Source organism: Pithys albifrons, chromosome 2 (assembly GCF_047495875.1).
Source record: "Pithys albifrons albifrons isolate INPA30051 chromosome 2, PitAlb_v1, whole genome shotgun sequence".
NCBI lineage: Eukaryota > Metazoa > Chordata > Aves > Passeriformes > Thamnophilidae > Pithys > Pithys albifrons.
The window spans coordinates 112936441-113008529 of NC_092459.1; the positions used below are offsets into that span (position 1 = coordinate 112936441).

General features: G+C 46.0%; 1 long non-coding RNA gene across 1 annotated transcript; it reads right to left on the bottom strand.

The window, feature by feature from the left end:
• Positions 1-5357: 5357 nt before the first annotated feature.
• Positions 5358-45031, bottom strand: LOC139685373 (uncharacterized). The gene is made up of 6 exons (XR_011700098.1): positions 37682-45031; positions 31902-33447; positions 27238-27334; positions 13135-13350; positions 11421-11513; positions 5358-5703 (listed from the first exon to the last, which is right to left on the bottom strand). It is a non-coding gene; the product is annotated as an uncharacterized lncRNA (long non-coding RNA).
• Positions 45032-72089: the final 27058 nt, after the last annotated feature.

Below are 72089 nucleotides of genomic sequence, written 5' to 3' on the forward strand. Positions count from 1 at the left end.
ACCTTTGTGATCGTAGAGTCCAACCACTAACCTGGTACAGCCAAACCCACCACTAAACCATGTCCCAGGAGCCACATCTACTTGTCTTTTAAATACCTTCAGGAATTGTGAGTCCACCACTTCCCCTGGGCAGCCTGTTCTGATGCTTACCAACCCTCTGAGTGAAGAAATTTTTCCTAATATCCAATCTAAACACCCCCTGGTGCAAACTGGGGCCATGTCCTCTTGTCTATTGCTGTTTCTTGGAAGAAGAGACTGACCCATTTTCAGGGAGTTGTGGAGAATGATAAGGTCTTCCCTGGGCCTCCTTTCTTCAGGCAGAACATCTCCAGCTCCCTCAGCTGCTCCTCATGAGACTTGTGCTCCAGACCCTTCAGCAGCTTTGTTGCCCTTCTCCGGACACCCTCCAGCACCTCAGTGTCCTTCTTGGTCGTTAGTATTTTTATTTTTGCATTAATTATATTATTCTTGCATAAATGTGTTACAATATTATTGCATTTTGTAGCAAGCTGCTCCAGGATCCCTGAACATGCTGACGGCTCCTGTCTTTGCACCATGGCCTTTGAAATCCTTCCTGCTCAGTTCCACTCCTCTCCACTCCATCCCTCCACTTATCTCTGTTCCCACATCTCCTTGCTGACAGCCATCACCTGAAAGAGGGTGGGTTGTTGCCTGCAGCATGAACAGTGTGGGGACAGTAAGGCACCGGGCTCCTGGGTATTTCAGGACTGTTATCCTGAAGTGCCAGCATAGCAGTTACAGGCATTGTGGAAGCAGGGGCCCTGCAGCCCTTGGCATTAACTGGCATTGGAGGTGTCTGGCTTAGCAACTTACCTTGCAAGCTCAACCCATAGTCTAGAAGCAACTTCAAATGGGAGCTAATACACTACAATTCCCCAAATGCAGAAATATTGCCAGCAACAGATCCATCCATAATTTATTCCATTATGACAGAAGATGCTTTGACCTGCTTTGGAAAACCACTGGATGGCAAATGCTTTGGCGGGGATGGTCCTGTCACAGCACCATCAGTATGTGATGGATGACGGTGCCACCATCCTGCTGGGTCTGGGGGGAAGGCAGACGACCACCTTTTCTATCCACTTCATAATAAAACCTACAAAATCAGTTTTAAAAGGTCACAAAGCAAAGAGTATTAATGACCCTGAATCCAAACCCAAATGGTTTGTGAGGCTTTTTTTGCCTCTAGTCTCCTTTGGTTCAGCCAGTGAAGCCAAACACCCCATTATTCACAGAGCACAAACAACTCGTATCAGCATTTGAGAATTAAATGCAATTAAATATGCACAGGCAGCCCAACAGCAAGGTGATTTCTCTGTGAGTTGTCTGGCTGGGTATTAAGAGTTGCTGTTGGTGGGCTTGTCGCCGAGTTACATTATTTCCCCTGAGATCAAAACAAATCAACATTTCCCCGCTCAGTGTTTTTGAAGACGGTGTTTCAGTAACAGCTGAACAGCAGGGTCTGGCAGAGAATGGGATTATAGGCAGAATGTGAAAGGAGAAAAAAAATCAAAGACTACAAGAATTCAAGGAGAGGAGATGGAACAAATTATTATTATTATTTTAAATTATTTGGGTTTAAATGATATCTTGTATGATTTCTCATGGGCACAAATTTAATGCAACTGCACCATTCCCTTGCAAATTATCAACCCCAAAGTAATTTGATAAAACCAGACCATAATATGATCAAGGAGATGGGAAAAAAAAGAGCAGGGGATTCATAAATGAAGGATCAACCTCTAAACATGCCAGATTTCCTGTTCTGAAGGAAAAAAATCACAAGAAAAATGTAACTGCAGGATCTTAAACAGGATACCTTGCAGCATATACAGTACTCCCATTTAGGGAATAGCCAGGACATCATATTGCTGGTTTTCTCTTTGATTATACACACTTCTGTGCGAGGTCAACATCTTAAGATTATTTTTTTTGTACAGTGTTCTGGGAGCACTTTTGCTGTGTCTTTCCTCTGTCAATCTGCAGCTTTTCTCTCCTGACTGCTGCCAGCTTCCCTAAATGAAGGACAGGTTTTTCTGCAGTGAAAGATGCTTTTCCCTTTGGGGGCAAAAAACCTCCAACAAAACAGCAGGGGGGATATAATTGTACTCATCACCTGCAGGCAGATACAGTGCAATTTTTATTTGGTGTTTCAAGGATATGATGAAAAGTCCAGTTTGCTCATCTGGGTTAGTGGAAGAAATTGAGGCTGGTTTTCTGCAAGGGCATGGAGACACTGTGGGAATAAGGAACCCCATGGTGTTTGACTGGACTGATACCCACAGGGGACATCCCTCCTTAGTCAGGACAGGCTCCCATCAGTTACACAACCTGGTCTCCATAATCAGTGTGCCCTCAGGGTATAGGACTAGTAACCACTGGAGCAAATGGGGTGAGCTCCTTGTTGTTGCAAACAGTTGGGCCCGTCTCAGTTTTTAGGGTGATCACTGCTCACACCATGCAAATATCAGCCCTATTTTACCTCATAAGGAGCAGAACACATCCTGGGGTCAGTTTGAGGCTGGAGAGCTGTGCTGGCATTACAAGCCTGATTTATTATTTAATAAGTTGTTGTATACATGATTTGTATCATCCTTAATGCTCCTGCTTAGAAATCTCTGTCAGATTTGGTCTGAGATGCAAATATCCTTTAATTTGATCAAATAAGCAAAAACCCCATCTGGCTCAGCTGGCATGAGCACCCTCCAGCCAGAGCATCTGTACTGCTTTACACCTGCAGAGATTTTGGCCCAAGTTTTGCTATAGCTGAGCTCCAAACAGTAAAAAATAACATTGATTTTCAATTCTCCAAGTAACAAAAAATGGATTTTTTTTTTTCTGCAGGCAAGCAGAAGAATGTTACCACCAGCACAGGTTTTCTTAGCATAAAACTGGGCTAATCAGCGTGTGGCAGCCTGCATGCAAAGAGCATGGTTCCACAGAAATGTGGAAAAAAACCCCAAACCCACATTCAATACAAATGTTTCTTCATATGTAGAAATGCCACTGGTTTGTATCTTGGACCTGGCACGGGACATGGTTCATCACAGATGTTTGCCTTGCATGGTGGGGGCTGCAATTCAAGCCAGCTTAGCACTATATATGTGTATGATACAGGTGTGTCTCACCTGGTAACAGATGGAAAAGGAGAGCTACCTGGTATTCCTTGTTTCCAGCAGAAGTATCTTAAACATTTTTAAGGATTAAAGATGACCGAGATCCAGGACAATGGCAGGAAATACCAGATGAGGGTCTTATGTTTTTTATGATTATATAAACAGGTCTATTTAATTAAAGACTCCCCTTTAGGCTTTCATTGTGAGGCTCTTTACAGGTGGTAGGGGAAGGAGAAGATCCTCTAATGATCTTGTGCATCTCTTTTGCTTCCCTCAAGATTTCCCCACAAGTTTTCATGCTAATGCTTGTTAAAGCAGCCCATTTTTGATCTCTTCTGAGAGTGGGGTCCTATTAACTTACTGCAAAGAGCATAATAGGCAATAGCAATGAATGCCATCAGATATAATCTGCTGTACAGGACCCATGCTACAGACTGAAACATCTCAGCTTCTGCAACACGAGGAGAAAAGTCTTATTCCCTTTTAAGCAGGACTAGAGGGAGGCAGCACATACCTGTCTAAATTAACACTTAAAATGAGGCATCAGTGCCGGGAAGCCTCAGCTGGCAGCAAACCCCCTCAGATCCCCAGTGTCTGTGTCAGCTCCTTGGGGTGGCCCCAGGGCTCCCCATCCGCAGCTCCTTGCCATGGGCTTTCCTTCCAGGCTGGGCTGTGGCTGCTCAAGGTAACATTTTGTGAGTGGGAAATTGAGGTGGAGGATGATAAAGATGGCAGAGGCAGGGCAGAAAGCAGAGCCTAGGGAAGTGCTGGAGCCTTGCCCACATAAGCTGCCTCTGCCCATGGATGACAATTCCAGCCAGTGAGGCACAACTTCCTTCCAGGACAGTGTGGTCTGCAGGTTTGGTCTAAGTTCAGCTAGAAAAATCCATGATATAATGGGAAAGAGTGACTACTTTGTCCCTCATGCCAAATTTGGCTTAGAGGTGTTCCACCAGATCACTGATGAAGATCTTCTCCTAAGCTAGCCAGACCTGAAAGGAGCAAAGCCCTGCTGTGCAGGGCTGCCAGTGCAGCAGGAGAAGACACTTGCATCTCCAGGGAAGAATATTTTCATCATTAGGATAAACTTGAAACTGAGTCTTATTCATGCAATCAAAACATCTTTGATGATTCACTTCCCACCATTCCTGTACAATAGTCAAGCTATAAATAGCTGTGTTTTAGGTATAAAAGGATTGAAAACCATCCTCCCCATAGTCTTCAGCGTGACAGAAAAACTCCAGCAGGGTTAATGGCTGTTGGGCATGAAGGGAGTATCAGTCATAGTTCATTTGTCATCAGGTATTCGGGCTGGACACACGCTCTGCAGAGCAGGATTGACAGACTTGTCAGGATGCATGGGAATCTACCAGAAGAGACCCTTTCATCCAGCAGTGAGACATTTAGGGTGAAGACAGGATAACTGTGGAATGACAGGTGAAGTATTTCTTAGCTGGTCACCCAGGGACAAGTAGCATTAAAAATGGAGCTGGAGCTTTCCTTGGCCAAATACTCATTAGAAGCAATGAAGAAAAATAAATGTGCAGTGGAAAAGCTTCTCTGCAATGGTGATGTAGCCTGCATAATCTTTATAAATGCACTGGCTAAAATATCTGATTTCCTCTAAGTGTGCGATAATGGAAAAGTAGCAGAGGTTTCAAGTGGAGGTCAGGTGAGTTCTCATTCATATGAAGATTAACACCATCACAGCTGGGAGTCTTTAATGAAGCAACTCCCAGTAAAAACAGAAGATGCAGGGCTCAACAGAAACTCTGCCATCCTGGTTGCTTCAGACATGAGCCTGGGCATGCACTAAGCCTTGTTTCTCTTAGACAGCCCTTAAGATACATGTGGCAATGGCATAGTCCTGTTGGACAAGCCCTGCTCTTTGAGTTACCATAGAATGAAGGAATATCCTGAGCTGGAAGGGACCGACGAGGATCCTCAAACCAACTCCTGCTCTGGGAAGGGTGAAAGGTGGCATCAAGGTCCTGCTGCTTCCCAGGCAATGGCTGTGTGTCTGGGACCATTAGAAAACAAAGCCACTAGAAAATACTAAAGGAGGGTCAAGGCTATGCCAATGACTGCTGACTGGAAATGGTTAAGAGAACCAGATACCCGTGGTATCACCAAGCCCCAAGTATGCAAAACACAACTAGAACAAAAATTAAATCTTGCTCTTAAGCAGAGAACATTATACTGCAAAACACTGTGATCACTGTAGTGCTGTTACTAGATCTTATCATTATTTTCATGTATTGCTTACCTTTCTTGAGTTTCCCAGCTTGAGCCTTTGGGAGAAAAAGTAATCTAGGACTTGATTCCAAGGTGTGAAGTGGATTCTCTGCTTGGCTTAAGCAGAGCCCAGCTGCAGCATGCCAGTTTAACCCAGTCCCCAGGAGCTGGGGTTGGCTGAAAACACTGGGATCATACACAGCATGGGTGGCTTCCACAGGAGCATGTACTGCTGGCCAGATTTCTAAATGCTTCCACTGTGCTTTTGGCTCTTAATTACTGGTGTTTTGAAAAAACCTGCTGGATAAAGTAGCTTAAAGATTCACCTGTTCTGGAAAAAAAAATATATATATGTATATATATAAATCACAATACAATTCAGATAATGGCAGTGTTCAGGAAAACTTTAATTAAAGGGCTCCAAGATGGAACAGCCCCATAAGGAGAGAAGGGATGTAGCAACACGGGCTGCACTGACACCGTGGGCTGCGTGCAATTTATCACAGCCTTTGATGTGGACATCCTGTTGCCACCTGCTATCCAGGTCTCTTCTCCCACTGCCAGCTCTGCCAGGATGCTGGGAATGGCCATGGGCACAGAGCAAGAGCTTGCCGTGTGCCTCATGAGTGTTCACCAGATTGACAGGAAGGAGGAATCTGCAGGGAGAGCATCGAACCAGCTCGGACACCAGGCCGGGCCACCTCGGTGGCTCTTTAAGGAACACCGTTGTACATGAGCTAACAACTCTGCTACACTTTCATACGTCATTAGGCTAATGCTCTGTTTAAATAGAGTCATTAATCATTTTGTTATTAAACCCTTTTGTGCCTGGCAACAAACTGATGGGAAACGAAAGCATTAGGAGGTTGTTTGAGGATTATAAAACAGCACTTGTAAGGCTCCCATTGCTTCAGTGGAAGGTGAAAAAGCACAGAGGAGCTAATTGATCGTGCCAAAACAAGCCTCCAAAAGTGCTGCGACTTAAATGGAAATAACCAATTGAGTTGCCTTTTATTTGTTCTGACATGCTTCAGACTTCCAAGCATACATTTGGGTTGCGTTTTCAGCTTTTTCTCCGTGTCTCCTGAAACTTGCATTTCTGCCAAAAAACCCACCAAAACTTCAAAAAACACTAAAGAAAAGGGAAAGCTGAGAGTCTCTATGAAACCTACAGTTCCAGCAGCTTGTACCTCAAGGAGGATGAACTGATACTAAACTTATTTCATGATAAAATGCTACATTTTCTCTGAACTTATTCAATACATATATATTTTTTTCAGCATTTGCTCTTGGAAATTTTTATTTTAGTAACCTGTTGCAGGGAGATTACAGTGCCCTACTTAATTCTGTACTGAAGTTTTGCACTTAAACCAGGAGTAAAACTCTCCTGCCTCACAATGGCACTGCTACATTTAACTTCCATATTATAGCCACGGGTTTTTCAGGGAAACCACACTTTATGCAGCACATCCTGTATGAAACACATTTTGACTTTTCCCAGGAAGCAGTTAAAAATCCCATTTATTAGCCCCGTCAACAGCAGCTGTCAAAATGCTATAGCCCTACTTGTTCTTGGTTTCCACAGCTGTAGCTCCTCGAGGAGAACAATGAGAGGTCAAAGGCAGTGGCAGCCCACTTTCCTGCCCCCAGGGCTAAGTCCTACCCCAACCCTCAACAGCTACAACACAGAGCAGGTGAAGACATCAGTTGTTCACTCTCTCTTTCAGCACAAGAAAGAGATGCCTTTGACTGGCATTAGTAAGAGCCACATTCAAAAAGGGGCCAGAAGAAATGGTTCTTCAGATAATGGTGAAAAGAACCACGCCCTGCCTGCCCAAGGATGCCAAGATGCAGGTGCTCACTTAGATTCAGAAGCAGCACTTGGATTAGGAAAGTGCTTGGAAAGCCTATGAGGGTTAATAGACAAGCAAAACACCTTAGGCCATGAATTTAGGGCTTGGGGGAAGAGAGCTCTGCTCCTGCCCACAGGCTTCAGAGCAGAAGGGTTTGGGTTGTAAGGGAACTTAATCTAACCCCAACCCCACTTCCAGTAGACCAGGTTGCTCAACACCCCATCCAGCCTGGCCCTGAACACTTCCAGGGATAGGGATGAACTGCAAGGTGGGAAGAGACTCCTACTTTCTTGTGCCAAGCAAGTTTTGAATATCCACCTTGTGTTACTGACGCTGACAGGTCCAAAAGCCAGTCACATCTGCTTCCTGTCTATCAAGGGCAGGAACTTCTTTTCTACTTACACAACAGCATGAATTATATATAGGAATGGGGTGGGCAAAAGGCTTTTGAAGCTTCATTGTCTCCCTCCAGCTCATTGCCCCAGCAGGAGATGAGCAACAGCAGACTCTTGTCTGCTTCCTATGCCCCCCCAAATGATTCTCTTTAGCCCTGAGCTCTGATTCCACTGCAGAGAGTGAGGCAGCAGCCACCTGGCAGTGTGCCTTGGGAGGGGTCTGGCTGGTCACCTTGCTGAGACACACTTGAGACAGTGGCCTTGCAGAGCAAACAGCCCTTCATTCCCCACAGAGAGCACAGCAGAGCAGACTGGAAGGCTCTGTGAAGCAGAGCAGACAATGTAAGTCTCCTGGCCATCTAATGTATGTGCTAAAGACAAAACAGCTCCCTAAACCTTGACATGTCATAAAATGCCAAAAGCAGAAAAAAGTAGAGACAACTATTGTAATCCATAACAATTTTATGTCTCAGAATCCTCTGGTATGAATTTTTCATGTTTTTCTTTAGTAAGCTCTAGCACACCAGAAAGTGCTGTAAAAGAGAAAGAGAGCATCAAGGGTGATTTCATGTTGGGGATGGGAATGAGTAAGAGCAGTCAAACCCCATGATCTGGAAAGTGAGGTTGTTTTCAGAGTTTTTGTTTTAATTTTATGATTGAAGCTAACAGCCTTAATTCTTCCTCCATCACTAATTAGCCAAGCAACCATGACTAAGTCAATTTAGTTGGAGACTAAATAATGAAAGAGAATAATCCCAAATTGATGTTTCCATTCATAACGTTACTTCAGGGCAGAATTAAGGTGACTTGGGTGCTTACTTTTGCATTTCTATGTCTTAACACCTTTGGGCTTCTCTTTAAAACATGACTTAAATTTAGGTTTGAGTTCAATTTCCTGAGTGTGCTTTCCTGGGGCTGGAGCACCCCTGTGGTGTGCTTTACCCATAAGCTCAACCCTAAATCTTTTTTGTTTTTTTTTTTTTCTGAAGCTGCGGCCAAATAGATGGTGTTAATAATCCACATTCAGGCTGCATGCTGTGTGCTGCTGCCACATCCTAAGAGAATCCCTTACTTTTAATGCAAATAAGTACAATAGCAAATGGATACATTTTCCATTTATTTGGGTTTTGAGAGGAACAATGAATTAGCAAAGAGCAGATACAGAAGCATTTACAGGATCACATGGGACACTGGCTGGTATAACCTGCAACAAAATCAGCACTTGCTTATATTCTCTGCAATATTAATCAGGTGCTGAGCTCTTTCCTCCACACCAAGCTCATTCCTGCCCCTTTCCCTCCTCCATGAAGTGGCACCAGGGTGAGCTGTGTCTGCTGCCAAAGCAGATGCCAATTTATGAAGTTGGTGTTTTTTCTTGTGGAATCCTAAGCTCAGATAGATTTATTTAAAAGCCTTTCTAGTACCATCATCCTCCCGACAGGGTGCCTTCCTGGAAGTTCAAGGTAAAACCTTGGCTGTTAAGGGACTGCTGGTACCAGGCAGAGTGAATCGTAGGGCAGGTGAGTGGTACTGCCAACAACTAATCCCCTCCCATCTGTGCCTGGGCACTGCATCCCTCACCACTCCTGCACTCTCATGCCTGGGCTTCTTCCCTGCTTTCCCAGACATGAAGCAACTCCGTGCTGAGCATACATAGTAACGGACCTGATTTTAAACCCACTGCATGTGTGACATGACAGAATCCATGATTCTGGAAGCACGAGCCAGGCTTCCAGCTCCACGGCAGCCTTGCCACCTCTGCCAGCTGTACCGCCCTAATTCAGTGCTGCTGAGGGTAAAACATCAGGCAAACACCACCACTCTTCTCTCAGCCATGTGTCCTCACTCCTCCCACACTGGCACTATTATTTTTGTTAACAATATGAAAGAGATAATGTTAGAGCAGGGCCTGGGGCTGGTCTGCAAAGGGCGTCACAATCAGTTATCTCTGTAATGCTGAGAGTCAAACATATGCTGTATGTGCTTTCTGTTAAAGCCAGATGAGAAAAAGTCTCCTTGGAGTAGGACTGCCAGCAACTACCTCTCTGGAAGAGCAGTGATCTCCTTAGCCAAGCTCCTCTCCATGGAAAAGCCTTTTTCCTCCCTACAGACCACCTTTGTGCTCATTGCCTGCTCCCAGTATGAACATCCCCAGGGAAACAAGTAGGGCACCTTTAGAAGCTTGTTTAGAGGACAGGAAGCTCCAGCAACCCAGCCCAACCATCAGGGCATCAAACAGAGCAGGAGAGACCACAGCAGAAACCTCAGAGGAACTCCCTTCCACCACCCCAAGCTCAAGCATTTAGGGTAGCAGGAGACTCTCCTCTTAGAGCTTCACCCTTTTTCACCGCATAACTGAGCACTTGTTAGACAAGAGAGGGCAAATATGCACAAGATACTGCAGCTTTGGGGCACTGGAAATAGCTCTAAGATGTAATAGTGCTGTGTAAAATGAAGGTGCTTTGCATGAGGCAAACCTGAGACCCAGAGCTTCTGAGAAGTGCTCAAACCAACAGATCTCATGTTATACAAGAGCTCTAACAGCAGTGGCACCACTCCTGGGCAAAATTGTGGAGATATTTTTGGGGCTCAGGCACAGGATAGACTCTTCTTTAGTACCTCAAGGTCAGCAGCCCATCAGTGCACATGCACAGAGATCTCTGATCCTCTCATATTACACCACTGCTTGCGAGCTTAATAGAACAGAATTAAAGCAAATACCTCAACATCACAAAGATGCTGCAGATCCAAAACCAGCTAAAGAAATTTTTTATACAAGGAACCCTCTACCATTGCTGCTTCATGCACTAAAACCTCAGAACCAGCATAAGTGCTTTAGCAATGCCAAGGACAAATTGATAGAAAGGCAGAACAAAAAGAATATCTTACAGTTCATATGATAAAAAATATCTGAAACAACGTCATGATACAAAAATGCATATTAAAGTATTTTATGAAATACTATGCCATCAAAAGAATTATAGAAAATAAGTGACAATGGAGTTCCCTACCTAATGAAGTCATTGCTGGAGATACCTTACAGCCCACAAGCCCAATCCTTAAGTTCATTTGGCTAAATGTGGAAGGGAAAATTGTCTGTTTTCAAGTATGAATAGTCTAAAATTAGCTTCATCCTCAGCCTTTGACACTGCCCACATGAGGCTTTTCAACAGCAAGTTTGAACATGGAGAGACACTCCTGGAAGTGTTCAAGGCCAGGCTGGATGGGGCTCTGAGCAACCTGGTCACATGAAAGGTGTCCCTGTCCTGTCCAAGGCAGGGGGAATGGAACCAGATGTTCTTTAAGGTCCCTTCCAAACCAAACTATTCTGTGATTTAAAAAGCCTGCAAATCACTCATTTTCAAACATAAAAATGCACAAGTAGCAGTTCAGCAATCAGGTAAATCAAAAGTTAAGAGGAAGAATACACAACACAAGGAACATTGCAGTGTTATGGGAAGAGCTGACCTCTTTGAGGACTTGGGGCTCAGATTCCATTGAAGCCCAGAGCCTTTGGTGCTCCAGGTGACACTCACTGATGCCATCAGGGAATTTCATATGGCAAACAACTGGGTTGAAGCACCTCTGTGCTCCACAAAATATAACTGGACATGATAATCCAATGAAACTACACCTTTCATCCACACAGCACTATTAGGAGCTTTTGCTGAAAAGCTGCTTGTCCAAGGAAGGGACTGGGACAGCTTATCCAGTATTTGTCAAAGCAGCAGTTCTGGTGAGGCCTGTGCAAATAAGGCATTCCAAGCTGATAATCCAATAAAGGGATGTGTGCCACATACCAGAGAGCCCCAGGCTTGTTGCTGTGCGCTGTCCTCACTATGCAGCAGGTCCAGGAGTAACGTGTGAGGGTTCCCAGGCTCTTGTCAGTGGTTCTGAAGAAGCAAAAAAAGCCCTCACTGAGTTGCTGTGCAACCCGTACTGCAACCTGTGAACTCTGGAGAACGTTGTTACTACAGTTAAAGTAGGAAAGTACTGAAAACACTTCTAGGAAACTCATGGAGACCTCCCAAACAACCCTGAGGTGAGTGGGAAAGCAGATCCGTATTTTATGATACCTGTGAAACAGAAATCAGGAATCATCTCTCCACTCACCCCACCATGATCAGGGTTTCCAACACATCCAGTGCTGCCCTGGGATCCCCCAGCAGCTCCAGCTGGTGACAGAAGATGCCCAAAGGAAAAGCTAAGAAATTACTAAATTATTCTATCCAACTAAATGGTTTAACAAGGGAGATGGTTTGGTAACAAAAAATGTTTCTACCCATAGCCCTGGGCTGGGAAGAGTTAAACACCCCAAGTCTGCATAACAGCACAGGATTTTTTAATTCTTTGCCCTTTTTTTTTTCCCCTTCCTTTGAATGGGTTTGTTTGTTTCCCTTGGAGGCTGCAGTCACACACAATAGGCAGATTTTTCAATTAAGCCATTTTTTTTCCACTTTTAGTCTTCAATGGAGCCCAGGTGCCAATTGTTTGCTGCTTTATTTCTGCCTTCCCTTTCCTGCCTTCAGCTTAACCCCTTTCTCTCCTTCCTGGTTCGGGGGTGTCATTGCTCAAATCCACTCCTAAGGCTGATGTCTGATAAACAATTACCCAACAGCTTAGTAATGGTCTGTATTAAGTATTAGTGGGAATAAACAAGGCAGTATGCAGACCTTTCAGAAAGTCAAATATTAACTAGTCATCTTCCCTTTGAAGCCCTCCTCATAGCATATTTATTCATGAAGTGAAAGCATTTGGGGTTTATTAAAAAAAACCAAACCACAAGTCACCAGGAGCCAGTTTAGGCAGCCTCTTCTGATTTATTTCTGAAAGACTAACAAAGACACTGTAATGTTTTTTGGGTTTTTTTGCTTTTAAATCCCTCCTCACCTCATCACTTACCGGGGAGGCAAGTTTTAGCACACAGCTGCCATCCTGTGCTCATAGAGAGCAACCTCTCCAACTGTCCCAGCTTCTGGAAAGCACAGAGAGAGGTTTTACACAGAGCAGGGATTAAGTTAGGCTCAGTCTGGGGCTTGGCTCAGTCACGGTGTCACTGCTCGAGGTATTAAACCCTCCCACAGATCAGATTGATCCTGGTTGTCATGTAGCCACTGTGCTGCTGTCAAACACGCTCTGCTGCGGCTTTCCCTGACATCCTGAGCAAGTGCTTGGGGTTCTGCCTCATGTATTAAACATCAAACAGGGCAGCAGATAAACCCCTCAGCTCTCCTCCCCGTGTTGCTCTGCATCGTTGTGAGCAGAGAAAGGGGAGAGATGGGCCAGGTTTAAAGCTGCAGTGTCAGAGTTGCATCGAAGTGAGAAGCACCTGATTTGCATCCCCTGCAGCTGTTCAGGCGTCACCCAGTGGGGAGTGAAGGCAAGGAAAGGGAGGAGAAAGGGCAGGTCATGAGAACGCAGCAGAACCACCAAGAATGGAGAATGCAAGGATAAATCTAGAACTATAGTCTTCAAGAGCTGAAAGAGCACATTTTTAAGAACAGCACATCCAACCTGGGATGAGGGACTTGTGCTCTTCCTAGACCCTCTTGGCACCAGAACCCATTAAATCCACCTGTGGAGAGGGGATGGATGGGATGCTCATTTCAGCCATGCAGAGGTTCTTCTCCAGCACCACCACCAGCCAAAGCTCTTCTTGTACCTCTCAGGACTGAGTCACATGTGGCAACCTGCTTCTTGTGTTGTTTGTCTTTTGTTTTGCTTTTTCCCCTAAAAGCAAAGAAAAAATTCAGTATCAGAATTTTAAAGAGAGCCCCAAATATATGGGGAATGTGAACAAATATCCAAAGAAAACAAGACTAAGGTACTAAGAGACACCATACTCCAGAGTGAAGTGATGTGGTGTGTTGGAAGAAATTTTGAGGTACAAAGCTGAAACTATTTAGGAGGGTTTATGCACACTTTTCCCAACCAAAGAAGATTTGGAAATGAAGATTTAGTGATTTATCATATCCCAGTTCACTCCTCCCCTCCAAAAGCAATAGGCAGAATCAGCAGAGCATGTCTCTGAACTGCTGTTCTCCAAAAGGCATCACCCACAAGCCCAGAACAGCTTCACCCTTGGCAAGCACAGTCCTCCTGGGGCCTTCTGAAGAGCTGGGATTTAGGAGAAGGCCTTGTAGGGGAACAGTTTCAAATATCAGAGGATTTAAAAATGAATCAGGTTGTGAAAGTTGATTGGAGCTGGGAGAAACTGAAGAGCAGGTGCCTCAGCAGAGGGTCTTTGGCCAGTGAAGCCAGATAACCCTCAGAATCCTCTAATGGAGGGTCTGGGAGTGAAGCCCAGCAGCAGATCCTGGCAACATCATCTCCTGCCCCAGAGAGCCCAGGATCCCATGCCTTGCAGGCAGGATCTGACTGGTACCACAGCACCTGCCTTGGGCCAAACCTACTCTTTATTTTTCATGAACCACACAGGAACATGGTGTATTATTTATGATCACTGCTCTCTAGCTGGACTTGGGTGAAATCAGCACTGGATCCCAAAATGGAAGGGGGGATCATGTATAGACAGTTCCATCGTCAAGGCACAGCTCCAATATCAGGCTAAAAACCTGGCATCCATATGGACTTGGCAGGGATTATTAAATCAAGTGAAAGAACATTTCAGGATTTTCTTCAGTTGATCATTTTGGAACTTACTTGGAACAAATTTCCTCCCCAAGAGAGATTTCAATTCTACCCATGCACACAGAGGAGAAGAAATTAATACAGTGTTAAGACAGCTCAGCACTGGGAGCAGCATGCACAGGCTGAGCAGAAAGTTATGTGAGACTCAGAACTAGGTATTTGCAATTTTTCAAGGGCAAAGTGTGAAGTTTTCAATGACAACAGCAATCTCCCCCCTTGCAGGTTGGCCCTGCAGACACTTGTCCCCCTGTGCCCTCAAGGAACACACTCACACTGGGTTCTCCCTGGGAGCTCCAAGTGACAGTAATTGTTTCTCCTTGAGGGAACACTACAAAGATTGAACAATAAAGTAAAAAACAAACAACAACAAAACCCAAACTGTGAGTCTAGAAGCCTAAGAAAAGGTATATGCAGGTGAGACTTGCCCTCCAGCTCTGCTTTCCATGCAGGTTTTAGGCTGCCTTTGCCTTCAGGATCCTGCCTGACTCCAGCTGTAGTGATTCATTACAGGGTGTCACAGCTGAGCTTCTGTTGCATTGGTGAGGTTTATTTACCCACCATAACCAAACTGTGCAATCCATGGACTTTGGAGCCATCAGTAAAATGGTTCATAAAATATTAAGGGCCATTTTTCCCAATGACATTGATGGGAGAGCTGTGGGAATTGAACTGAGACTGGAGTATAACAAACCCAGGGTAAGTTGACATCATTGTTTCCAGGCAAAAAGGGGGTGCATAATATCTTTGAATCTTCAGTGTCCAGTGTATTTTGGAAATAGGCTGACATATGTAGCCTTTCTGAAGCCTCTGATTCCAAATCCATGTGTGGATGTAATTTAATGCACAGTGCTTTATGCAATTATACCTACAGATGCCTAAGTGAGAATTTAAATTAGCATTAACTTGATAGCTTTTGTTGAGGGCAGACAAATGCAAACAGGCAGATTTCCCCGTAAAGCTCTGCCGGTCTCCAGCAGTTCCCAAGGCACTGCTCCAAATGTAAACCCTGGGGGATCTTTGAAGCCATGAGGGCCTGCCCAGAAAGAGCCCCCCTCCGCCCCCCCCCCCCCCCCCCAGAAAGAGGATTCAGAAATGAGACCCCATCTCTGCAATGCAAACTGCCACCATTCGGGCAACAGGAGTGATGCTCAAACGTAAAGAACTCCACAGGTTCACATAAGGATAATTCTTACCCAGAAATTCTTACAAATCCATATATACCAGTCTGAGGACCTGGACATTAGATGTAAGAAAACCATTATGGACAGAAATCTGCATGAAGATTGATCCATTGCCTCCAGCAAATGCTGTTTTCCTTCAGAGAGCTGTGAAACTCTGCAGTCATTTCAGTTGGTCTGTGCACAGGTTGGGTCTCAGGCACATTGAAATTACTGCAGGTGGTTTTTTCCTGCAATACCTGCACTCAGAAAACAGCCCAACCCCTCTTTTCCTACCCAGAAGCCCTAAGTAAGACAAATCATCAAGTAACACAGCTGAGAGCCAGTGTCTCACAGTTCTGCACTGAACCACATCTTAGAACTTGCCCTCAGTGTTTCTTGCATGGCCAGCAGCCCAAACCCAAGAGGACTAAAGGACTTGATAGGATGTCTCTTTTAAACATTGAGCTGTGCAGACACAACTTGTTGTAACTTCAAAGCTGTCTATGCCCCAAAAGGAACCTTTACTCTGACCTCAGTAAACCACTGAACTTGTCAGTTGTGGGTTCCATCCCATTCACTGAAGAGCTGGACTTGATGATCCTTGTGGGTTCCTTCCAACTCTGAATATTCTGTGAAATAAGAATCAAGATAAGCAAAGGATATTTCTGATTCCTCCAAACCAGGTAAGTACTGGTTTTGTCTGACTGTGGTGACTGCAGAAGACTGAAGTGGCAGAGGTTTGCTCCCTGTCACTAATGAGTGCTAGAAGGGCTGGTTTCCTGATGAGCCAGAAGTGTTGGCAGCAAACACACAGCATAAAAATGGTTCACAAGCAGCCTGATACCCTAATTGCATGAAAAGCCAAAGCAACAGGACACAAACAGCTGTAACAGGGAAATTATCAGCTGGGGAGAACATCATTTGGTTGCTGCAGAAGCAGCAGCAGCAGCTTTGGAGCCTTCCCTCCTGGAAGCAGGTGCAGGTCAAGCAAACAGATATTCAAGGGCACTGCATCTCTGGGGCATTTCCCTGCTGGGCAGAAGGCAAACTGACACCAAAGGCTTGCATGCCACCTGTTCAACAGCAGATTTCATTGTCCCACTTTGCTGTAAGGAAACATCTTCTCATGAGCTGACTCAGGCAGCAGCTGCACATGTTCTCACCTTGAAAATCTACTGTTTGGGAGCAGTTTCTCCTTTCAGTACCCCTCAGAATTGGCACTGGAAGGCTGATGGGTTTTTAAAACACCTGGACCCCTCATCTGTCTGAGGAACAGCACATTGTAATGAGCACACACCACTGCTCCCGTAAGCCAGAGGCTGCATTTCCTTCTTGGCACAGACCAGGTAAAAAGGCACAATTGCTTTGTATGAAAAACAGGTTGTGAGGGACTTTTAAAGGAGTAAAATTAACACACAATCCTTACTGCTGTATCCAGAGGGGGAACAGAATGCATCCCCTCCTTTCCCAGGATCTCCTGTGGATCCTCTGTAACTGTAGGGCACTCTGCAGTTTGGGTTGGAGCTCCTGGACTCCTGTGGAGAGGCTGAAGCAGCAATAGTGCAGCTACATGTCCTTCAGCAGGACTCATCTCAAGGCAGGAAAGCTCACATCCCCAAATTCAAAACAGTAAATTTTCAAGCTCACTAAAATGTTTCAAGTTTCTTCATTTCCCCCCTGTAAAGGAATAACATGACCTTGGAGTGCTGCTTTGTAGTTGGGTTTTCCTTTTTTTTTTTGTGGGTTGAACAACAAAGGAACAGCTGTTGAGATTTTTTTTTGTTGTCTTTCATGGCAGGAATGTGTGTACTGAATATTTAGGGCATATTATCTGAAACTAAAAACACTGTTCCTAAAGCAGCTCCTGAGCAGACACGATACCTCACACACACTGTGGTGTGCCCAGGAGTGTGGGATGGTGCTGTCTGGGCACCAGGGAGGCAGATGCTTGTTGCAGGAAGGTGCTGCAGCATCAGCTGGGTGGGAAAGCCTCGCTCAGGAGCACAGTAGAGACTCCATTTCCTTAGCCCTGACACTGGGGGACAGCACACGCCACAGCTCACTTCAGTGTTCCACCAGCTCAGACGAGTTTTCCAAAATATTTCATTCCTTTCCTCACCTTCCCAGATAGAAAACATTAACAGCAAAATGGACTTGTACCTGCTGCCCCTGATCCTGACTCAAACTAATGTTCTCAATTTGTTCTGCCCTTCAGCCCTTCCCACCCTCTCGGAGGTGACTGCCTTAAAGGCATATTCCTGTAGCAGGAGAAAGGGAGGACCCTAAGGCAGAGAAAGCCTCACACTACTGTACTTCAGCTAAGACAAATCAAAACTCTCCTCCAAGTCCAGGAGGGTTCATAACCAAGGTTTCAACACTCTGTGGTTTATTCCTAGCTAGGAGGAGGTGCATGCCCACAAAACAACTCCTGGAAGCTCCTGCTGGTTTATAAAGCAGACAACCATGTTATGCTACATCCGTGGGCAACAGCTCTCCCATGTGCCAAGCCACCAAGCTCAGCTAAACCTTTGCTACCCAAATAGGAGGTTCCCTGGCCTCAGCTCCACATCCCAGACCTCTTCAGCTCCCAATACAACTCACTCTCAGGAGCTGGACAAGAAACTTGGCCTGAAAGGCTCTTGACACCAGAGCATTGCTATTTGCTCATGTTCCTGCTGTTCTCCAGCAGCAATCAAAAGCAGCCACCACCCAACAAGCTGTAGTTGCAGCTACAAAATATGTGAACTCCACTGGAGGAAAGAAGCCAGCCAGAACTTGTACAGAATGGACATCTATACACTGATTTCCTATATAGCTTATGAATCAGGACTGCAGAAAAACATGCTCAGGAGCAATGATTTAGATTTTTTTAAATCTAAATTTGTATTTTTAAAAATATATAAAAAAAGATTTCAAATAGCAACAGCACACAATATGCACTTTGGACAACCACAGCTCTTGGGGTTCTTATCTGGAGTTGCACAAAGCAAAGAGAAGTTGAGGATGACTAGAAAACAGCAATCAAGTCCAGGTAGTTTTCCTGCACTGAGCAGCTGCTTATCAAAGCTGGAAGAAACTCACTTTGAAACTTAGGTCTCAAGGAATTCAAGACAAATTGCTCTTCATTTCCCAAAAGTTTTCATGGCTATTTGAAAAATTAAAGCTTAAGTCACTTGGGAAAATTAGATTTCCATTTTGTTTATCTCATAAATATCTGCAGCAGTTGGGGAGGATTTACACTCCAGACAATAAAGGCTTGAATAAAACCTCCTGCTATTCCCACTGTGCCAGACCAGGCCATAAAGGAGCACAGGCCAGGATGGGGACCCAGTGAGGGCTACAAGAGCAAAATGCTCTGCTTTGAGCTGCATTTTCCCATTTTCTGTGTTCCCATGTTTAGCTCCACCAGCTGTGCTGCATGCAAGCTGTGGGTGGGCTTGAAGGAAGGTGAAAAAAAAAGAATTGCTGATGGTCTCCCTGAGGCAGCACTGAGTGCTGCTCCTCTGCCACTTCACACTGCACAGTTACAGCCCAAAGGACTCACCCTGCAGTTATAAAAAGCAAGAGTCCAGAACCCTGACAACTCACTGGGTTGTCTTTGTTCCAAGCATGAGAATGGATTGAGAGCAGCCTTGAGGAGGAGCACTTAGGAGGGATGAGAAGCCCAACATTACCCAGAAACATGTGCTGGAAGTCCAGAAACCATCCCCATCCTGGGCTGCATCCAAAGCACCATGGATTGAGGAAGGGGATTCTTCCCTCTACTCTCATGAGACCCCACCTGCAGTGCTGCCTCCAGCACAGGAAGAATGTGGAATGTTGGAGCAAGTCTAGAAGAGACCACAAAGATGTCCTGCAGAGACATGCTGAGAGAGCTGGAGTCATTCAGCCTGGATAAGAGAAAGATCCAGGGAGACTTTATAGCACCTTCCAATACCTAAAGGGGCGACAAGAGAGCTGGAGAGGGACTTTTTACAAGGAGAAGGGGAATGGCTTCAAACTGTCAGGGGGCAGGTTTAGATGAGATATTCAAAAGAAATTCTTCACCCTGAGGGTGGTGAGGCTCTGGCACAGGTTGCCCAGAGAAGCTGTGGCTGCCCCATCCCTGGAAGTGTCCCAGGCCAGGCTGGATGGGGCTCTGAGCAGCCTGGGATAGTGGGAGGTGTCCCTGCCCACAACAGGGGAGTTGGAGCTTTATGATCTTTCAGGTCTCTTCCAACCAAAGCCTTCTATGATACCCTCAATTTCTATTTGACGGACACCACTAATAATAACCAGAGAGTGGCAGTCTGGAATTTTGAGGCATCAGATGAGGTTAACCCAGACTGAAGCCTGCAGGGCTTTGCTCTTCCCTTGCACAGGCCAAGGGCTGCAGCTGAGCACAGCACAGAGTTCAGCAGGGTGGTCCTTGCTCCTCTCCCAGCCTGTGTGTTTGCCCTATGAATACAATGCACAGCACCACCTTACAGAAGACATTTTTACCTCTTTCCTTTCACCAAGGTGGAAAGCCAAGGGTGTTTTGCTAGGTGAGGGAAGGAGTGTTTCACTGCTGGTTTGAGAAGCCCTCAAGCCTCACATGACCTCCTGTGCACTGCCATGAGTTATCCAACCTGTCACCAGAGCTGGGGGCTGCAGCACAGCCCTGCCTCAGCCCCCAGGGAGGGGAGGCCTCACTTCTGAGCATGTGGCACAGAAAAGCTCCAAGATCCTTTGGGGAAGGAAGAAAAAAAGGAAAAAGCCATAGATGTGCAAAACAGACACTACCTGTGAGCAGCCTCAGAGCTCCCACTCCCCCTTCTCCTTCAGAAAAGCTCTCCTCAAAAGGTGAAAACATCTTCCTATATTTATCTCACTTGCTGAGCAGAAAGATATGCCCCTGACCCAGCCTTATTTACCTAGAACATGCTATTGAGGGAGGGTTTTATCCAAACACAGTGCTGAAAATAGGATGGATGATTAAAATGCTGACATAGCACCCCATTTGTGTCGCTAAAGGTTGAGTGTAATATTCGTTCTCCCCTTTCTGCCTTTTGCAGAGCATTTGCTCTTTCTCCTCTGGCCTCAGCTTTTTAAATAAAGCTTTTTATTGATTCTACACCTTGTGTTCACTCCAGATGGGCCTCACTAAGGCAGAGATATTGGTCAGCAGTGCTTTTTCCCTGCTATTTTTTTTCCCAGTTTTGACACATATCCTGTAAGTACAGGGTGGAAACCCAAGACTTGCTGCCTTACAGAGTGCCAGTACCTCTGGTCTGATCCAAACAAACACAGACACCAAGAAATAGGTCCTGGCAGTCTCCTGCTCAGTGCAGCATTACACATCTGGAGATGAAAAACCAAGCCACACTCTAAGACTTACTGGGCCTACACTTCTGTACCTTATGCTGGAAAAAGCCATGAGTGCAATCCCTACCCATCCTCACCCTGTTGCCATACAAGGGTAGGTTTTGTTTCTCCCCAGAGTGTCTGGGGAAGGACAATCAAGACCTGGCCAGAGTGGTAGAACTAGTGAACAGCTGAAGAAGGGCTGTATCTCCAGCAGGAATTGGAGGCTCCAGGTGTGCTGGGCTGAACTGATGTTTTAATGCAAATATTGATCATAACCCACCCAAACAATTGCGTAACTGAATGGTGGAGGCCAGCTTTGGTATGGCTTTGTCTTCTCACAGGCTGGTGCCCTGGAAACACAACTGCCTCACTAAGCTTCACTTCCATACTTGATGAGCCTTTTGTGTGCCAGCCAGGATACTCCTTGTGGTTCAGAGCACACAAAACAGGCGAGTTTGCAACTTCATCATCCCTTTCCATCCAATATGGGGTTTTGTAGATGTGGTCAGGAAATTCCCTTTCCTTTGGCATTCATGGAGGAACATGCTCATCCAAGAGTCTGAGCTCTTCTCCCTCCATGTCCTTTAAATGCCCCAGCAAGGGACAAGGTCTCTGTGCCAGTAAAACCAGCAACAAACAAAACCTCCCAGGACACTGACACAAGCCCCAAGATGGGCCACAGCCACCGGGCTGGCAAATTGCTCCTGCCTCTGCATTAAAAGAATGCTTTTAAGTTTCCCATTAGAACATCATAAAAGCTTCACTTTATCATCTGAGTCATTAAAATACACGAAGCACAGAAATTAACTGACAAACATCCAAGTAAAACCTCTCAGCCAGTAACCAGGTTCAGGAGGCAGCAGTTTCTTGTGCAGCCTGCACAGCCCAGTGCCTCCAACTGGCACTGCTGTCAGGGAAGGTCACCTTTGCAGCCCTGAGATGACACCTCAGCGAGAGCTGGATTTGTTGAAAGGTGAAAAGCAATGTCACAGCCCAGTGCAATGAGGGCATAAAGTTCTCCTCTTCCTTCAGCAGGAAGGGCCCCACAATTGTATGGCAGAGAATACCCTCAAGATGTGCTGACTGCTTTGACCATCTGTGTGAAACTCTCCCAAGCATCAAATGAAGTGTTGGGTTTTGTTTCTCTTTAATTGCAATTTAAAATGCAATTTAAATCAACTTTCCTCCAGTGTTTCACTGCTTTCAGTCATGGCACTGCCCAAGCAGTTATAGCACTGCAGATATTTGCTGGGTTTAACTACTATTTACATAATTATTTAATTGCTCTTTAGAAATAAAACCTTGCTGGAGGTGCTGATAATGTCTAAAATTAAGTCTTTATAGGAGCAGTTCAGCATCTTTCAAAAAAAATCAAGAGTTTCTGGACTCAGATTTGTGCCAATAATGGAGACATTTCTGTCTGTTAGCTACATGCTTTCCTCTTCCTTTCTAGTCAAACCTGGGAAAGGATTTTTTCCCATCCTCACAGCAGCAGCTTAATCTTCAAGTGGGGAAAATAAGCATCTCTAAGCAGTGGCCACAGAGATTCACTGCACACACCGGCCTCTCATTGTGCATTTCAGTCCAGTATCCCTTGTCCTGGGCAGTCCTAACTGGAAAATAGTTGTGTTCTGCAAAAAGCACCTTGAATTAGCACACCGTGAAAGTCAGGATTAGGAGGCAGTCATTAACAATAGCTGCGTGGCCTGAAAGCCTCTCATTTAATGGAGTGGTAAGAGATTATTTACACTGTGACATTAAGAATCCTGATATCCAGAGGTCTCATCTGCTCATGATGTGCCCTTTAATTCCTGTAACCTTGCTGAAACCTTATGTCAAACCTGCATGGACTCTGCTTGCACCAAAAATGACTCACTTCTCGCTGCTGGAAGGTGATTTTTCCTGGCTGGATTTAAATATCTGGGTAACAGGGTGCAATAGAAAGGTGTTCAAGATTCTCACATCATTGAAAGGATTGGCACTCTAAAAAAGCAGATTAATCTTTGTGAGACCCAAACCCAGCCCCTTTACTCCTAGCACACCTAAACGACTTCCTTTAACACACATAAAACTGAAGGGACTAATTTATAGAGCTAAAAACCTGCTAAAAGCAACAGCCACGTGGTACAGCTCAGACACAGACCTGCAGATCATCTGCACAAAACCTTGGACCTCGTGCTTAATTAGGCATTGAGAACATCAAGCCTTGTACAGGACACGCTCGGATGCCTTTGATAAATTCTGCAGCGGTTTTTGTGGCCAGGATTGCCCAGGCAGGACCGTGCCAGAGCATCCCCACCCTCCCTCCCTATCCACCCACCAGGACACGGAGCACTGACTCACTTGACCCTACATCGAGCAATTTTATTTCTTAAATGCATTAGTAATTTCATTAACTTAGATGCTTTGGAGATTTTTTTTTCAACCCAGCCTACAGCCAAGAAAGGCTTATGGAGAAGATAATCACCATTAGCACAGGAAGGCAAATAGGCCCAAGAGGACCATTCTGATCCTCTTGTCTGATCTCTTGCCATCTCCCAGTGAGGCCTGAACAGTCTGCAGTAAATAAAGGCTAATCTCAAACTCCTAAGACCATCTGACCCTAAAATGACAGGTCTCTGCCAAGAGGTCACCTCCTTAGTGGTATGGATGTCCCAGGAATGGGAGTCAATGCCAGACAAGCAGGCTCTAGACATTATTTTTTAAAATATAAGTAGGCTTGAAAGGCCAATATTCAGTGTGCACCAAGTTCATAGATTCAGTTTTTTAAATTATATTGAGAAGTTAATCCCAGCTACCACTGAATGGCTACAAGAAGGCAGGAACAACAGGGAGCAAGGCCAGGCTGCTTATGGGGCTGCAGCAGCTGCAGCCCAGAGCAGAGACGCAGCTCTTGGGTACACTCAGGTAACCAACTTTCTGTCCCAGCCACTCCAGCATTTCTCTCTGTACTAATTTTCCAGACTAAGTCAGTGCATGAAGACCAGTATCTACTTTGCTTTCCTCCTTCATCCCTCTACTTTTGCCCCTACACTTCACCTCTAACCTCAAAGTTGCCTTTGTTATCAGTCTTGTCCCCTTTATTTCTTCAAGATCCAGGCTGGAATTTTTTAAAAATTGTTTTCTTTAAATTATTTTTATTTTGCCATGCAATGCACCGCTCAACCCAACCCTTCTGTGTTGGTGGCATTGCTTCCCCTTGCAGGGAGCCACCAGGGAAGCTCTGAAACCACCAGAGAGATCCCCTGCTCTATTCCCAGTGTACTCCAAAGTACCTTAAAGCTGTACTAACAAGCTGTTATCATTTTTAATTTTGGTTAAAATCACAGAAAGGTTTGCATTGGAAGGGACCTTAGAGATCATCTTCCAACCCCCTGCATGGGGCACCTTTCACTAGAACACATTGCTCCAAGTTCAGTCCAGCCAGGTCTTGGACACTTGTAGGGATGGGGCAGCCAAAACTCTGGGCAACCTGTGCCAGGGCCTCACCACCCTCACAGCAAAGAATTTATTTCCCATACCTAATCTAACCTGCCCTCTCTGTCAGTTTAAAGACATTCTTCCTTGTCCTACCACTATATGCCCATGTAAAAAGTCCCTCTTCAATTCTCTTGTAACCCATTTAGGTACTGGGAGGTGCTACAAGATCTTCCTGGATCCTTCTTTCCTCCAGTCTAAACAGACCCAGATCCCATCCTGCCTTCACAAGGGAGGTGCTCCAGCCCTTTGAGCATCTTCATGACCCTCCTCTGGACTCGCAGCAGCAGGTCAATGCCCTCCTTACAGAGAAGGCCCCAGAGCTGGATGCAGCACTCCAGGTGTGGTCTCAGAGTGGAGGAGACAGGGAGAATCCCTTTCCTCGACCTGCTGCCCACACTGCTCTGGATTCAGCAGATCTCTCTGTGCTGCCATCTGAAATAAATACAGAAAACCCCTACTCCTCTTCAATGAGTTATTTCCTAAATCATATCAGATGGCCAACCCCACACTTGGATTGCTCCAGCCCTGACCCCAGAGCGTGCTTGTGGTAGGAATTGCAATAACTCAATGATTCTTTGTGCTGGCTCAGCTCAGCTCTTCTCCTGAGCACAGAGTTCAGCACTATGAAATCTGCATCCCAATAAAACAGCCCTGTGATAGAAGGGAGGCCCATTTGCTCTTGGCTGGAACCACCGTGTTCATTAATCCCAGTGCCTCAGGATGGACTCAGTCTGGCTCACCTCAGAGGAAAGGTCACTGCTTTGGCAGCTTTGCTCCTTAGCATCCTCTCATTAAATTTCCATCTAGGTGCCACAGGCTTTGCTTGTTAAGAAGCAGGGATTTTTAGGATTAGCTTTATGTTTGCCAGAGCAAACAGCTGGACTGAGAGGCACAGGGCTCAGGGACTGGGACAGATGCATCCCCAGAACATGGTGCTGTCAAACACTTCAATCAGTTAAATATCTGGGAGCTGACACAAGATGATTTTTTTGTTTTAGGTCTGGTGAGTGCTGGCTGTTATTTTAGAATTGCATGAAGGAAGATGTGGCACTCAAATATTTGATCTGGGTAAAGCAAATCTGACTCATCAGGTACCATCTTGGGGACTCCAGATCTGCTTCCCCATGAACCCTGAGCTAGAAATCCAGCTACAATGAGATAGGTAAAGGAGAAGAGTCTGAAAAGACACCAGAAAGAAAGATGGCGAAGATACCCTCTTGTTATGAGCTACAGCACACCCAAGATATCCCAACAGCTGATTTCTGGAAAGCAGCTGGCCAAGGAGCAACATTAGTGGGTTGGCAGCCTCATTTCTGGATGATTCCCACCAGATGTCAGCTCATCTCCCTGACCCAGCAAAGGCCATTTATAGACTCTTGTTACACTCCTCTGGGAGCTGGAGATGGCACTGCCAGCTTTGTGCCATACCAAGAGTGCCCAGTGCCACTGTTGGCACGACTGGGCTCTACAATCAGTTAAGCCCTGCAAAGCCCATCCATTCCTTGCAAGCTCAAGCTGCAAGAGCAATTCTGAGGCTTTATGCTAAAAATACAGCCCTCCTGCCAACATTTCCATCCATACCACAAGCACCAGAGATCCCAAGGCAATAAAGATGTGCCAGTGATATTTTTACCTCATAATAAATGAGAAGTCAACAGGACATGCTCCAGAAATATCTGCTTCATACCTAAACACAAACTACACCATCCCCAATAAAATATTACATACATTTTTCATCCTCCTGAGAGGAAAAGCATGAGAGAAGGTGTCATATGCAAGAAGCACAAGCCACATGGCCAGCAGCAGAGGGGGATGGTTGATACCTCAAATGATTACTTTTCTCTCCTCACCAGATATGCTCAGCAGAGACCAAAAACTCATTTCATTATGACAATCCTTTGTCAAGCTCTCTGCCTTGCACAGTAAGTGCTACAACCAGCCTGCTTAGCATGGTGCCTGCTGCAAAGGGACACAGGAGACAGCCCTTGATGTGAGTTACAGTCTGCAAGCAGAGCAGCACACAAACCACATCACTCCAATTAACTTCTGCTTACCCCTGATGAAGGTTCATTTTTTATTTTTCATCAACTGGATAAAAAGAGCAACCTTCAAAAATGCAGCCTTCCCACCACCTACATCCCATTACACTCACCACAGGCAATCCCAGGAGAGCCAAGATTTAAGAAACAAGTTGGAGAACAACTCAGACTGGCTCCAAGAGTTATTACTGTTTAACCTGTTTGTTCACCCCCAAGCTTTGTGGTCTTTGCTTCCTGCTCTACCCTGTTCTGTATCTGCTGCAGATTGTCCCAGTTTGGGGTAACTTGGCATTCATAAAAACACCAACTTCACAAATTTGCTGTGGCTGGCAGGTAAGGAACATGCTTTCCTTTGCAGCTGTTCACTGTACATCTACTAAAGCATTCCAAAGCCAGAGGGGGAGGAAAAGCATGAAAAACTACATTTCATCCTTTTCATGATTACTGCAAAGGGCCAAATGCACAGCAGGTGCAAACAAGCATGAGATCCTCCACCTTGTTACACCACCTGCTTTGAACTTGCTTTACTCAATCCAGCCAAAACCATAACATGTAATTTTAAGTTTCCCAGTAAATTCTCTACATTTAAACAACCAAATTGAGCAGGGTTTTTTACCCTAATGATCATACAAGAAGAATTCCAGCTTTCCCATTGCTTTCTGTGCTTAGCCTGAACTAGACTGCAGGACCACTCAGGGCAGCTCAGCTGTATGAGCCCCTCTCATGTTTGCGGTGGAGACACAGGAATATTGGAGTGCCCCTCCACACCCTTGCCCTGCTCTCCACAGCCCCCCTCCTGACAGACTTTCTCTGCTGGCACAAGATTGTAGGTCTGGTTTCTCAAGACTCCTATTACACAGGAACAGGTGTTTCAGGGCAGAACTGGCACTGCACATTTATTTTATGGAATTAAGGGTAAGTCCACTGTACCAAGGGCAAGGAGAGGCAAAAGCACTTACCCATTTGTTTCATGCCACAGCCTTCCCCTCTCCAGCACATCACACTTCTCTGAGGCAGTGACCTCTCCAGGTGGCATAGACAAAGTCATGCAAGAAGCTGGCAAGGAAATAGGCAAAGTAACTCCTTATCTCTGAGCCTGAAAATCCTTTGGGAAACTTCCCTCTGGAGCAGCAAGTGGTGCCCCTTCAGGATCATTCTGCTGGTGGGCTTTGCAGGGAGGGGTGGGAAGCCTGAGCTCTCCCATGGCATTAACCAGGGCAGGCCATCACCTTGAACTTCAGCATTCTCACAAGGGTAGGGCTGGCTGCCTGGGCTGCATTCAGAAGCCACAAAACACTTTGAAAGGGAACTGGAGAGGATGGGAAAGGAATCCACAAAGAGGCCCTCTGCAGTTTTCTTGGACATAAGCTACTCAAAGTGGAAGGTACCCTCTACCATCCCTACACCACCCAGCTGTGATGCAGGGGGGGCATTTATAACCCCTCTATATCCCCTCTCCCCACATCCATCAGCAGCATCACCTGGGCAAGCCAAATCCCACACCTGAGGCAGGTGAGGCCGGTGCTTTGCCCAGCAGCAGCACAAACCCAGCTGGTACCATTTACACACAGGATGAGCCCAAATATCTTCAGAGAAAGAATTTGAGCAGTAGAAACAACAGCTATCACGTATTTTATGTTTAAGCTGAGGCTGATGGTGCCAGGAGGAAGGTGACTCAGAAGCATCTGCACCTCCCTGCTAGAGCTCAGTGCTTGCATCATCCTGCGTCAGCCACCAAACCTGTTGTGCTGCTGCAGGAACCTGTTTCTCATGGCCTTATTTCCTGCCTGATGGTTTCTTGTGTGGGTGGCAGCAGAAAGTCTATGGCACATTTGTAGGTCCTGTCTGATGGGAGATGATTTCATTTATGTTTGAACTGGTATTTATTACATGGGGGAGATGGCAGTTTATCCCTCTGGTTCAGCCTAAACAGCTTTTTTTTCAGCTCACTTTCCAAAATAATTGAAGAAAACAGCTCTAAGGCATTTCTAAAATAAAAAAATATGTCACCAAATTAACAGTGGCTTTAAGTTCATGCCTTATATTTCTGGAGGGGTGAAACTTCTGTATCAAACCCTCTGGCTACCTCAGGCTCATCACTTGGGCTTCCTCCATTTCTCAGACTCTCAAAGTATAATTGACCAACCAAATTCACATTTGTCTCAATCCTAATTCCTGCCTCATCCTTCAGGTCTATTTCCTCACAATGAAATCAACTAGAAATCGTGCTTTGGGAAATGGCCCAATCTGCTTTATTTAGGGATGTACTCTGAGGTGTGGGTGCAGCCAGAGAGACTTGCCTTTCAGAAGAGCCATAACTGGTCTGATAAATACACACCTCTTCCAAGCAGGCTACTGGGGCTTAAAAGAGATATTTGAATCTGTTGACATCCAGTTCTAGCAGTGGAAAATGAAATGCTGTTAGCCATGTCTGCTCTCCAAATGAGCTTTGCCTGGGTCCATCTGCTTCTGCCTTCCTCTTTCCTGCCCTCTGCTCTGGAACAACCCAAATCTGGGTATTTAAATTCCTGCAGGACATGGTGCAGCTAATGGACAACAAAAGCAGCTTTCCCAAAGAGGCTGCTGCTGCCCCTGCTTCCAGGGAAAACTTTAGGCAGGAGAGGGCAGTTTCCTGAGCAGGTTTTCATGTCCTCTCTGTGATGAGGTGCAGAGAGGGCATTCAGGGCAGGGCTCCATTGTGGCAGGGCTGTGGTGAGGACGTGGTGGAGGCCTCTCCTCCTTGTTCAAACACCTGGGCTGGCAGTGGTGATACAGTGACCTCAGTGACCTCATGTCCTCTGCCACTTGGAGCCAGTCTGGGCAGCACCATGGGAAGGGCTCAGGCAGATTTGCTCTGCTCATGGGCTTAATGGCACTTCCTACATAGCAGGAAGCTTTGGCTGAGAAGTCGGTGCCAGCAAGGCCTGGGGGAACAGGTTCCTGCTGACAGACACCCAGGCTTCAGCCTCCCTCTCTGATAAGATTAGCACACAGGCATTTGCTTCCCTGTGCCAATTAGAAACCCCAATTATGGGGGGCTTGGCAGCTGTCAGAAAGCTTCAGTCAAACCGAAGACCTGACACCCTCCCATTCTCGCTTCCTACCACCTCCCATTGTGGTTAAATGCAAAACATCACAAATAAAAATCACTCCCTGCTGCTCTCCAGTCAGTTGTCCTGCAGGAGATAAGAGTGAGATTGAGAGGAGGAACACTGATTTCAGTAGTTTTGGAGAAGATTGCTACACCTACAAAATCCCTCATTTTCTAACTCTCGAATTGGAGCTGTCAGAATCACACAGAAGGTTGACTTTTGTTTGTCTTTTCCTCAGTTTGACTAATTTCTTACATTAATGGATTATTAAAATTAGTAGATGGATATGTCCCACCAGTGGACCGTTCCCAGGAGTTGCTGCTGGGCCTTTCTCAGCCAATGGCAGTGACACCAGCCACCCATGGACACCAGGCTGGATCCATGGGGGTCTTCTGGTTTCTGTGGTTTGGTGGGGTTTTTGTGGCTCTGGACCCTCCCAACTCGTCCACATCTCCAAAGGCTTTTGCCAAGGCTTGCTCCTTCCCACAGACCTTGTGCCTCTCCTGTCTCTAACTGAACTCCACAAAGCTCCTGTGAATGTAATTCCTGCTGAGAGCTCAGTGCTTCCAGCAAACACTAAACAAAGGATGCAGGAGTTTTTAAGGGGAATCTGACAAAAAGAAAAGCAGAAAAACCTGATATCAAAAGCCAATTGTTTTCTTTCAGAAACTAAGAATAAGAAATGTATATTTTTCTACTATGCTGATGAGATCAAAGTCCATCCTGCCCTGCCTTGAATGCTGGGGCACAAGGAAAGAGCCAGTGAAGGTGTTTTGGGGTCTTTTTTAAACTTCAAAGGAAATGGGGAGGCAAAAAGGGGGTTCTGAACTGTGTTGACTCCTGCTGTAGGTAGACAGATGCATAACAAAATAAGTGACAGATTTGCCCAGTACATTTCAAGCAGCAATATGGATATTTTCCTTGCTAATTGCATCATTAGCTAATCTGCCCTCAAAGTTAAAGGATGTGATCAAATTACTACTGTGATAATCAGTGATGTGATCTTTTTCCAGCTCTGCAGAACAGGTCTCTTGCCCTCATTTTGCCTCTGCTTTCCCATCTAGAGAGGTGATAATTTGCTTTTCCTTTTTATTTTCCTAAGAACAAAAGGAGGTTAACCTCAGGAAAACTACACCTTTTTTTTTAATGGAAGGTAACACATCAGACAAAATATTTGTGGGTGTTAAATAAGGGAAACTGGAAGACACATGTGGTATTTTTCTTCTTTTTCATCAAAAATATAACAAATCCTCAGCTCTTTTATTTTTAGAGTTTATAATAAGATTGGGAAGTGTATTGAGCATGAGGGGAGTCATCATTCTAATACTGCTCTGCAGTGCCAAGACTGGTAAATTAAACCCCTTTTATCGGTCCAGGGGAGGGATCTGCCACTGAGTTATCTCCCATCCACACTGTAGGACAGATGACAGAGAGAAGAGCCTGCCAGGGAGGATGGTTCTTGCTCTTCAGCATTATAAGTGACCTGTGACCAAAGTTTCCTTTTTCCCATTTGCTCTGAATTTCACTGTAGCTTCTTGACCTCATTAGAAGACTCCAAGGCCTGGCTTGGGACTGATGTTGGTAGAAAATTGAGCCAAACCCCAGGAATATTCAGTCAAAACAAATGAATCACAGGAAAGCCCATCATGCAATTAAAAATGAAGATAAGTCTGTGGCTGCTCTTTGGGGTGTTGCAACGATGCAGACATTGCTGGAGGATGGATTTGGAAGAGCTGAGTGAGAGCAGGGATTCATTTCCCCTGTTTCTCCATCCTTACAATTCAGAGAGCAACAAAGCAGTGAGATTTTTCCTGTGGTTTGTCATTGAAACCTGGCCATGACCAACCTGACCTTTTCATGCTGCATTTGGACAGAGGGGTTTGCAGACACAGCTTCCCATGGCCTGTCCTTATCCTTAAAAACTCCCCTGGGTCGAACGTGTCCAGGGCCTGAGGGTCATACAATGCTGGTTTTGTGCCAATTACCCTCCTGACCTGGATTTGGCTGGTGCCAACTCACTCTCAGACTGTGGCCAGACATGGGTAAGGCCACACTGGGGGAGGGGTGACAAGGTCTCAGCTGTGGGGACACACACTGGGTCACTCCTCTTGCCCTCAGTGCTGGCCTGCTGTAATTACTGCAGTTGTACTCTCAGGTGAAGGCAAAGGTTGTTTAAAATGTCAAAGGGGCTAATTAATGCAGGTTTTCAGAAGTACTGAGTGCTCATTAATGCAGAGAATCACAGACTCACGGGGTGGATCAGGTTGTAAGGAACCACAGTGGGTCATCTGGTCCCATCTCCCTGCTCAAGCAGGCTCATCCTGGAGCACCTGTCACAGGATTGCCTCCATCTCCAGTGCGGGAGCCTTCCCAGCCTCTCTGGGAAATCTGTTGCAGAAAATGGCTGTGAACTTCAGCTGCTCAGTGGCTTTAGAAACCAGCTATCTGAACACTTGCATGGCCACTACCAACACCCAAGGCACCTCCCAAGTGCACCCTGAACTCACAGAGGTGGTTAAAGGGCTGTTCACCTGCTGTGATCACTTCTCTTGATGAAGCAGTGGCAGGAGAAGAGGGTGATTCACATCCTCAGGAACCAGCTCTTTCGGAGGTGACCTTCTTCTGGGAGCACAACAGATTCCCTGCAGCAGCACAGCAGAGAAACACCCACAGCACTGCACTGGTCAGCTGGGAAAGCAGGGACAATTTGTCATGGAAAGCCTTCCTTGCTGTGTCACTCAGGTGTCCCCAAATGGACAGAGAGCAGCAAGGGAGTAAACACGGGACAAGTCATTAAGAGACTGTGAAATCTGTACCAGCTGAGCCCTCTAAAGTATAGATTCATCTCTGGGAATTTTTCCAGAATTATGTTGTATTTCCACTCCCCCACCAGCAGAATTATGTTGTATTTCCACTCCCCCACAGACAAGCAGAGCCCATGCTGTCCCCTGTTAACCAGCTGTTCCTGTGGGAAGTTTCCAGTTCCAACATCCACTTTTTGGGTTCTTTCGCAGTCTTGGTCCTGCAAACCCATAAACACTTATTTCTTGAAAAATGCCTCCCAGCTTCCCTTCTTAGGTCCCAATCTCTTACTTGTTGGAGGTCATGCAGCAAATTGCTTGCCTCAGGTGTGTTCAGGCCCCTTGAAGCATCCTGGCTCCTCCACCCCTGGTCGGTGTCTGCCTTGGAGGGGCTGACACCACTGCGGCAGGCACTGGTTTTGGCAGCCTGTGCTGAGCTGCTCCCAAAGCAGTGACATGTTTCCATGCACCATTGCTCCAAAGTTAAAAGCTTGTCATAACATGTCAGGTGGCACTGCTGAAATGCCAGTCTGATGAGACAAGTCTGAGTCCAGCACAGACAGCCCTCTCTGGGTGCTGAGGAGATGGAGGGTCGGCATCTGAGCTACAGGAAAAGAGCCTTCATTTGCTTATGGCTGATCTCTCCCCCTCCTCTTGCTAGAGGAATGCACCAGAGAAAGGATCCACTTGGAAATCTGGAGAAATGGTAATCTTAAAAACTGTAACCATTCATTTTCTTGGATCTGTAAAATAATTCCATGAGCTTCAGAACTGAGTGAACAGCAGGACAGGATTTTCTGCTGTATTCCTAAAAAACCCAAGAGAAATAGAAAAAGGAAAGAACACCTGAACTTCTCAGTACAGGGAAAAAAAGCAATTTACCAAGTGCTGGTTCTAGGCCAGAACATGGGGCAATTTAATTTCACACTCCCAAAATAATGTGGCCCAAACCCAAATCCCTTAATATCTGGGAAAGGCTGAAGTTGGTCTACAAATTATTAGTACACAGTGGTTATGAAGAACAGCACTGGCACAGGTTGCCAGAGAAGCTGTGGCTGCCCCATCCCTGGAAGTGTCCAAGGCCAGGCTGGAGGGGGCTCTGAGCATCCTGGTCTGGTGGGAGGTGTCCCTGCCCTTCACATTCCCCTTCACAGCTTGTCCAGGGCAGTGTTGCCTTCTGAGGGAATGGTGATGCACATCAAGCCCGAGGTGAATGAGGACCAAGGCTGCCTTCTGTGTGTGAGATCTTGGGTGACATGGTGCTTTCAGTTGGTTTCTGTGGGGAGAAAAAAGTAAATAAAGAAATGCTGTTATTAAATGCATTGCAAGTCAAGAATTGCTTCAGCAGCACAACCCAAATACTTGTCCTCAGTAGATGACCCCAGTTTCATACCCTTTAGGTAGCTCCTCTACATATCAGGACTGGAAAGGGAAAATCCTGTCAAAAGCACTTTTTTCTATCTTTGTTCTCTGAGTGTCGAGCTCTTTTTTCTAAATCTCTACAGTTTGGAGCTCAAATTACCATTTCTGACCAGTGCAGAGACAAGTGATGAAATATTCATGAGTTGGTCTTATTCATCTTACAGAAGCATCAGCCAGCACTAGATTTGTATGATCTAACCCAAGAAGACATTTCAAGAGAAAAGCACTTTATAGAGAGATATTGAAAACCTTCCATGTATTGAGGTAAACCCATCAAGTTTCAGCCCTTACTGGTGTAAAGCCACATGTTGTTTGGAGAGCATCCCACTAAATTTTGTAAGGATGTGTAAATGTGTCATCTGGACCACAGGAAATAAAGCAGGGTTAAAACAGTGAACAAAACTGAAGTTAACAAGCCCAAGGTTCATAAACCTCACCATAGAAGCTTGCAGAAACCTTTCAAGGCTCATCCAATAAAGCCCTATGGCACTTTGTTCTCCCCCCTCCCTTCAAATCTCCATCTATCTGAGCCAGCAGCAGCAGGAAATTTTGCATGGAAGCTTGCCAGATAAAATAGCTGCTTCATCTGGCTTTCAACTGCAATTAGTAGTTATAGAGAGTTCTTCAAGGAATATGTTAAAAATCTCTATTATTTTTAAACTGTGTCTTATGTTAGAGATGGGCCAAGACTTGTCTCTATGTGCTTGGTATCTGTCTCACCAAAAAGGTAATTCATGTGTGCTTTAGTATGATATGTGCAAATATTTTCCATCTGCATTCTGCCCTCCTCACCTTGTCCTACACTGACAATGGGCCTGATTCCTGGAAATGGCCGAAAGTCCTTTAATTTCATTAAACCCCTCCCCTTCTCCTCTGAATTGCCCCCAAACTTCCAGATACAGCCGTTTCACAAGACTAAGTGGACTTCATCTTTAATCCCTGGGTTAGACTTTGATATCCCTGTTCACTTGCTGACACAAGTAGGAGTTTGTCACCATGAGCTGGGGTGACAATTGACCTGAGCTCCTGGCACCTTATTTTACAAATAACCTCTTTGAAATCCCTTCCCACAGCATGGCACAGGTCACGTGATGTGACCTTAAATGCTTCCAAAAAATTCACTTGAATTTGACATCTTGCAGATTTATTTTCATGAGGATGGAGAAATGCGGTGACTTTACGAGATTTTTTGCCAACTATTTTTCCTTATATAATGTAGAAACAATTGCATACAGTTTCTGTATGAGCAGCATACTCAAAACAAAGAATCTCTGTGCTTCTGCCAGGAGCTCGCCCATCTCCCACCTTGGCCTCCATCATCCATTGTTTGCAACCAGCACCCCAGCCAGAATGTCAGGCTCTCTTAGGCAAAGAAGTTTACAACCACCTTCTACTGGAATTATACACCATTGACCAGGTATTCTTGTGACCTAACCCCATTTGGTATGTCACCAACAGTCTTCAGAACAACACAACCTTCCTCAAACAAGGTTTGGCTCTGTGGGGTCAGGGTGCATTTTTTTATTGTTGAGTTTTTTAGGAGATGTTGGCAGGTTCCTCCAGAGTGGTAGCAGTTCGGAAGAAATTACAAGCATTGTGCTCTATTACTGGCATAGATCCCATGGAGAAGACTTCCAAAAAATCTTAGTGTTCATGTGGTGAAATGTCCCATGACATTACTTGTTACCATTTGTGCCTCTTGTCACAAATGGAGAGAGGTTACATAGGACTTTCTCACAGAATCACTGAATGGTTTAGGTTGAAAGGGCCCTTAAAGATTATCCAGCTGTGGGCCGGGACACCTTCCACTATCCCAGGTTGCTTCAGAGCCTTATCCAGCCTGGCCTTGAACACTCCCAGGCATGGGACATCCACAGCTTCTCTGGACAACCTGTGCCAGGGCCTCACCCCCTCACAGGGAAGAATTCCTTCCTGATATTGAATCTAAACCCTCTCTCTGTCAGTTCTAAGCCATTCCCTCTTGGCCACTATATGTCCTTGTAAAAAATCCCTCTCCAGCTCTCTTGTAGCCCCTTCAGCACTGGAAGGGGCTCTGAGGTCTCCCCAGAGCCTTCCCCTCTCCAAGATGAACAATCCCAGCTCTCTCAGCCCATTTTCACAGCCAGCCCTTTTCTAGAGCCTTTCTGAGGAGCCCTGGAAGGAAATTTCATCTCTGGCCATGCAGCAGCTGCTCCCAGAGGCTGAACCTTTTGGTGCCTCAGCAGCCCCTCTGAGCTGTGGGGTGCAAAGGGCTGGGGGGGTTTCTGGGGGGCGCAGAACCCTCGTGGAGGGACCACTGGCCAAGTTGTTCTAATTTGCAGAGATTGTTACCTCTCAGCCCACTCAGGGGATGCTGTGCCAGGGTCACACTGACAACAGAGCAGAGGTACAGGATGATGCTCTCCTTGTATCACAGGGCTGCACATTAACCACTGAGTTTTCACTGCTTTCCAAAACTCTCTTAAGTATTTTATCCAGTTGAGGAGACATCGAATTGCTGGAAATTCAGAGAGAAATAAATGCAGGAAAATAAGATTTGTCATATTTGGGGTTTACCAAACTTGACAGCATCTCCTTAAATTTGTGGAGTGAACATTTTCAGAGCCATGAATTTTATTTGGTGTTCTTTATTAATACGGTGGCGACTTTTCCTTCTCTGTTTTTTAATACTTGGGAAATGTCATTTTTGATCTACACTTTAATAATAAGTGGAATATAATTTCAAATGAAAAGTGCCAAGGAGGGTATTTATGTGATGCTGTTCTGCCTCGGGCATTAATGAAGTATGAGATGGTGCAGGCAGGCACAGTTGTGTTATGTGTAATGATACAAATTGAATGTAAGTAATATAATTATTTGTGGTGTAGCACAACTGCTGCACAAATAGTGTTCCTGGCAGTAAATACCACTGCTATCATAGGAAGGCACTGCTAATGCCACTAAGCATTACAATCAATTCTTGATAACATCATGTGAACCAAGCTAATAAATTGGGAATTATATGCCTCCTGCACATTTCTGCCTTTGTGAGCCAAGACCTGTTTGCTAATGGAGTAACAAATAATCCTGCTGGAAAAACAGTAAAGAAAGCTGGAATTTAACAAAGCAAAACCAGCCCAATGTAGCACTGAAACTGTAGATGCCTCATCCGTGAGATTGTTCAAGGCCAGGCTGGACAGGACGTTGAGGAACCTGGTCTGGTGGAAGGTGTCCCTGCCCATGCTGGGGGCGTGAAACTGGATGGTCTTTAAGGTCCCTCCCACCCCAAAGCATTCCATGATTTTGTGGTGCTGCTTGCCCTTCTGGCCAGCTGCAAAACACGGCACTCCTGCCAGTGTGAGCGGGGAGTGCCCTGTGTGCCTCTGCCCGAATCCAAACATCCCACAGGAGCCATGAGGAATGTCAGGCTGCTGCTGCTGCTTGGATGGAAAACTGCCTGCCAACCGCCCAGCACGACACAGTTCAGCTGGCCTGGAAAAGCCTGTGAACCACAAGTCACTGGACTGGAAAAGCAGGAGAGAAATTATTCCGAGAAGTTGCACGAGCTCCCAAACAAACCAGTGGTGCTCCCCGTGGAGGGAGAGCTTGCAGCTCTCCTGTGACTGACTGAGAGGAGAGATGAGGGCTGAGCATAAGCTTTGCCATTTACTGAAGGAGAAATTGGAGAAATCACTCAAACGAGGCGGGGATTAAACTGGGACTGAGCTCTAGTGAGAGAGCTCAAGGAAATTTAGATTACAATGATGGAGAGGAGGAGAAGATTAAAACTCAGGGCTGAGTGAGTAATGCACAACAAATGTATTCAAATGAATCTCCTCCATCGAGGCCCTTCCAGGGCTCCCATCACCTTGCAATCTTTAATGCACTTACTGTGCTGGAAAGAAGGCAGTGCTGCTATTTCTGTCTTTCATTTGGGGAATGGACACACAGGGAGATTAAATACTTTCCTCAAGGTGACCCTAAATGTCTGTTCCAGAACAGGAGAATTTTGTGTCCCGGCATAGCCAGGGGAACATCATCCCACCCACCCACCTGCGAACAGAGGGTACCTTTGGGGAAGGCATTTGTTCCTCAGGTTTTTCCTTTACCTGGTGATTGTGGGCTGTAGATCCCTGGCCTGGGACTCAGCACCAAACAGCCCATGGTCAGTGCCAGCACCTTCACCAGGCTCCTCTTCTCTCCTCATCCACAGGCTGCTGCTGAAGGCGCCAGGAATTTTTTCGAGGGCATCGAGGTTCAGGGTGAGGGTGACACATTCAGGCTGGCATGTTTGGCACTCCCTTAATGACTTCAGCAGGAGAGGGGCAGGGCAGAGCTGCCTGCAGGGATGACAGTGTGGAGACTGTGCTGTGGGAGGGACAGACGAACATGAGGCACTTGCCTGACAACTTGATTTGCAATGAAGTTGAGTCCATTTGAATCCCATGCAGATGCCTGTATCTTGTCCCTGCAGAGCTGGTTCCTCTCCTGTTGGGATCTGTGGTGGAAGAAAACTTCTCTTCCTTGTGTCTTCTGAGCTTAAGTGGGCAAAAATTTGTAAACGAGCTCCTGTGGTTATTTAATTTTAATATACATGATTTTGTCCAGAGCTACTAGAAATTAAACTGCTACTTCTTCCACTGCTACCAGACGGTCTATTAGTGCTCAAGAAAAATCCTTCAATGGTGGCAGAAAAGGGAAAAAAATCATCTCAGACTCATAGCACAGTTTGTCCCCAGTGCTCACACCGATGTCCTCACAGGGACTATTCACTCTCATCCCCTGCCAGCAAGGTGCAAAACAACAAATGAAGTGTCCAGGCAGCACAGACTGAAGCCAGCCAGAGGAATGGTCCAACCATTTTATTACAAAGCCTCCTCCTCCTTTGTCCTGGGGCCACTCCTGTTCATGGCTGTGCACTGGTCCAGCTCCAAGGAGGATGAGTTGCAGTTGGAGCCAAAGAAGGTGCTTTCCAGGTAGAAGAGGACATGGCACTGGCTGCAAGACAGCATGGACCCAAATCCTGGTGAGCAGGGGATTCCTGGGCCTGATGCAGCAAAGGTCAGCTTAGCACACCTGGAAAAGGGAACCCTGCTATCAGAAGACACCTGCAGACTCTTGCTTTCAAACAAGAGGGAGTGATAAGATGAGCTTTTGAATCTCATGGCCTCAGCTCTTGCAAGAGGTCAGTGTTCAGTATACTGTAGCTGCCTGTGGCTTCCCACTCAGCCTTTGCTCTCCAGAAGCAGCTTCCTCTGGCCCTGGAGCCCAGAGCCTGCTCAGCCATCTGCCCCCACCCCTGTGGCTTCCCTGGGTGCCATCCAGGTGCCATTCTGTTCTCCTTAATGAAGAGTGAGTTGGATGCCCTTGGGTGCTTCTCAGGATCTTGCTGTGTCTGTGCAGGGCTCCTGTGAATGTGGGGGAGATGGAGAGCCACTGCAGCTCCCAGGACCTCCTCTGAGTCCTGCCCATGCCAGGGATTCCTCACCACCCAGTGCAGGCTGATGGGTGGCTTGGAAGGAAGAAAAAATTATGCTCCTGGGGAAAAAAAAATCTTGGTTCTTGCAAATCTGGGAATAGCACTGTCCCCAAGGCTGACAGTGATTTTTACCCTGCATGTATTTTGCCTGGGTTCTCGCAGAGTTGCCCAGCTGCCAAAACACATTTTCTGTTGTTCCCTCATTAATGAAAGATTTTTCATTTCTCTTTCTCTCTTCCTCCCTCCAGGCCACTTGTTCCACCTCCCAGTTGTTTCCTCCAGTGTGCATCCAGCTTGTTTCCATACCTGCTGGGAAACTCTCAACGTTCCTACAAACTTCCATCTCAAACCATAACAGTCCAAAGAAGTGTTTCCATCTGCTTCAGTAAATGATGGGTGGGATTGGACCGCAGCGTGGAGCCACGCGGGGCTGGTTGATCCTGTCCCCATCCCTGGCTTGAGTTGCTTCAGCATCTGCCACCATCCCTCCTACCCTCAGCTCCCACCCACCATCCCACCACTATCCCACAGCCCTCCGTGTGTCCGTGGCTGTGTCTCCTTCCCCGCGTGGCTGCTCCCAGCAGGGACCCTGCACAGGCACCCGGGTTGGATCGTGTGAATCCCCTCCCCGCCGCACTCAGCGCCAGTGGCCAAGTGAACGTGTTAGTGACTAATTTATGTGAGCATGATTTACATGCTTAATTAGCTCTGCTTTTATTTGCTGTGTTCACAAGGCAGAATATTTTCCCACAAAGCGCTGTGCCTAGAGCCTGTTTGATTAGCTACAGAAAGGAAACCATTCAGCAGCACAAAGCTGAACCACCAGAAAGTCAATACATATTAAAGAATTTGAAAGGCACTTTTTTTTCCCCCACTAAACACATTTTACAAACAGCAGGGAAGACAAAATTCTGAATTCAGTGCTAGTTATGACTTTTTTTTTCTTGCTGCTCTGCTGCAAACCACTCTCAAGGTCTTTTTTTGTTTTTTTTTTTACTGGAGGACAAATAAGTGATGCAGAGCCTGGAATTTTTCTCAGTCCAACTTATTTCTCTTTATGAAACTTTGATAAAGTGCCAAACTGGAGACATGCAACCCCTTTGACAAGGACTCTGGCCACACACCAGCAGTCCCAAAGGCTCATTCTGCTCAGGGAAATTAAGGCTCCCTAAAAAAATCCCTGCATCCTAAAATGCAGAAAGCTTGCTTGTCCTTTTGGGAAGAAACCCGGAGTAATTGTAGGTACGAGCACCATCTGTTGGCTTACAGGGTGCAAACAGCATCCCACTTCCAACAAAACTGCTGCTCCACTGCATGTTCTTAGGGACAGTCCCAGCTTTTGGGAGCATTCCCTGGGCACACAGCCAGGCAGATGGCAGCAGGAGTCACCAAATAAGCCAGAAATTTGTCCAGAGTCACCCAGGCTCTACAAGGAGAGCTTGGTGGCTCTCTGTCGTCTCCATCCTGATGCCCTCTAGACCTGCCTGACAGTTGTTATAATTAAGGATGCTCCATCACCCCCTTTTCCTACACGAATAACATTTTGGCCTCAACAGCTAAGCAAATGAATCCAGCCAAGGCTTTGGGAGTGTTTGGGATATTTGGCCACTACTCCTGTTCAATTGTTTTAGGAACAAAGAGCGACAAATCCGCAGCAATTTAAAATCTGACTTTCCAATTACGGATTTGATGTGTTTTTATGCCTTTTAAGTGACAATATTTGTCAGGCCATTTGTTCAGTGCATTGTCTGCATGTGCAGTTACACAGGAATTGGTTTAATTAAGGTTAATTGGTGCATAATTAGAGCTGCTGCCAACACAAAAGAGTGGCTGCAGACCAGGGAGAGAGTCGATTTCTGTAGAGCTCCAAAGGACAAATCGCGTAAAGGGGAGATGACTGTTGAGTACTAAAAACCTAAACTGCTCCATCTTTTAGCTCTGATTTTTGTAAAACCACATGTCTAACTGCCTGGCACTGCCCTCCCCAGAGCACAGAGCCCTGTCCCAGTTAGTGAAGCATTTTTAACGGCAGAAGGTGTTTGTGCTAATGAATCTTTGCAGCTGGATACTCTCCTTTACCAGTGCAAGGGAACTGTGCAGGATGCAATGCAGGGAAGCAAAACTGAGGGAAAGGGAGAGGAGGGGGATACTTGAAAAAGAGGCTGTAATTTCTCATGCAATAAACTCACCTGGGATTGCTGGTCTGGCACAAACCCAGTGGGAGCAGCACCTCAGCCTTGGCTGTGATGTTCCCAGGGGATGCCACGAGGGGTTGAAGGACAATTGCAAGGAGGTTCTGGTGTTGGCAACTTGTTTCTGCAAAGGTCCAGCGGGATGATGATCACAGAGCATTTGTTGTGCCGTGGTTAACCCTCCCTCCCAAGGGCACCCCATGGCTTAGTACTGAAAGCAAAGCCAAAGCAGCTGTGCCCAGCTGTGAACTCACCTGCCACCTCCTCCTTCCTGGACCCACCGCACCTCTCCAAGGCCAGGGATCCCAGTTATCCCAGTCCAGGGGTGCTGGGAGCAACCTCCCCCTCTCCTCCAGGATGAAGGTGCCTGGGACGGGTGCCAGGCCACCACAGCCTCCCACCCCAGCTGCTGCCATGGGCACACAGCCCTGGCAGCCTTTCCACATGGCAAACCCGGATCCAGCAGTGCCTGCGGCCAGGCTGGAGGACAGATCTCAAAATAATGAAGAAAAATGAGAAGGAGGGAGTGAAAGACTATAAGATGATGTGATTGAATAGACTGGAGACTTCGTGGAAACCCCACCAGACAGTAAATAGTCTGACCACTCTGATCCTATACCTGTGTGTGCACATTCAAAAGACCCAGAGACACAAAATGAAGAGGAGGAAGGAGGTGTCCCTCATCTCACAGGCAACTTCTTTCTCTGAGTTATTATTTTAGCACTGACAGAATCCTGCACCTGCTGAAGCAAACACAATCCTGCCTCTGCCAAGCAAAGACTTGCAGGGATCTGCTGAAAAGGTAATTTCCTCCCCTGCTCCCCTTGACCAAAGAGTTTTCACAGGAAAAAGCCTCCACTCCCCCTAGTAAAATACTACAACCTTTCCCACGCCTGGTGCATACAAATTCCTCCTTGTTACCATGGTGAAAGGAGAAGCAACAACTCTCCCAGCCAGACCAGCATCATGAACTTCACCTCTTCCCCTGTGCACACACTGCTCAGAAGAAAGCAAAATGGTCAGCAAGACATGCTCAGAGAGAAAAACCCCTGTTACTGGCACAGTTCCTCCATCTGTCACCCTCTCAAAGGCCAGGGCAGTCCTGGGGCTGAGCAGCCCATGCAGCTGTTTCAGGCACTACTGGAGGCAGGTTGAGCTCTTAGTATTTTGAGAAAAGCTGGGGCAATGGCTGTATATCCTACAGAGCTCCAGAGGGTCCTGCCAGGCTGAGTGGTGATGCCTGCTGGGAATGAGATCAGTGCCCACACCCCTCCTAGAAAAGCCCATTTTCAAAGCAGCCACTGTCGAAACAGACTGATTGTCTGGGGTGGGGGGAGAGATTTTAGAAACAGCAGAGCAATTTTCCAAGCATGAGCAGCTTAAGTTTCTTGATATGCAGAATTCCTTTTTTGCCCATAGAAAATTTTCCTCTTTTCCACCTCAGTCACATCATGGCACAATGGCTGGTCATGCCAGACTTGCCCCTCTGCCTGTGCAGTCCCTGGGAAGGTCCAGGAGCTTCTTTGAAGAAGAAATACATAATTCTACAATTTTAGACCTGCAGGTTGGAGCCTGTTGGCCTAAACTCCCCACTTTGGCTTCTGGCCCTCTCACTGAGGGCATGAAGAGGGCATGAAGCCAGGTGTTTCAGCACTGAAGGCAACAGGGCTCTGTCAGTGCCTGATAACAGAACCACAATTAAACACCTTGCTTAAACCACAGAACACCTCCAGCTCCATGGTGCTTGCAGTGGGATCCATTCTCTCTAATTTAGCTGTCTGGGAATGAGGTGAACCATCCAGGATTACTCTGTGGTCCCCAGGAGACACTGGAGCCTCCTGAGGGCAGTTCCTCCCTCCTGACCCAAACACCTCAGCCCAGAGGGCTGCCTGCTCAAGCTGCCGTGGTGTAACCTGCAGTGTGTGCTGCAGGTCCCACCCTGGCTGCTCCTCTGTCTGGCTGCAGTGAGTCATGGCCCTGTGGAAGGTTATACATCAAACAGGCTTCCATATTAACCCCCTGATGAACTTCATGTCCAGCAAAATCCAAAGGCAATGCCAATTCCAGACCAGTCCAAAGGAGCGGGAAGCACTTAAACAGAAAACCCCAATAAATTATTCATTAAATACCAGCATGGGGATTGAGGAAAAAATTATATGCCTGAGACAGACTCATGTTAAAGAGGTGGTTTCAAGTTGTTAAGCTGCAGGGAACAATTAAGGAAAAGTTCCCAAGGGGCAAAGCAATGAAATCACAGAGCCATAGGGAGCAAAGGACTCAGTACATGCATGAACAGTAAAAGCAGCTTCACTCAAGCTATAGGTAACACAAAATAAGCAAATACTTCTCCAATTCTCTTCTTACACAGCCTTGCTCCACCTCATACTAATAGTATTCTGAATTTCTTCTCCAGAAGAACTCAAATGAGCCTGACTAGAGAATCAGAGACAGTCATTGTACATTTATTCTTTGCTTGTTGCAGTAGCCTTGCTGAGCTATCAATCCAGTCAGTTATGCAAGAATTGGGTGCCCATTAGATGTTTTTACTCTGTTAACATATTGAACTTTGTTTTCTCACTAATAAGTGTGTTGGAACAAAATGGACAATATATGGAAAGATTATTATGACTTGTATAATGAAACACATGCTAGGCCATAACTCAGGGAGCAACTAAAAGTCATTTGCCTATTAAAGAAAATTGTGCTTGAGTCCATTCCATCAAGGCAGTGCAGTGGGAGAGGAAAAGAAGGTGGGAGCAGGAGAAAGAGACAAGTGCAGGGGGATGTTTAGAGCACAGCTGTGTAGGTTGGCATTGTCTCTTGGCTTTTGCCAAGCAATATGAAGAGGATTGTTTAAGTGCAGGGGTTAAAAAAAACCCTTCAACAACCAACTAGCAAGACTCATGACTGTAAGTATATTAGAATTTTTTTCTAGTAAAGGATGAACAGAATGGAATAGGAAGGAATAGAATAAAATAGAAATATTTTGGTATTTGGGAGCAGTAGTCCCCAGGTGTTTGCAGACACACTGCTGTGACACTCTCCCAGCTTTACTCTCCTCTCCTAAGCTTTGCCAAGGTGGGCTAACCTGCTGGGCAAAAGGCATTTCCACTCATGTCCTAATTTTCTTCTCTGCTACTTGCAAAAGATGGAAATCAAGGCAGTGCTTTCAGCCCTGCATGCCCAGCTGAGCCCTCAGACAGCTGATAAGGACCAAGCCAGGGCCAAAACTCTGCCAATGCTAACGAAAAAGGAGGTGGCAAACACCCTCACCCTGTGCAGAACGGGTCATTTCCAAGATGTGGCAGCCTGACACCTTTTCAACATGAAGCAAAAGTACCTGTGATGCAGCAATTTCCCCTGGATTGCACTATAATGTGTACAGCAGGGTGTTTTTTCTCCCATACACCTTGATTCCATGTTTGGGGATGCTGTTTGTTGCTTAGCTACTGGATGCTGCCACAGCTGAAAAGCACTGCTGGAAGAGTTGACAAGAAGGAATTGATTCTTCAGGGGGAGGAGAGGGGAAAGGAATTATCTCCTGGAGGCACTGCTGCTACGAAGTAGTGCTGGGAAAGATGGGGAAACATCAATGAAGGATTTTACATGCACTTCACTGTTCTACATTTGGTTAAAAAAGAATTGGAAAAAATCTTGGGAATGTGAAAAAAATAATGAAAAGGAATAATAAATAAGAGCTCAAAACCATGGCCAGAATCCGAACATCCTTCTCATGAAATGAACCCTGTTGGAGCAAGAAGAGCCCCTGCCCCTGGTGGTCCCCACCCATTCCCGTCAATGGTGCTGCACCGGCTCTGTATCTGGAGGCAAATTTGCTGCTGTGCAATTTGCACTTCTTTCCATATTAATGAAGTAATTGAGGGTTGAAATTATTTTTATTGCTAATTACATTGGGTTTATGCACTTCTGGCTTGCTTCAATAAGCATTTAAGAAGAGGGAATTTTAACAGAACATTAAGTAATACGGAGAATTAAACAAACAGCTCAGAGTGATGGAAGAGGTTTTAGCTACAGTTTTGAATGGAATTACACTGGGTTGGTGGATGAGATCTGTTTGTGCAAAGGAAAGGAGGTCTGTCACCACATGTAAAGCACCATCTTCCGCCAGGAATGCTGACCCCTGGCACCACACACAGTCTAATCACAGGCAGTGCTTGGGCTATCCAAGATATGATACAGAGAGGCTGTGAGGAGCAATGCCAGAGGCAGGGCTGAGTGATGTGCTTGCTGCCATAGCCAGGAAGTGAGGATGTGTTTGAAAATCTGATAAAACACGAGTCTCAGTCCCTGTCTGCTTCCACTCTTGCCTGCAGACCAGGTTGCTCCCTCCTGCCTCTCACAGGATAGACAAAGAATGGGAAACTGAAGAGACTGAACTTCTTCAGGCTCTCAGTGCTTCTCAAAACCAAAGCCAGAAAAGCTGTTTCAGTTCCTGTTTGGCAAATGCTCTGTATGTGGCAAACACACACGCTGATACCTCCTGAATAGTAGCTTTGTTTCCCAAGCTCACATAACTTTTTAATTCAACTGGCATAAAGATGTGCAAAACTTCAGTTGCAGAAAATTCACGGTGTTAAAAATTCATTGTTTTCAAACAGCACCAAAAACTTCAGCTTTTTCTGTATTTATTTACTATATTGGATGAGTTGCCTAATGAGAAATATCCAATGTCTTTTCAATGGTTAACACACATCTGTCCAGGCAGAAAAGCACGATCAGAGCCCCCCCACCTCCTTCTGTTCAAGCAGTTTTGCGTCCCTGAGCTGGTTCAGAAAAGGCTGAGGTCTGCACTACACAGAAGGCTGCCATGGGAATGGCCACATGCCTTTGGATCTGGAGCTGCATCCTAATACTCTAAGTCTTCAGGTCTGTGGATGTTCCATTTTGATTTTCCCCACCATCTGCCCCCTCCACCCTGAGCTTCAAGTCTACATTTACTGTCCAGTGCCAGAATTGACACGACAGAAGTTTTCCTCTGTCTCTTGTGGGCATATGTTCCCACTTCATTTAACCCCTACCCACCCTTATTTTCCCAGGGGAGGACCCTGCTCTTGCTGAGCATGGGCAGGATGAGCCCAGTTCAAGGTCTGTGTATACAGACAAAGGTGTGGTCACTTGTTTTCTGGGCACAGATGCCCCTTGGTGTGTGGATGGCCAGATGCAGGAAAACCTTTTCATTGATCTCAGGGGGATTTACTCATAGGTGATACTTCTGCCTCTGTAATCAGAAGGCATTTTGCATAAACGACAGCACCAAACAGAGCCCAGGTGATGTGGTGGGACTGGTTCCCACTGCCTTTAGCATGACTGGGACAGTCCTTCAGTGACCCTGAGGGGCAGATGATTGACTGAAATCCTATATCCCATTGACTGACTGATAATTGCAGGGAAGAGTCAATGACAGGTTTTATTAATGCTTAATTAAGACAGATAGAAGACAACTTCCCTTGGCTAATTTACCCTCCTGAACCTGGTCACACTCTCTATTTCCAAGTGAGTGAGAGAAAGGCAAAGTTCGTGTCTCGAGCGTTGCAAGTGGCTCCCTTTGCCTGGGGAGGTGAGTCCAAGCCCAGCTGGGCCTGCAGGCTGCCTCTCCAAGGATTCTGTCCTTACAAGAAGATAAGGCAGCTGGTGCTCTGCCAGAGCACATTTATTACACAGAATAAAGCTGAAACAGCAGCTCTGCCTGGCCCGCTGCCCAAACCACTCCAGAGCTGGCGGGTTGGACTGGCAGGATCTGTCTGAATAGCACCAAAACTTGAGCTGTTGCTCATGGCTGCTTTGCCCTCTTGCTCCCATGAGGAGCTGCAAGGCAAGGCAAAGTGAGACAGAGCATCTTTAAATGGTCAGGGGAAACAAAAAGGTCTGCAGCCCCCTCCAAAGCTGCACATCCTTCTCATCACTGCCCACACCACTTCCTGTGCAGCTGATACACATTGATGGGACATTTACTTGCTGTTGTAGCCTCACAATGTCCTGTTAGAGCTGAGAATTGAAGAAATTAAGGAAAAAAAAGGGAAAAAAGAGGAATAGTCTTGTATTTCTTGGGCTGGCTGACAGGACAGTGACTTTGAGAACTGACCTTCAAAGCTGAGATTCTCTTCTTGTGCTCAGGCTGCCTGTCACCACTTTTGGCTTAGAGCAGAGCACAGTATCATAAAATCATTTAGGTTGGAAAAGACCTTCAAGATCATCAAGACCAAACATTAACTCAGCATCCCAAGTACCACATCTTGGCCCCAAGTACCACATCTACATATCTTTAAACACCTCTGGGGAAGGTGGTTCCACCACTTGCAGTGCTTGATAACCCTTTCAATGAAGAATTTTTCCTAATATCCAATCTAAACCTCCTCTGGCACAACTTGACGGCATTTTCTCTTGTCCTGTCACTTATATGGCAGAAGAGACCAATCCCCAACTCCCTACAACCTCTTTCGGGTAGTTGTAGGAGCCATAAGGTGGCCCCTGAGCTTCCTCTTCACCTCCAGCTCCCTCAGCCACTCCTCACAGGACTTATAAGTCGTTGTAGATTGATGGAGTCCAAAACCTGGCAGAAGCCTCCAGGCAGTGCTATAATGAATTTTATAGAACCAAGAGTGCAAATGGCTGTATGCACTCAATTTAAAAGAGACATTCCAAGGGAGGCTCAGCCAGCGGCACAGAGCCTGTGTGTGCCCCCACCACAGCAGCAAGCCCACCCCAGAACAAAGGCAGTCACACGCAGGGAGCCGAGTCCTCCTTCCAGAAACATCAGGCAGTGCAGGGTATCAAGTCCTAAGAAAACAGTGTGCTCTCCCCAAATCAGTTCCATGTGTAGAGAAAGAAGCAGAGGGAAGATTATTTGCCACAGCTCCGTTCCAAGGATTATGTAAGAGAAAAACAGTAATAAAGATGTCTAAGAGGGAACATTTGTTGCCACACTGCAGACAACTGCAACAACATCCAAACTCTGAGTGCCAGGTGTGGCCACACCACTGATGGATCAGGCACAAAAGTATAGAGGGAACCACTAATTACCTTAAGGAATGCCCTTCACCTTCCTGGAGGATCATCAGAATGAGGGGGTTATTTTTATTAAAAGGAAAACCTGCAAATGAAAACCAAACTGAAAAATATCATCAAAATTCCTGCTGAATCTGAAGATACCAGTGAACACCTTCCCAGCCCCTCACCCAGTGCTTGATTTGCCAGTGTAAGCAAAGCCCCATGCAGATGGGTCAGGGTACAGTGAGCTGCTGCGTGGGTGATTCCAGAGGGTTGGTGATTCTGCATCAACACAAGCTCTGTTCTCATCACTGCCTGCTCACCACTGTCTGTGGCATGAGGTTTGAGCAAGGCTGAGACCCCAGATTAGCCATGGTGTCTGGTGGAGTTGCTGCTGTGCTGCTGCTGGTGTGGTTGTTTCAAGGGTGACTGGCAAGAACTAAACTGCTGGAGAAGGGAAAACAGCAAAGCCAAAGGAGTATTTACTTCAGGACACACCAGTCTGTCCAGACAGGGGCTCCAGGGAGAAGCCAACCTAATTGTCTCCCAGGAGAAATTGTCCCTGAGGAGAAACCAACTTCTTACCTTTCTGTGGCCCTGTTGTGAACCTTGGTCCAACAACCTGTGCAAAGCAAAGTAAGTACCTACAGCGAGTACCTACAAGTTGCCCTCATGGGAGGCTGGAGCCACCCCACCCCTGCTGTGCCGCAACGGGGTCTCCAAGCAAATCCACCACAACTGTTGTGTGACCCACACAGGAGAAGAAAGGTAGTGGGTATCAGCTGTTCTAGGGCAGGATATACTCCTACTTGTACCAGCTCCTGGTATCCCAAGAAAGACTTTGTCTCAGGGATAATGACCACCACTGAGATGCTTCTGATGGCACATTGCCAAGGGACAGCCTAGTCAATATTCTGTCACTGAGAATATCTCATCCTCTCCTCTTAAAGCTGCAGAGCACTTTATAAACAGAAGTTAGACTTCAGAACGCCCCCAAATGCAAGCAAGAATTATTAAGCCAGTTTCCAAAGCCCTTCTTCCTGTCAGTTGACCAATTTTTCATATATTTGATCACATCAGTTATGCTTCATTAGTGAGACTCCAAACATGCACTGCAAAAACAGTAGAGAAAATGAATTAGATTCTGTTGCTGCCTTTGAAGGGTCTGTGTCATCCATTACTGTGTTATGGGTAAAAAGCTTTCTCTGACATGACTATCCCATAATTTGAAGCCAGCAATTTCATTTTCATTCTGAATCATCCATCCACAAGACATTTTCTGGTAGTTTGCAGCTAAAGGTTGTACTAAACCAGAGGTAAAATGAAAAATCTCTCCTATCTGAACCAAGGTCTATTTTACTCACGCACAAAGGGTTGAAACAACCTTGTGGTCATGGAGAGTTGGGAGCTCCCACCAGCAAGAGCAGGGCAGAAAGCACCGGTCCATGTGCCCCTTCCAGGCTCAGGAGGGTCCTCATGGCATGGCTGTAACAACACATTAGGAGATATGAATTCACAATTCAACAGACATTCAGCTGGAGGCCAAACTAGAAGAGAATAACCTGAAATAAAAAGTTTCAAGTCAACACCAAGTGAAGGAAGGAGTAGGGGCAGAGGGCAGAGGAAGATGGGGGGTTAGCAAAACAAAAGTAAAAAAAGGTTGTTTGAACAAAATGATTTGTTTGAACCAAAATTAAATGGCTTCATTGTAACTTTTTAAAAAGAGATTCAATCTAGGTTCATCTCTAAAGAAAATACTGCTTCAACATGAAAAATTGTAAAAGTTCTGCCTTTAAAATGTCTAAATGAGCTTTTCATATCGTCCAAGAGTTTTTCCTCACCCTTTAAAACAGATTCAAGACTTTGCTGTGAATTTCTGACTGGTATCAGTCCACTCTAAAAGACTTTTTATGCAAAAAGGTAAAGACAATCATTCCAGTTTGATCTTTTTTTCCTACCCTGCTAATCACACTGCTACCATCCTGCAGGAGAAGTTTTCCCACTCCATGCTACCAGCAGGAACTGTGTGATATCCATTTCCCACCCTCCCTGTCTGCCTGACACATCCGGGCAGGGGCTGTGCAGGACCCAACAGCAGGACACCTTATTCTTCTTTTCCCTCAGGCATTATAATACTTAGCAAGATTAACATTTTTTGTGTGATTAGCATGCTAAAAAAGGAGGGCAGTTGTTATTGTAGCATTCATAAAGGTACAAAGAAATCCAGCTATTGAGTAGATCCAAACACAGCTGCTGGGAAACAAACCCTTTTCAGATATGTCTTTCTTTACCTGTTTACTGAGAAGGGGTCAAACACATCAAAACAGGAGTAATGATCCCTTTGCTTTCCTCCTACACCTTTAATTATTGTTCTCCTACTGCTGCCAAAATAACAGCTTCTGGTTATGCACATAGAAGCACAACATCACAGTTAATTATGGACATTGTATTGAATTGTGAAACAATAACAAGTTAAAGCCCAGCCCTACTTATTTCAGTCACCTCAATGCTGTGCAAGTGTTATGGTTTATACCCAAGAATACCAGGTTTTGCCAATACTCTTGAAAGGAAATACACAGAAAATATTCTACAAGCTGCAAGTTCCCAGAATGGCATTTCACCCTTAGAGAGAAGTGGTGTTCAGCAATAAAAGGAGGATACATTTGGAGCAGACCACAGACCAAGCCCCTCAGCCAGGGAGCTGCAGCCCAGAACTTAACTGAGTCCATAATTTTACAGACACAGTCACTATATCATAGAATGACTTGGGTTGGAAGGGATCTCAAAGATCATCCAGTTCCAAATCCCTGACAGGGACACCTCCCACTATCCCAGGTTGCTCCCAGCTCCATCCAGCCTGGCCTTGGACACTTCTGAGCTGGCAAAATGCCCAACAAGGAGAGAGAGAACCCACCCCCTCAACCAGCAGAAGAGGAGGGAGGAAAAAACCCCCAAAACAGCAAGTTTCTTATATTATACATAAGAGGGACAATTAAAAACAGAATATGGTATAATACATATACATATATATATATATATATATATATATATATACACAAATGTGAGAAAAAAACCAAACCAACAACTACTGAGTCACCCAATCAAATAATACAGATTCCAACCACGCAAAATCCACAAGACACCCCAAAAAACTCTTCCAGAGAAAACTCCCAGCAAGAGAGGAGAAAAATTAACAAGAAAATGTTCCCCTTTCCAGATAACACAGAAGGGATGGCGGCAAGGCCTGATCACGGCAGGGCAGGGGCAGGGCGGCCTCACGGGCCTAAGGTGAAGAGCAAAAAGAGACAGAAGCTCCACCTCCCTCTCTTTTTATACTTCTTGATGATGTCAGATGATATGAAATATCTCTTTGGTTGCTTAAGTCAGATGATGCTTGTCCCTTCTGATCTATGTCACACCTTCTGAACTTGCTGAATTGAGGCCTAGTTAAGGCCTTGCTGAAACTAAAGCCAAAACCACCACAATGCGGCATCCACAGCTACCCTGAGCCACCCTAGTACCTCACCACCCTCACAGGGAAGAATTTCTTCCTAATATCTAATCAACCTACTCTGTGTCAGTTTGAAGCCATTCCCCCTTGTCTTCTCACTCCAGGCCCTTGAAAATTGTCCCTCTCCATCTTTCCTGTGGGTTCCCTTCAGGTACTGGAAGGCCCCAATTAGGTCTCCCTGAAACCTCTTTTCCAGGCTGAACAATCCCAGTTCTCTCAGCCTTTCCCCACAGCACAGGCACTCTATCCCTCTAATGGACTTGGTGCCTCCTCTGGACTTGCTCCAACAGCTCCACGTCCTCCTTGTGCTGGGACCCCAGAGCTGGAGGCAGCACTTCAGGTGGGGCCTCACCTGAGAGGACAGAGGGGCAGAACCCCCTCCCTGCCCTGCTGTCCACCCTGCTCTGGATGGAGCCCAGGACACGGTGGTTTCTGGGCTGTGATTGCACATGCCTGAGTCATGTCCAGCCTCTCACCCCCAGCACCCCCAGTCCTTCTCAGCAGGGTTGCTCCCCCCCTGTGCATCCCCAGCCTGGATTGATGCTGGGCATTGCTCCAACCCAGGTGCAGCACCAGCACTTGGTCTTGTTAGCCCCCCTGAGATTCCCAAGGTTCCACATCCCGAGCTTGCCCAGGTCCTTCTGGATGGCACTTGACCAACAGCCCCACTCAGTTCGGTGTCCCTGCACACTCACTGAGTGCTGAGGGATGCCCCGAGCCCAAGTGCCAGGTGTGGAAACAACACACCTGCCAACAGCTCGGTTCAGACACGGAGGAGGCTCCGGGGAGACCTTACCACTCTCTACAACTACCTGAAAGATGTTGTAGCCAGGTGGGGATTGGTCTCTCAGACAACCAACAGTAGGACAAGAGGGCACGGGCTTAAGCTCTGCCAGGGGAGGTTTAGGTTGGATATCAGGAAGAAGTTCTTTACAGAGAGAGTGCTCAGGCATTGGAATGGCCTGCCCAGGGAGGTGGTGGATTCTCTGACCCAGGAGGTTTTTAAGGTGAGACTGGACAGGGCACTGAGTGCCATGATCTGGTAATCAAAGTGGGGTTGGATTAAGGGTTGGACTTGATGATCTTGGAGGTCTCTTCCAACCCAACTGATTCTGTGATTCTATGATTCCATGAACTCCACCATGTATCTCACACAGGGATCCCCCACTGACACTACATGGTGAATTCCACACAAACATGCCAGAATTTTTGCAAAACAACTGTCAGTCGTGCTTGAAGTTGCCAAATATTTCTTGAGGCTGTGGTTTAACCCCAGCTGGCAACCAGGAACCACACAGCTGTTTGCCCACCCCTCTCCTCACCCCCAGTGGGATGGGTTGGAGAGTCAGGAAAAGGTAAAAGCTGTGAGTTAAGACCTGTAATAACCAAAATAAAATATTATTGTAGTAGTAATGATGATAATAATAGTAGTAGTAATAAAAGGGGAAATAGCAAAAACAAAAAGGGGAATAAAACCCAAGAGAAACAAGTGATGCTTCATCAATGTGTCACAACATTATTCTCATACGAAATCCAAAACACAGCACTGTACCAGCTACTAGGAAAAAAATTAACTGCATCCCAGCCCAAACCAGGACACTTAGAAACACTTCTGTGCTCCTGACAGCCAGAACCAGGTAATTGTTATTTCTGTGGTGGTGTGAGGTTTGCTGCTTAGTGGGGTGGAATAAAGCAGCAGTTGCTTGGTTCATTTTCAATGTACAGCATACTTAAGTCCTGATTTTATATGTTTTCCACTATTTTGTCCTCCTAGTGCTGGCAACATCTGGAACCCAAAGAGATGCTGAAGCAGCATTGCTTGTCCAGGATTGCCAGCTGGCTGATGGCACCAACAATCCTCGGAGGGCCTTTAAAATGAGAAATTTTGCAGCAGGAAATAGTCCCAAGTAGCAACTCCCCTCCTAAACCACAGCCTGGGATGCCCAGTTCTTCTAAGCAATTTGTTAAAACACTTCAGCAATTAGTATTATTATTAAGGTGGAGCTCAAGCTGAACATTTGGGGTTGGATGGAAAGGAGCTAAATGATAGCAGAGGTAAATTTTAAAATAAAAGTGTATTTCATTTCAATGGCAATGGAAAACTGCATTTTAAAAGCCTTATAATGAAACAATGCTTTGGTTTGCTATGTCCTCAAGCAAAGCAATATGCAGAAATCCACCCAAAATTTTAAGATTTGCCTTGAAATTACAGTTGTGAGCTGAGACAAGAAAACACAAATTCCAGGTATCCCTTGGCAGGGAACAGCAGGCAGAGTGGTATGTGCCAGGAACCACATGGGACAAGATTTCAGAGTTGGATTTCACTGTTCTGGTCTTCCCTTGGGTCACCAAGTGTGGCCTGGCACTCAGGAGCTGTGGGTGTCCCAGGCCACCTCCAGGTCTGTGTCCTGGCACTCAGAGGAGCTGTGGGTGTCCCAGGCCACCTCCAGGTCTGTGTCCCCAGCAGCAGGGATGTCTGCCCTGTGACTGCCACACTCGCCCTGGGAGGGGATTTGCTGCTCTTCCACACATGGTTATGAGATTATAGCAGCTGAACGTGGGCCTTTGTGGTTCCAGACGGTCCTAATTTGGGATTATTGTCTACAAATAGTTGTGGCTTGGAGGCCTCAGTGCTGTCGCCTTTGGGGTTATGAATTTTGTTACTCATCACTCAGCTCTGATAAATCTGTATAAGAAAAAGAAGATCTTACTAAAGCTGATAAGAAATTAGACCCTCTCATGTTCAAAGACAACTGACATCTTGTTCCAGGCGTGGATGGATAGGGCTGAGGGTGGAATAAAAAGTTATTTGCTTTAACCAAACTCTCTTTATCGGGAGAAATATATTTCACAAAGAGCACGTAGCAGATTGCTCCAAGTAACCATAAAACTAGATGGCTGGCAAACACTTATCTGAACAGCTTATCCTCACACTGTTTCCATTACTCTTGCTGGTTAGGCAAGAAATCCCAGAAGACAAGAAGTTCCCTGGGAAAACTGAAGTCCTACCCTAAGTGTCAGGAGCAATCACAGAGATGGAGGGCTGGCTGCCATTCAGTAAGTGCTGGTGCCTTTTCAGAGTTGCTGGTTTGGCTACTTTAAAAAAAATAAATATATCATTATATAAGTAAATATAAGTGAGGGTAACACACTTGCAAAAAGCTGAGCTACTGTTACTTAAGACGATACATTTTGGCAAAATTTGTTTTAATTTTAATTGTTGCAAAACACCCATAAAGTTTGTGAGGATTTTTTCCCTAAAATCCATTGCTATTTCTTAGTGCTGTTTCTGCCTGGCAGAAGGAGAAGCAGCACAAAGAAGGCAGAGTTGCACCCATAATTATTATGAATTTTTGTGTCCTTGCAGGTATAACACAGAATATAACCCAACATCCACCCCAGTGAAGAGGTTTACATCGTATCCCTCTCTTTTCTTTACATTTTGAAGACCAAATGATGACTGTATGTTCACACCAAGGTTCCTGAGCTGTTCCACGCTGCCCAGGGGAGTTCTGTGAGTTTCTCTCACACCTCCTCCAGCAGCACATTTGTTTTATCACCAACACCACCAGTGATGGACTGAAGTTCACCTTCCCAGTGGTTGGAGCAAGGTGTGATGTGTCTCTCTCATCCTGCCTGGGTGACAGCAGGGCCTTGATGTGCAGTTTATCCTTGTGCTACTTGTGAGCCTGAGTTTCACATCAAGCATTCACACCTCCTTTTTTTCCCCTTTTTTCTTTCTCAAATAAACTGTGTTGAAAAATTTGAAAAATAAAGTGTTTTTTAAAGGCTTTTTGAATTTGTCAGAAATTTGTCAAAAAACTGTATTTAACTGCTTAGGGGGTTCTCCCCCAATTTTGTATTTCTCTGCATTTGTGCCTATCTGGAAAAGGTAGGGGAAAAAGAAAAATAATAATAAAAGAGTCAAGAGGGTGACAGTCTACTCTTTCAGTGATTTACAAGTGGGTATTTTCCATTACATTGAAAACCAATAAATACAAAGTTATTTTTACTCTCTTCTGAAATAAATCCATTTTCAAAAGCTTGGCTGGCAAAACCCAAGTCAATTTGCACCTAAAAATCTTTCACTCGCTCACTTTCATTCCACTTTGAGACCTGCAGGGGAAATTCAAGGTTGCCTGAGGTGTGAGTGTTTTGTTGGTGTTGCTTGTTGTTACAGAATACAAAGCACAGAAGGCCCATGACTGAGGCTCCCTTTTCCTTTCCTCGCTGTATTATGTTGTCATTTGGCTGCACAGCAGGGATGCAAAACTCTCCTCCTTTGAATTACTGGCATGTCAGTAACTTGCTTACCACATGCTGCTTCCTGAAGGAAAAATACCCTCCAAACCCCATCAAAGTGTCCATTTCCTTGACATGGACAACATTTCTAAACCCTTATTTCGGTGACAGATTAAGTCATTTGTTAAATGACCTCTGACATGAGCATTAATACCTCAGTCCTTACTTTCTACATTGTTTACTCACTTTGCCACCAGTGTTGGTGACATTATCCAAATATCTTGATGCCTTAGGGAGCATCTGAGCCACACAGAACTGCTTCTTCTGACCTCTCCTGCTCTAACTTGTTCCTTTAAAGCATCTTTCCATGTGCTACCAGCTAAGCCCAACCAGGTTTTGTTCCAGCTGAGAGGCAGCTTGGACTGGGGACAGCTGAAGGATGGGAAATCCCAGGACAAAGTGTGCTCAGAGTGCCCATCACAGGATTGAAACCATGTCTGTAAATCACAGTCACTTTCAATAAGCTCTTGAAAAATTAAACCCTGGGCATCAGGTCTCCTGGAGGGAGCTGTGCCTCCCACAGTAGAACAGCAACGTGCCACCTTTCCCTCTGCCAAGTACAAAGGAAAAGGACCACACTGCTGAACAATGCAAAGGAGGCTGCACCTCACATCCAGCAACCACACCAACATCCACACTGACTGCAAAAATGGCTCCACTTTTTCTTCCCTTGCTTATTCTCCAGAGAGTTGTTGTTAAAAATATTTTGCTTTTGATGTAGCTGCATAGATTATAGGCAGGGAAGCTGCTGACCACAGGGGGATACATACAGAGCTTGCCTGTTAACTGCTGGCCCTGTGCCTCTTCCAGAACCACAAAGCTTTGCAGTCCGGAGCTGAACTTGGGGTGAGCAGTTCAAACAAATCCCAAATCCCCGAGCTGAACTCGGCCAAACCGCTTGGCTTACCTTCCATATCAAAAGCATAGATAATTATGGAGATAAGGGGATACACGAGCCCTGAAGTTCTCAGAAGGCTGCTGAACTTCAACCTTCACCTGGAGATGATGGTCCTTTGCTTAGATCTGCTTGGGAATGACATGATTGATTTTTTTTTATTTTAAATGAGCATTCAAAAAGCAGCGACTGCATGGAGTTGTTTTTGCAAACAGATTCATACAGCAGCCTTTCCTGAAGAACCACTTATATTGCTTTTCTGCTACTCAGTACTACAATTTGCAAAATGAAAGATGTTACCATTCAGAAAACTGAACCCCTCTTGGCCATGCACAATGTAACGCCATTCACCTACTAAAATTAGCAGTAACTTCTTCCTAAGGAAGCTTTTACAAGGGAAACAAAAATGCTTAGGGATGTTTTCCCATGAAACCTGCTGTGCAGCCACAGACCTGAGCTTCTAATGTACTGCAGACCTCAAACCACGTTGGGGTCCAAACTACAGTCTCAGATGCTGCTGCAAACACTTCTGGCAGCCTGATGTGGAACATTAATCCTGCCTTGGAAGACAGTGTCCTTTACGTAAGACAGAATTGCCCCCTACAAAAGGCACCTGAACAGAGGGGAAGCAGTGTCAGACCCTGCTGAACCCACAGGGGTGCAGAAAACTTCGTGTGGCCATTGAGATGTTTGGGGAAGTTGCTTGACTGCCTCACTTTTCCTGGTGTTAAAATAATGGCAGCAAGTCCTGCTGTAAAGCACTGCATTGAACTGGTTAACTTCAAAATTAAGGCCAACAGAAAGTAACTTCACTGGGTTTTGTGTATATTTCAGCTTATGAAATAAATATTTTGCTACCCAGAGGTTGAAGTAATTTTCTTTGTGTGAAGGGAAGTTCTAGCCAGGTGGGGATTGGTCTCTTCTCCCAGGCACTCAGCAATAGGACAAGGGGGCACGGGCTCAAGCTCTGCCAGGGGAAATTTAATTTGGATATCAGAAAAAAATACTTTCCAGAGAGAGTGCTCAGGCATTGGAATGGGCTGCCCAGAGAGGTGGTGGATTCACCATCCCTGGAGGTTTTTAAACAGATTGGCCATGGCACTGAGTGCCATGATCTGGTAAAGGGACTGGAGTTGGCCCAAGGGCTGGACTTGATGATCTCGGAGGTCTTTTCCAACCCAATCGATTCTATGATTAAATATGCATTTCTTTCAAAGGAAGCAGTTTGTAAAACAGTAAAACATTCTGGCTGCAGGGGAGGACAAAGACATGCAGGTGCAGAGCTGCCTGACTGCTGCCCTGGTACCTCTGCAGCTCCTGACAGCCTTTGCTGGAGCAAAGACTCTTTTCCTGGGTTTGCTCCAGTCTCCTGTTAGCAGCAGGAATACTTGAGGTGAAATGACACAACAGGTTCGGTGCAATTCAGGGTTCTTTGTGTGAATGTTTGTTTACTGTGTGAGGACAGTCAGTAAATATTTGCGTTATAGTTGTCACTGACTGTGGGATGCCAGGATGCTCCTCAGAATAAAAGCACCCTAAATCCATCTGTGTATCTTGGAGAGAGCTGCCCAGCCCCTCACCAGGACACAGGCAAGTCTCCAAACACATCCCAGCCAAGGCCAGTGCTGTTCCAAGGCAGCCCAAGGAGCACATACCTTCAGGCACGGGGCTGTGCCATATGGCAAACGCTGAGCTGTGACAGCAGGGAGGTGTTTGGGAGGAGACACATGACAAAGCTCACAGCCAGAAGCCACGATGAAGCTGTGCAGGCGTCGGTCAGCACGAATTGCACACGCTTCAGCTGGTGAGGAACCACAGCCAGGCTGTGCCACAGCTCTGAGCGCAGCCAGCACTCCCCCTGCAGCACTGCCAGAAAAATCCATGGATAAAAGCAGAGAAGCCTTTTCCCACTGTCCCGTATGCGTGAACAGAGTATACATCAGATTCTGAAGTTTTATTTTTAATAAATATGTTAGATTTTCACATATAAAGGCTAAAAATCACAGAGAACACCCAAAGCAGCAAAAAGCCAAGTTTACCTTTCATTTACTGGCCGAAGTACAGTCTGGATATGAGCAGAGCCTCCAAAACAGACCTCTCAGCAAAATCCTGCCATCCTCTGCTTGCAGGCAGGTACTGACCTCAGCCAGCCACCAGCTCACCAGGCCAGGTGCCCAGCCAGCTGTGACTGGAGCTCCTGCAGAGCTTTCCCCACCAGGCATTCTAATTAAAACTGAAAGAAAAAGAAGACTAATTCAGCAAGAACAGACCAGCACAGACGAAACACTTGTCACATACAAGAGCTGCTGTGCACACGTTCATGCCTCTGCCCCACACACCCTGAGCTTGCTGTGCTGTGGAGGGCTGCAGCAGCCTGGGGGGCTGCTGTTGGGATGGAAACTCCCCAGGGCACTGGGCTAAGGAATCTCCATGCCTTGGTTTCTCCACCTGTGTGAAAGAGGCAACAATTCTCCTGTAACAGCTGGGAAAATCCAAGGAGGAAAGGAGGAAAGGTGCTCAGTTTCAATAACACAATCAATGCAGACATGCTCTAATAAAATTCCTGCCATGTCTGTCCTGCAACCTGCACCTGGCTGGGCTCACCCCAAATGATGGGAGCCTGAAAAACCAGGCAGATACTGCTCCTCACAATGCTCGGTTTAGGGGTCCCATTCCCACCATGCTCCTCACACAAAGCCTGAGCTGACTGTGACTCCTCCACCAAACCACCTCATGGGGATGTTCAAAGGCCAAGGGTTTGGTGTAAAACATTGGCTGGTGGGTCTGACACAGCTGTGGCACTTTCTGCAAGTGGCTCTCCCTGTATTTATGAAAGTCCTGCATTTTCCACAGCCCTTTCCAAAATTTGTTTGGTCTTATGGAGCCTGCATATTTTCTGAAGGGCACTCAGGTGAGATGCTTCAGGGCATATATGAAAGCATTGATGGGGACTGGTAGAAGAAAAGCAAATGTCAGGGCAGAGGAATTACAAGGAATGTGGGGATTTCAACAGAGAGCAACTCAGCCTGTCCTGGATATACACACCCTCCAAGGGACAGAGAATATTGGCAATGGTAGAGCAGCTGTGACTCCAAACCATGCTAACACAACTGGGATGGCAGCAGAACTGCCCTGATCAGGCTGTCCAACATCCCTCCATCCCTCTCTCCATGCCAGTCCCCAGCCTCTGAAGCCCAAACTCCAGCCCCATCTGGATTTAACATGGCACTGCTGTGACCTGCTGAAATACTGAATTACAGCTGCCTGAAGCCTGGGGTCTGCTGGGCCAGACCCTGCAAACTCCCTTCTTCCCTCCATCAATGCCTTCCCTGAATGGGCCAGACATATCAGTGTTTGTGAGCAGAAGTGGCTAAAATTGAAGGTCTGTCAGTTTTATCATTACAAACTGTATTGTCAGAGCTTTACTTCTCAGCTGCAAATAGCTGTAGGCTGGAACTTGGCAACAGGATCTCTGATAAAAAGCGCATTTTTATTTTCTGAACCTTTCTTTTTGTTGATGCCCATTTCTGCATTATGGATACATAAACAGTGGGCTGCTGTTAGAGATGCTTTTGCCATTCTCATGGAACAGAGGAGAGCTGGCAGCCTGTATTTAAAGGTGAATTCAGCAGTGCAGGCTCGTGGCTGCCCCCTTGATGATTTTAACACAGCTTTAGGAGTGTGAAAATAGAGCTATGGGCTAAACCTCTACTGTTAAAGGAAAAGAGCAATGAGCTCCTGCTCAGTGTGCTATAGACACACGGGCTTAGATGTGACATGTTTTCCTCTCTGCTTTCCCGGCGCTGTCTTTGTTCAACTGACAAGCTGTTCTGTGGAAACAAACACACCCAGCACAGCCTGTCTGTCTGTCTGTCTGTCTGTCCAGGGCACTGAACTTCCCAGCAGCACTCTCAGCTGTGCTGGTACCTGCAAAAACCTGATGTGTGAAATTGTGGGTGGGAGGAAAGCATGGGGTAAAAGAAAAAAGGCTTATGGCAGAAAGCCCCAAAGCAAATCGTGTTACGGACTTTGTTGTTATTCCTACCCTAGACTATCTCTGTCCTCTAGTGGAAAATCTCTCCCTCAAAACTGGTTTGGAGCCTGACCCTGAATAGCTCCTTGCTTTTCTGTATCATATGTTTTTATCTCCCCCTTTTACTGTCAGAGGGGATTCTTTGATGCTCTTTCTCCTACAGAGTCTGTTTTCCAGTTGCCATGGCCGTGAAAAGCCAGAGCAGCGTTCCCAGGAACCAGAGAGGAATGTGCTTGGTGAGAGCTGAGCACAGTGTTTCAAAGGAATAAAGCAATTGTCCTGACTAACAGATCCCACAGGCTCTGACAGAAAGTTCAGGCCTCAGACTTCAAGCCTGGAATTTGGTAAAAGGACTTTTTTCCCTCCAGGATTACCTCAGTGTGTCCAGGCTGGTGAGAAATTTGCAGTCAATTTAAGAAGTTTGTCATGGTCAAAACTAAAAGGAAAAACACCACAAAAGATGGAGATTTTAGCAGACCTTTGCTTTTCCATGACAATTTCTTTAATGTTGTTCCAGGAGGTGTGGTGGACCCTTCTGCCCAAATATACATTTGCCAGGAGCTTAAATAACCTCCATGAGCCCTGTATGAGATCTGGAGGCTGTTCCCTGCCAGGAGATTCAGTGCTGGGATGGATTTTCTCATGGAAGTTCATTTTGATGTTAAAAACACCTGACTTGCACCTGGGGACTTGGGAGAGCTGTGACAAAAAGCTGCCAAAAGAAGAGACAAAATAGAGGCACCGAGGAAGCGACCACAAGGAATGTCACGGTGCAGCCCCGGGGACACGGCAGTTGGGAATGGATTTTTGACACCCAGTTCCTTGTTCCTGAAGCTTCAGAGGCTGATGAAGGATATTTTCCTAAGGCAGAAAGAACTTATCCCTGTAACAGTTTACCCTGACTCCTGACTGTGGAGGCTTGGGGCAATCCAACAGCCCTGGCTATTCTGTATTTTCCCCTTCAATATGATCAAGCTGTACTGAAGACAAATGCAACTTTTTAGGCTGATAGTGCATTCACTGGAAAGCATTGATTTACTTCAGCTGAAACACTGAACAAACCCCTATCAAATTCCTTGGTTAGAAAAGAGCACAAAACAATCGACAGGAGAGTCCTCACATTCTCTAAACAAAACCCCCTGACCTGCTGTTCTGAAACCAATTCATCTTGAAGTTCACCAGCCTTCTTTTAAGAAGATAAAAAGACTTTTGCCATCTCATTCCCAAATTCCATGAACTATGAGTTTAAACCAAACCAAAAGGCATCCATTTGTGCACTTGTGAATTAGATGCTCTTGTCACCTGTCAGCTTCTCCCTTTCGCTCCACATCTCACTACATTTTCAGTCTTAATGCTGTGCTGCATTGATGAGTTCCACAGATGAATTGCCACATGTTAAGAAAGGATGTTCTTTCCTGCCTCCCAACCAAGACCCTGCCTTGAGTTTCAAGCTGCTTTCCTTAGTGTATTTAAATAAATTGCAAGCTTGCAAGGGAACATAAACACTCATCACTTAGCTCAAGGTTCACAGTAAGCTCAGACTACTTGGCTCCGTGGGTCTGTGCTTTAGATAGCTGGAAAAACTCCTGATTACTCTCTGTTCCCATAAATTGAAGTTTAAACCTTGGGTCAATCTCAGAGCCTCAGTATGAAGCAGGGAACACATCCAACTGACCCACAAAAATCCCTTCTTGGGCCACTGCATTGTGCTGAGAAGGGGAAATATTTGCCAGCGAGCAGCAGCTCAGAAATAATTATTTTCTAATGTTACCTGGTCTACTTGGGTCACTTTCTGCTTGTTTCCTTCTGCTGTGCCAGTGCCTGTGATGCTCTGTGGTCTGGTTATGATGTGGGGAGCAGCAGGCATCTTACACATCCATTTGTGCAGGGCTGGCTTTGGATGTCAGCAATTTGTTATGGATACCCCCTGCTGCATGATAGGGATGTTTTCTGCAGAGTGACAGCTGAGTAATCTCTCACTGCATGTACTGCAGATTAAAAAACCTGCAAATCCCCCATCCCCATGGACTGCCAGGCAAACAAGCACGAGGAGACAATGATCAGCTGGGGCTCTGGAGATAGACTAAATAATTACCTGGTGGTTATTAGCAGCTTATTAACACAAATCTAATTTTATCACTGCAGGTAGAATTCTGCATGGAAATGTTTGATGAGCAGTGACAAATGTTTCAGTCCTTGCCACACAGTCAGCAACACCCTTGAGAGAGCAGAGCAGCAAAATCACAAAGCTCCTCATATGTGAAAGGGTAAAGGATTATGGTTGGAAGCATGTAAAAAGAAGGGAATTGCTCCTATAAATGCACAGCATCTACTCTAGGAAGCCAGAGCTAACATAATACTGCTGAGACTTTCTTTTGCATTAAAGGAAATACATGTATACACACACCTCTGTATGTGTGTATATATATTTTGCTTTTGAAGTTACAAGTTACTGATTTCCCATCTTTGATTATTTAGGAAGAAATGATCCCTGTGACTCAGGACAGAAGGGCTGCCTGCTTTTTAATCATCATAGCTTTTAATCACCATAGCTTTTCTTTTCCCATGAAAGCAGCAGCAGCCAGAGCTGAGGGTTAGCAAAGGCTGCCCCAGGCCAGCCCCTTCCTCACTTCCCCACACTGCAAGGAATTCCAGGCAGAAGGATGCAAACCATTTCTTTAGTGCAAATAGATAAAGTATTTAAGCTTTGAAATAACTAATTACCCTCCCTTTGCACTATCCCAAGACAGTTTTAATGAAAAGACAGAAGATTTCTGGCAAATGCGGATACTTTGGGGTGAGAAGGGCAGCAGGGAGGATCTGAGAGCAGTGAGGACAGAGGTGTGCCAGGAACTGTCGCGTCCCTGCCACCTTGTGACAAGGAGCTACAACTGCAAAGCCCCGAAGCCAGCAAGCCCTGGGGCTTTCAGATGGACCTTGGTCTCTTCCAGGATCCCCAGAGGGAAGCACAAGGGCAGGTGTCCCCAGCCCCAGGCAGGGATGAAGTCCCTGCCGTGCTGTCTGGATGTGAGACCCTTTCTGCAGGTGACAGTGACTTGTTCTCTCCCTGTGGGATGGGGAGCTCCACTATTACAAACATCATTTTGTCAACATCCAGGTGCTGTGTTAGAGCTGGCAGGGGTCAGGGTTTTTTAGAATCATAGGACTGTTCAGGCTGGAGAAGCCCTCTAGGACCATGTCCCCAAGTGTCACATCTACACATCTATTCAATAGCTCCAGGGGTGTATAAAGCTGACTCAACACTTCCCTGTTCCAGTGCCTGACCACCCTTCCAGTGAAGGAAGTTTTCCTAATATCCAATCTAAACCTCCCCGGGCATGACTTGAGACCATTTCCTCTCGTCCTATCACTTCTTAATTGGGAGATTTCTTGTTATTTAAATTTATCTGCTGGTTATTTAGAAGGTCTCTGGATGAGAGGAGAAATATTCCCACCACAGAGAACAGAACTGCAGGAGGTCCCACACCAAGTCTGGGAGAGTTGTGGTCCTCACCAGAGCTCAGACAGCATTTGTCAGTGGTTGGCTCTGCTTTTCCTCCTAGGCAGAGCTCTGCAGACTGCTTCAAACTTGGCTCTTTAGGAGGGGGGAAAAATAGGTTAGCCAAGTTTTTTATCCAGACTTATCTGAAGTTTTTGCCTGCTTTGCCTCTTCCTGACTTCCTTGTCCTAAGTAAACAGCTGCCTTTGGCCTTCTAAGGGGAACTTTTATGTAATGCTTGAAAAAAAAGAAAACCAACATAAACGTGAGTGTCTTGTTTTTAAAGACTCGGCCAAGGAGACACGTTATCGCAGCTTCTCCATCCCCACTGCCTGCAGAGCTGTGGCACTGAGCCAGCACTGCTCCTCCTCCAGTTCATTCCCAAATCTGCTGGGAGAGCTGAAGGCTACTTTGGTTTGCCATTGTTCTGGTTTTCCTACAGAAGATCTTCCAGTGCTGGGTGGAAAGGGCCTTTCTGCCTCACACTCTACCCTGTGACAGGTTACAAGGGCTGCAGCAGCCTCTGCTCCTGCTGGGAGCGGTTTGCTCTTCCACTGATTCCTGCCTGACACAGCTGGGACTGCCCATCCCTGGAAGTGTCCAAAGCCAGGCTGGACAGGGCTTGGAGCAACCAGTTCTATTGAAAGGTGTCCCTGCCCACGGCAGAGGGGCTGGAATGAGATGATCTTTAAGGTCCCTTCCGACCCAAACCATTCCACGATTCTGTGAACTTGGTAGAGCTGAGCACACAAACAGATTTGTGCCTCTGATGCCATAAAAGATGAGAGGTTGTCTGTCAGAGGGGTACAAAACTTCCTTAATATTTGCTTTCCAGCCATGCAAACACCTGAAGAAAGAATTTTTCACTGTAAGAGTTTTCCAGTGCTGCAAAGTTTCAGTGCAGGGAAATAGAGCCACCAAAAGCATATTGGGTAAGTGTGCAAAGAAAAATTGTGGCCTTAGTCAACTATCTGTTGTCACAATTTAGATAAAGCAGGTGCCCACTACCTTGGTGAGGTCTCTGGTGGCTTCACAGGACATGGACAAGGCCACAGGGAATGGAGCTGAAGGAAGATACTGGCAAATTTCAGTGACAAATGATAAAATGCAGGTGTAAGAATTATTTGCTCTGCTCGACCCCACGAGGCTCAGCTTTCCATGGATATTGCAGGGGGTTGGTTTTACCATCAGTGAGAAGGCAGAATATGTGGGTTTGAAGTTCTAAAAGCAACCAGCTGAGTAAAGGAAGAAGAAGGAAAGCCAAGAGGTTCACAATCATTGCTAATGGAAGAACATGGGGGAGCAAGTGAGGGGATCAGAGTTCAAAGCAACTAAAGGAGACAGTTATTCCTGAAATGGCTGGGAAGCCTATGGAAGGGACTGCTGGAGGATGGAGTGGGCACAAACAGCTTCCATAGGCCCAAGGGGAGGCTCAAAAGCACATGGAGAAGAAAACCTCTAAGGGTTACTAAATACATAAAAGCACATCCCCATCAGGACAGCTCTGAATGAGAAATAATTATATAAAGAAAAAGCAGTGCAATATGTGCTTTCCCTTTTCTTTCCAGCATTCAGACATGATTTGAGCTACCTTTTACAACTTAAAAAATAGTCTTTTAAAATACTATTAAGTAGTTTTTAATGTAGGATTTTTACACTATAGCAGAAATAAGAATTACCTACAATGGGACCATGTGAGTCGTCATGGAGCAGAGCCACAGAAATCTGTGACAGAAATCTGATAGGATAAGTCACTCCAGAGTGAGTACAAACTTCCATGTGAGCTGGCAATTCAGCTTCTCGACATCAGAACTCTAACTAGGACAAGCCAACCTCAGGCATCACAACTGGCAAGATAACAAGAGACACATTGGGGACATGCCTTAGTAATACCACCAATACAACCTTGACATCAAGTGATAGCGTGGATGGCACAGGGAGTTGCAGAGCCTTTGCTCCCTCATATTGGAAGTCCTACAAGCCACAGGAGATGTGTATGTTAGTTTGAAATTAATGGATCAGTGTAATTGAAGGTGGTTAATTCTGCTAGCAAAGGTTAACAGACCTCTGGCCAGGGTTCAGGCCTTAAACTTCCTTAGTTCTGGAATTCAAAGGCACATCACAGGGCAGTTTGTGGGCAGTGCAAGTACATCTTAGAGATGGTGCTGTCATGGGTTCTGCTGTTCCCAGCTCTGGGGGGTGGATTCATTGACTTCTGCTGTGCGTGTGAGACTTTAAAGCCCTGACAGCAGCAGAGACGTTTCCAAACCCTCCCTGCCTTTGTGAGCAGCAGCTCAGAGCCGTGTAATCCTGCAGGCTGGGGGTGATCAGCCACCAGCAACGGCTTTAATGCCACGGCAATTACACCTCAGAGATTAGATTGGGGCCCGATGACAAGGTGTTAAGAATGCCTGTGGCAACCAGCAACCTGTCTGCAAGCAAGAAGAGATTTCCCCTGTCCCATGATGTTACATGCTCTTACATTTTACAGAGTGATTGGCCACAGAATCTTTGAGAAAAGGAAAGGATTTTTGAAAGCTCCTGCTGCGAGGAAAAGATATCTGAAGGAAAAGGAAATTTTATCCAATGCCTCTGAAAATCTCATAGGAGCAGACTGGAGAAACATTTCTCCAGGCATAATAGTTTGAGAAAGAAATAACTGAAAGCAGTGTAGAAATAGAAATAAATTCTCGATTTAATGTGCCGAGATGAGCAGGATCTTCAGGGCTTTTCCTTGTGCAACAGTTTGTGTGGTCTCTGTGTGGATATGCACGGAATGGGGATTGCTCCACTCAAGTCACAGGCCTGGTCTAGGGCAAGGTGTCCCTGCCCACATCACTAGGTGGTTTTAAGGCCCCTTCCAACCCAAACCATTCTATGATGCCTTGAAACAGAAGAGTTGCAAGAGAGAGGAAGGATAATTTTCCTTGGAAGGATAATATTTGCCTCTCTGGTAGCAGACATTTGATGGAAGAATGGCTTTGCTCTTCCACTGGCCTTGGCTGGAGGTGTTTTGCTGAGCAGAGCATGGTATGAGTATGCAAGGAATAAGTTCCTGCCCAGACACTGCGTGTTTACTGCCCATGTGTCCGTGTGTCTGGTGCACATACAGTTCTCTGGCAGATCACACAGCACCTACAGGGAAAAAGCCCGCCCTAAATAGCACAAAATCCACAAGTATTTCTGTGGTAAGAACAGATACACTTCTCACCATGATGGAAATAGCCATAAAGGATGTTTCCAGCAGATGGCAACAGCAGACCAGTTTGTAGTGCAAGGCCAGAGTCTGGAGGCTGCAAAAAAACCTCTCAGAGCTGCATCCAAAGCATCTGCCAGATCTGCTTCTTCCACTCCCAGTACTGCGCCTACTTGGTACCCCAGGGCACTGTTAATATCAAGTGCAGAAGAAATCAGTGCCTGCGGAAAACTTCAGTACAAACTGTGGAGCTCTCAGTGTGTTTACAGAGCTTAAAACATCCCTGATGCATTTTAACCAACCAGAAAATATGGCTCTTCTCCCAGACTAAGCATAACTTATCTCCTATATATCTTTGTGCAAAATAATAGTGGAAGGGGTGATTACAGTGGGAGCACAGACAGACATGAAGAATTTAACATACAAAGTGTCCAACTGATGTTTTATCAAGATGTGTCTCTTCCCTGCCCTGTGCAGAAGCTGAATTCGTGGACCAAACTTTTCTCCACATTCTTGTTGTTGCTTTTGAGCCATTTTAAACAGCTGCTCTTGGGAAGTGCTTGTTATTGCCTTGGAAAGGTGATTATGCTGCTTGAAATTATAGACTCAGCTCTTGGCCTCTAGAGGAAATAGTTTTGCAGTGCATTCCAGGTGCTGATACCCATGGAAGGATCAGGGAGACTCCAGGACTGAGCTCCACTTTGCTCTGCCCAGGCCCTGGGGAAGATGTGTGACTTATATTTACTGATCATCACCCCTGTGCCATTGTTTTTCCATCAAAATTGTGAGAGCACTATTGTTTTTAATAAATAGCAACGTTGTTTTTGTCAACTGCAAAGTATAGTATGAATTAGCCTTGAAGACATAACACAAGATAAATTTACAGCTGAAGGTTCCAGCCTATTTCTCCAGAACTCAATCAATGTGTAGCTTTTCCCTTAAGCTGAAGCACAGGCCAGATCTATAGAATTATTTAGGTTGGAAAAGACCTTCAGGCAGTGAAAATGAGTGTTCAGGTGTGATATGAAGCTTGGGGAGCACTAAGGAGGCTGTGAATGTCAACTGATAGCCTTTGGAAATGAAAAAAGTGGAAAGAATTAATTCATAATGAATCCCCTGCAGAAATGATACAAGGGCCAGATGCAGGGGTGGGGAAATGCCTGGGAGCCAAAGCTGTGCTTCAGTGGGATCTGAGGCAGGAAATTTTGCAGTGTGCCTGTACAGTTGAGTTTTCACTGAGATCAGTGAGCAATGACGGCCCCAGTGCAGGAGGTGTCCTGTCAGCTGTGGCTCAGAAGGAGACCTGCCTGCAGGAAAATTCAAGTTATTGTCCCAGTATTATGGGAAAGGGAGGTGTTGGTTGTCATTATTACCCCTTTTGCTGAATGAAGGAGCTGCTGGAATGCTCAGTCCCCTTCCCTCCACTGATGCTCTCAGTTGTGGGGCAGGAGATGCCACCGTTCCACCCTTGTTTCCCTTCCCTGGGGATCTTCTGTGCAGGGAACTGCAATGCTACTGTAACTCTTTTCTGCCCTAACCTAATGCTTCAAGAAAAACCAGTATGTTCAAGAGGAAACTGCCTTCCAACTGCCTAAAGACCTTTTATCACTCATAGTAACTCCTGGCACACTCACTCCCTGTGTGTGTTATCTTTATGTTCACAAAAGATGTGAATAAACACAAATCCAACACAGACAGTCCCCCTTTGCTCAGATTTCAATACAGGGGTGGAATTATCACTTTGGAAAGAACTTTCCTCTGCCATTGGTAGATGCAAAAATAAACAATCCAACCTACAAATGCCTGCCACACCACACAAAGCTACTGCTTTTAATGAGTTGGACTGAGGGCTTTTCTGTTGTCCCTTTGCTCCTCTGAGGAGGACTGTGAGGTGTCTTTGAACTAGCTATAGACTTGAAAGATTCAGTAAACAAGGACTCTCTATACCATTTCCGGTAAGATCTTGTCCTGACAGATGCCTTCTTCCTCCTGAGGTTTACACAGCAGTTTGATCTTTTTTTTTGTTGTTACTGTTTGTTTTTAACCCCTGAAGCATTTCACTACACGATGGGCAAAGGCTTAGCAGTAATTAGACTGATTGAGCACTGGACGTTTTAGACAAAAGAGGTGGCTGGAAATCACCCTTGTTCTCAAAGCTGACACTGCTGGGCCCTCAGGTCTCAATCATTGCAGGTCACATTTTTGGGAGTACCTGGATCCTCCTGAGTGCAGACCTTGGGTCCTGTTGGAGTTTGGAGGCTGCCTGCTGAGATACCCACACAGAGCTGCTGTATCCACTGGGACAAACCTCCCTCTCAGGCACCCCTTCCTCTTCCTCAGGATTCAGATACCATGGAAATCCTTGTGTTTTCCTGATGGCTCCCTGCTTGCAGCCCTCTGCACACCCACGGGTTACCTGGCAGGTTTTCCAATGCACATGGCATGGCAGCAGGGGCTGAGGGATGTTGTAGCTTTGAAGGTGCAAGAATCATTAGCCCTGAAGATCTGAAGGCCACCTGGTTATGCTGAGCACACACTCTGGACAATGTACCTGACCGCTGAGCTGCAGAGATAGATCCATTCCAGGTGTCAGGGCTGGTCCAATCTCCATCCATGCAGTGAGAGGTCCTGGGTCGATTCCACCTCCCTGGCTTGCACACTCCCACCCATCAGCACAGACAGCCTGTGATGCCACAGCAGCCTGGAAGAGATGTGAGTGAGCCATTCTGACCATTGATCCCTGTGCTTCAATCCCAAATTTGCCCCTGCAGTCCTACCCCAATTTTCAGCTAGCAGCTATACAGACCAGCTTCTCTGCTGTATCCCAAGCAGGAAGGCTGTGGATGTGGGTTCATCCCATGGAGCCCCGAGGGAGGGACCCTGGGGGAGCCCTCAGTGCTGGCTTGAGGAGAACAAAGGGTCTGAGCTTGAATTTAAGGGCTGTTCTACTCAGGGGACCAGTCAGGGCCAGGATTCAAGCTGACTGTGCAATGTAACAACCCCTCAAAGGGAGGTCACTCTGAAACCCTTTCCTTACCTTGTTCCCTGAGGTTTATCATAAAGAAACCAGGTTAGAGTTGACCCTGCTCTGCTTAAAGCTTGATGGAATAGGTTCAGAGTGTCAGTTACCATGAGCTTTGCCTTACTGAAAACTAGCAAATGGCCAGAATACTTTGCAAGACAAAACTTTTATCCCAAAAGTCATTTATAGTCATCTTGAACTTCAGAGATGTTCAATTACAAAAGTCCAAGGAAAACTAAACATACAGACTGATGCACAACTGCAAGGGACAGGAAAAGTGGACACTGATATTGAAATACCTGTAAACTTCAGCTACTTCTCATCAATGTTATATTTCTGATGGGAGAAGGAAGAGGAGAAGCATGCAGCCACTTGGGCCAAATGAAAGCTATAGAGAGTAATTAAGCTTGCGTTCATCAACACAGATAACCAGCACAGAAATACCAGTGTCTTCTTTTTTCTCAACATCTGTCTGATAACAAAGGACCTATGGCTGTAATATTGACATTTTTATGACTATTAACACATTGGAGACTCACATACATGCAAATTAATGCACCTTTAAGGGATCAAATCCTCTTTACCAAAGCCAGTGTTTTTCTGCTGTGTATTGGGCCATACTGGTCAGCTCATTTCCATTCAGAAAAATCAAATAAGCTTTCCCAGTGCAAGGATCCTCTCCAGCAGCAGCACTGCTGCCCTGTAATGCAATTAGAGAGGTCAGGAATCAGGTAACACCACCAGCACTGCTGTATCTTTATCATTTGGGAAAAAAGCTAAGTAAATGCCTTTAAAAAGTTAAAACTGCTGAGCTTAATGCACTGGGGGGGCTGAGTGTGCTTTACTGGTGTGGTCTCTTGCACTCTGTGCCAGGTACTGCACGAGCACAACAAACTGTGATGTTTGCCTGGAATTGCTGAATATTCAGTTCTGGGCAGCTTTAAGCACCAGACTGAGTTGGGACACAGTGCATGGTGGTGTAATTTGTTGGAATAAACTGGTCTACTGGAGAACAATGTTTTGAAAGGTTTCAAGGGTTTGGGGAAGGAGCTGGCAAAGTCTGCACTGCAATTCCCATCATGAGGTAACCCATCATCAAACACTGGCTTCGAAAACAAAATCTGGCAGATTTGAAGTTTACCACATTATGGCTCCCAGTCTGCTCTCGTAGCCTTTCTGTTCCTCCAATGTTGGGGCTGTGTCGCATTTCCCGCGCTGTGCTGGGAAAACACAATGCTTTGCCAACGCTGTCCTTACTCCTGGTTATTTTTAAAGCTCTGCAAAAGCTCCCACTTTCTTCTGCAGCCAATGCCTATTGTTTGTGGAAGCAGTTCCAATTTACTTTCTATAAGGGAAAAAAAAACCCATCTACTGCCTCGA